This window comes from Lathamus discolor, chromosome 5 (genome assembly GCF_037157495.1).
Source record: "Lathamus discolor isolate bLatDis1 chromosome 5, bLatDis1.hap1, whole genome shotgun sequence".
Classification (NCBI taxonomy): domain Eukaryota; kingdom Metazoa; phylum Chordata; class Aves; order Psittaciformes; family Psittacidae; genus Lathamus; species Lathamus discolor.
Genome location: NC_088888.1, coordinates 118,887,984 through 118,960,072, shown reverse-complemented (window position 1 = coordinate 118,960,072; position 72,089 = coordinate 118,887,984). Strand labels below are relative to the sequence as shown.

The 72,089-nt window shown below is 45.1% G+C and overlaps 1 long non-coding RNA gene across 1 annotated transcript; it reads left to right on the top strand.

Annotated features, from left to right (window-relative positions):
* The first annotated feature begins 37,989 nt into the window (after positions 1 to 37,989).
* LOC136014518 (uncharacterized) lies at positions 37,990 to 40,744 on the top strand. The gene is made up of 2 exons (XR_010612750.1): positions 37,990 to 38,080; positions 39,231 to 40,744. It is a non-coding gene; the product is annotated as an uncharacterized LOC136014518 (long non-coding RNA).
* Positions 40,745 to 72,089: the final 31,345 nt, after the last annotated feature.

The window sequence follows — 72,089 nt, the reverse complement described above, 5'->3', positions numbered from 1 at the left end:
CTCCTTCTATTTTGTCTCTTCTTTTGGCAGCTTTTGGTCACAGCTCTCAAGAGTCCCCAGGTTCAATTCAGGTGTTTAACATCAAAATGAACTTCCCTGAGAAAATCCCCTCCAGCCCTGGATCCACTGCCAGGGAACAGCCTCCAGATCTCAGACAGGGCTCACAAAGGTGATTTAAGTCCTTGGCGGATGTACATGGGCAGAATGGTCCCAACCACACCTCCTGGAAGAACATCAAAGGAATTGTCAGGAAAAGGCCAAGGTCTGCTGAAATATCTTTCGTGATGCTTTGGTTTTGAGCATGACAAACTTAAATTGACTGCAGACTTCTCACCAGCCTGGACACACTGAGGTAATCTTGGAGGAAAATCTGTCCTTTTACCAGATTCCAACTGTTCGCAGCCGGGCTTGAAAGCCTGAGCTCTGAACTTGAAGTCTGAGCCTGTGTGATCTATTAGTCAGAACAATTGATTTATTCCTTTGAAACACTGCGCTAAGCTATCACCGACCGCATTTTTCTCTGGTTCCTGGGAACCCTGCTTCTCTGGCTGTTCATGGCCATGGCAACTGGAAAACAGACTCCATAGGGGAAAAAGCAACAAAGAATCCCCTCTGCCAGTGAAAGGGAGGGGGGGAAAATATATAGATGATACAGAAGAGTGAGGAGCTATTCATGGTCAGGCCCAAGTCCAGTTCTGAGGGAGAGATAGAGATAGTCTAGGGTAAGAGTAACAACAAAGTCCATAATGTGATTTGCCTTAGCGGTTTCTGCTGTAAGCCTTTTATTTTCCACACTTATCTCCCACCCACCATTTCACATGTCAGATTTTTGCAGGTACCAGCAAACAGCCGAGATTCCCACTGGGAACTTCAGTGCCCCGGACAGACCCAGGCTGTTCTGGGTGCGTTTATTTCCATATAACAGCTTGTCAGTTTAACAAAGACAGCACTGTGAAATCAGAGAGAAGAATATGCCATATCTAGCCACTGTGTGTATGTATCACGCTGAGGAGGAATTCATTGCTCTTTTCCGTTGACAGGGTAGGTTTAGCCCATAGCTCTATTTTCACACTCCTAAAGCTATGTTAAAATCATCGAGGGGTCAGCCACAAGCCTGCACTACTAAGAGAGTTCACCTTTAAATACAGGCTGTTGGCTCTTCTCTATAACATACGGAAGGCAAAGGCATCTCTCCCAGCAGACCACTGTTTCTTTATATGTGCATAATATAAAAATAGGCACCCAAAAAAAGGCTTCAGAAAATGAAAATGCACTTTTTGTCGGAGCTCATATTGCCAAGTTCCAGCCTACAGCTATTTGCAGCTGAGAAATAAAGCTCCAACTATACAGTTTTAATGAGAAAACCTGGCAGACCTTCAATTTTAGCCTCTTTTGTTCACCATATACTGAAGGCATTAATATGTCTAGTCATTTTAGAGAAGGCATTGCCTAACCCATTTTCTTTCACATATTGAAAGAGAAAAATGTGAGTTTGCAGGGCCTGGCTCAGCAGACCACGGGCTTTATGCAGCTGTAATTCAGTGTTTCAGCAGATTGCAGCAGCACTGTGTTAAAACCCATCCAGATGCGTATGGAGTTTGGGCTTCAGACACTGGGGAGAGGCACAGAGAAAGGGATGGAGGAAGAGATGTCACTATGGGCCTGGTTTAGAGTCATGGCTAATGCGCATTACCTATACCTTCTGTCCCCTGAAGTATGAGTATATGAAGGCTGAATTGGTCTCTGCTGAAATTCCCACATCAGTTATGATCCCTCTGCAATGGCAGTTTAATTTTCTCCTATCAGACCCCCCTCAATGCTTTTACATTTGCCCCAAAGCATCTCACCTGAGTGCCATTCAGAAGAGATGTATTCTCCATACAGCCAAACAAGCTTCTGAAAAGGCTGTGGAGAAGACTGGAGTAGTATAAATACATGGAGAGCCACATGCAGCCCTCTGGCATGGGGGCAAGAGGTAACTCAGCCATGGCAGACCCCATCGGGCAGCCTTTTATAGCAAACCCTTGGCCTTTAAACAGCCACTGTGCCCAGTGGGATGGGTCGGTGGCCGATTCACAAGTAGCTCAGGCCTCTCCGTGAGGAGCATGGTGGGAATGGGACCACTAACCTGAGTGATGCTCAGCTGTCCGTGCTAGCCAGGCAGGACCTCAGGCTGTTTAGAGAGGGTCACAAAGCTTAATTAGTGCTTTGGCTTGCTAAGAGAAGAGGAGCAATTAGCAGAATAAATACTAGAGAATATCTATCACAGTTCATGAATGACAGGAGATGCCACTGAACATCTCATTGTGGCTGCCAGTGCAAAGCCTCAGGAGCAGGGGTGGCTGCCCGGCTTCATTAGGCTCCCATCATTTGTGAATAAGCGCTCTCAGGTCCAGATTTCAGGACAGGCACAGCAGGGATTTTACCTGAGCATTTCAGGGTTGGCTGTGTTATTACAGCTGGGTGCATTTTCTCCTTTCCCACTTGTTTCTTCATGGCCCTTATGGGAGAAATGTTACCTCTTTTTCACAGGTGAGGAAACTGAGGCACGGAGATTAACCTAATAGCCAAATCACCTGAGGAGCTTATATCACAACATCAGCCCCACAAGCTGGAACAGGACTGCAGCAGCATGGCAAGCTCAGAGGTATGTGGAGCCAGCAGCACAAGCATGTGCTTAACATCTCTTGTGCATGATATGTGTCTCATCTGTGATACTCTGCTTTTGCTGAATCAGTCTTCTTTTTCTTCTAATTTTAATTAGAAAGCCTGGTGGGAAAAGCTGTGCAGCATCTCCAGTCACAGCTGGCTGGGCATCTGGCTTGGTGGGTTTGTTACTGGCTGAGGTCAGTAACCGCAACACAAAGTCTCTGCAAGCAGCAGCTGCTGAGATTTTGCTGAGAGGTCTTTTTGGGGGGATTCTCCTCCTTTCCAGACTGTATTTTGAACAGCAAATTAAAGGTAAAAGTTGCTATTTTGCTGCTTTGGGTGTTCTATGTGATCCCTAGCCTGCAGATGAGAAAATCTGATTTCATACCTTTACTAAAACCCACCAAAACTAATGTAATACTGCCTCTTTCACTAATGCATGTGGTTAGCAAAGGCTGCTCCTCTGCTTTTATCAGTGGATTTGCTGAGGAGCCGTGTAGCGCTGCAGGTTGGGTGCTGGCTGTGCTCAGCACCGTGGAATAGCATGTCTGTAGTCATGTACACGTGCAGAATTTGTGTTGACCGATGCCTGTACAGCTTCGTCGCTGTTTCTGGCTCTAAGGTTTGTCATGTGTCTTCTCCCAAGCACCTCATTGTTGTCACAGCTCAGCATTTGAAAAATCGTAATTTAAAAGTCATGGCAGTCTTTTCAAGTCATGGCAGTCCCCTTTTCAAGAAGGGGAAAATGGAAGACCCGGGGAATTACAGACCAGTCAGTCTCACCTCTGTGCCTGGCAAAATCTTGGAGCACATTCTCCTGGATGGCATGCTAAGGCACGTGAAAAACAACAAGGTGCTTGGTGACAGCCAGCATGGCTTCACTAAGGGGAAATCCTGCCTGACCAATTTGGTGGCCTTCTATGATGGGGCTACGGAACTGATGGACAAGGGTAAAGCAGTTGATGTCATCTACCTGGACTTGTGCAAAGCGTTCGACACTGTCCCACACCACATCCTTCTCTCTAAATTGGAGAGATATCAATGTGATGGATAGACCACACGGTGGATAAAGAACTGGCTGGATGGCAGCACACAAAGAGTTGTGGTCAATGGCTCGATGTCCGGCTGGAGACCGGTAACGAGTGGTGTCCCTCAAGGATCGGTGTTGGGACTGGTCTTGTTTAGCATCTTCGTCGCTGACATGGACAGTGGGATTGAGTGCGCCCTCAGCAAGTTTGCCGATGACACCAAGCTGTGTGGTCCGGTTGATACGCTGGAGGGAAGGGATGCCATCCAGAGGGACCTTGACACGCTTGTGAGGTGGGCTGATGCCAACCTTATGAAGTTCAACCATGACAAGTGCAAGGTCCTACACCTGGATCGGAGCAATCCCAGGCACAGCTACAGACTGGGCAAAGAAGAGATTCAGAGCGGCCCTGCAGAGAAGGACTTGGGGGTGCTGGTCGATGAGAAAATGAACATGAGCAGGCCTCAATGTGCGCTCGCAGCCCAGAAAGCCAACCGTGTCCAGGGCTGCATCAAAAGGAGCCTGACCAGCAGGTCGAAAGAGGTGATCCTGCCCCTCTACTCTGCTCTTGTGAGACCTCCCCTGGAGCATTGTGTGCAGTTCTGGTGTCCTCAACATAAAAAGGACATGGAACTGTTGGAACAAGTCCAGAGGAGGCCACGAGGATGATCAGGGGACTGGAGCACCTCCCGTATGAAGACAGGCTGAGGAAGTTGGGGCTGTTCAGCCTGGAGAAGAGAAGGCTGCGTGGAGACCTCATAGCAGCCTTCCAGTACCTGAAGGGGGCCTATAGGGATGCTGGGGAGGGACTCTTCATCAGGGACTGTAGTGACAGGACAAGGGGTAACGGGTTAAAACTTAAACAGGAGAAATTTAGATTGGATATAAGGAAGAAATTCTTTCCTGTTAGGGTGGTGAGGCACTGGAATGGGTCACCCAGGGAAGCTGTGAATGCTCCATCCCTGGCAGTGTTCAAGGCCAGTCTGGACAGAGCCTTGGGTGAGATGGTTTAGTGTGAGGTGTCCCTGCCCATGGCGGGGGAGTTGGAACTGGATGGTCTTAAGGTCCTTTCCAACCCAAACTATTCTATGATTCTATATGTGGCAGCTCAGTTCCTGAACGTATGTGTTCCTTAGGCTGTGCTGGAATAGATCTGGGCTTGACTCTGGGTCAGGTGCTGTGTTCAGAGACTTCTGTGTCTTTCCTGATGAGGAGCTTGGGTATCTCTCTCAAAATCACACAAATGAGTTCAGGGTACTTTTATTCTGAGGAACATCCAACACCCCACATTTATTGATGTGACAACTATAACAAAAATGCCTACTGCCTCTCCTTACACAGCAAAGAAATATTCACCCAAGGACACCCTAAACTGCACTGAGCCTCTTGTGTCATTTCACCTCTGAGCAACCTTTCTATCACTAACAGGAGGCTGGACCAAACCCAGTAAAAGAACGCTTGCCCTCCCAAAGGCTGCCAAGTGCTTCAGAGGCACCAGGGCAGCAGTAAAGCAGCTGTGGACCTACACATCTTTCTCTTTCCCTGCAGCCAGAATGTTTTACAACCTGCTTCCTTCAAAAGAAATAGATTCTGGATGTAAGGAAAATTACTTCACCCTCAGGTTAGCAAAATATTTATTTCATAAGTTGGAGTATATACAAAGTCCAGAAGTTACTTCCTTTTGTCCATAGTTTCGGAGTTAGAGATTCAATGCAGTGCTTTCAGAAGGACTTCATGATTTGTGTTCAAAATCAGGCTGCAAAAAGAGTTTGCAGCAGCATTTTACATGCTAGTTTGGACCCCAGCATGGTTTGAGGTCTGCAATAAATTAGAAGCTCAGGTCTGTGGCTGCACAGCAGGTTTCACAGGAAAACACTGTTAAGTATCTTTGTTTCCCTTTAAAAAGCTTCCTTAGGAAGAAGTTAATGTTAGTAGGTGAATGGTGCTACATGGTGCATGGCATAGATGATTTTAGTTTTCAGAACGGTTCATCTTTCATTTTCCAAACTATAGCACTGAGTAGCAGAAAAGCAATAGAAGTAGTTCTTCAGGAAATGCTGGTATGTGAATGTCCCTGTGAAAGCAACTCTGCAGTCACTGCTTTTCTTAATGTTAATTTAAAAATGAAGAATCAAACATGTAATTTCCAAGCAGATCTAAGCAAAAGAGAAGCATCTCCAGGTGTCAGAGTTCACCAGCCTTCTGTGTACATCAGGGCTCTTTATACCTTTATCTCTATAATTATGTATGCTTTTGATATGGAAGGTGAAACTGAGCAGTTTGACTGAGTTCAGCTTGGGGATCTGGGATTTGTTTGAACTGCTCACCCCAAGTTCAGCTCCGGAGCTGCAAATCTTTGTGGATCTGGAACAAACGCGGTGTGAGCGGTGAACAGGCAAACTCTGTTTGTGTACCCTTGTGGTCAGCAACTTGTCTGCGTATAATCTGTGCAGATACATCAAAAGCAAAACAGTTTGAACAACAAGTCTCTAAAGAATAAATGAGAGGAGGAACAGTGGAGCTGTTCTTCCAGTCTATGTGAATCTCAGTGTGGTTGCTGTGTGTGAAAAGATGCACGGTTTCTTTGCACTGTGTAGTGTGGTCAGGAGAGTCATCCTGTTTCCTTGCCTCTTGGCAGAGGGAAAGACATTGCTGTTTTGCTGTGGGAGGTACAGCTCCCTCCACAAGACTGAGTGCCTGGGATTTAAGTTTTCAAGAGCTTATTAAAAAGTGACTGTGATTTACAGACATGGTTCCAGTCCTGTGATGGGTGAATACGCTCTGAGCACACTTTGCCCTGTGTGTCCCCTTCTTCCAGTCCAAGCTGCTCCACAATCAGAGCACAGCCTGGTCGGGCTTATCTGGTAGCACATGGAAAGATGTTTTGAAAGGAGCAAGTTGGAGGGAGGGAGGTCAGAAGAAGCAGTCCTATGTGGCCAAGATGCTCTAATGTAGCAAGATATTTGGATGCTGTCATCAACAATGGTGACGAAAGTGAGTAAAAAAGCATACGGTAAACAAGGACCAAGGTAATGATACTCGTGTCAGAGTTCATTGCACAAATGACTTTATCTGTCAGTGAAATAAGGGTCTGGAAATGTTGTCCAAATCAAAGGAAATGTACACTTTGATGGGTTTGGGAGGGTATTTTTTCCTTCAGAAAGCAGTATGTGGTAAGTGAGCTACTGACATGCCAGTAATCCAAAGGAGAGTTTTGCATCCCTGCTGTGAGGCTGAATGACAACGTAACACAGTTATTAAGGGGAAAAAAGGAAGCCTCAGTCCTGGGTCTTCTAGGCTTTATATTCTGTAACAAGAAGCAATGCCAAAAAAAGCCTCATGAATCTGGCAACCTCGAATTCCTACTGCAGTTCTCCAAGTGGAATGAAAGTGAGTGAGCAAAAGATTTAAGGTGCAAAATTGGCTTGCTTTCCACTTTCAGGAATGGATTTGTTCCAGAAGAGATTAAGAATAACTTTACATTTATTGGTTTTCAATCTTCTGAAAAATACTCACTTGTAAAGCACTGGAAGGGGAGACTTTGACCTCTTTACTCTTTTTGTTTGGTTTTCATAGAATCCTAGAGTGGTTTTGGTTGGAAGAGACCTTGAAGCTCATCCAGTTCCAACCCCCTGTCATGGGCAGGGTCACCTTCCCCACTAGAGCAGGTTGCTTAGAGCCTCATTCAACCTGGCTTTTCTTTTCCTTCTCTGTTTCAACCACCTTCTTCCAGGCAAGCGTAGGTGATGAGGAGACTAAGGGCGCAGGGACAGAAACCCCCAAGCAGTGAAGCAGTGTTTTCACAAATCCAAAAACCCTTTAAAAAGAGTATTTTATATTCTAAACTTTTCAACCTACTTTATTTGATTTTAAAAAAGGAGGTGTGAATGCTTGACGTGGAACTCGGGCTCACAAGTAGCACAAGGATAAACTGCGCTCAAAGGCATTGGACCACACCGTCACCCAAGCAGTACGGAAATCACAGTTTGCTCCAACCACTGTGAAGGTCAGCTTCAGTCCGTTGCTCGTGTTATTAGTGACAATGGAGAATGTGGTGTTGGAGGAGGTGTAAGAAGAATTCACATGCTTTCCCTAGGCCATGGAATAGCTCAGGAACCCTGGGGTGAGTCTATAATCTGTCATTTGGTTCTCAGAATGCAATATGTAAGGAAAAGGGAGGGATGCGATGTGAATCTCTTTACTGGGGTTCAAGTGTGCTGGGTTATAATCTCCATTATGCATGTGAGAACACAAAAATGAACAATAATGTGGGTGCATCTCTGCATTCTTATACTGCTTCTGCCAGACATAATAATGTTAAGTGGCACTGAATTTTGGGGGCAAAAATATACTTTATGGTTTTCTTCAAAAATTAACATTCATGCAAATGTTGCCAAAATTTCACATCTTAAATAACAGTATTTCTGCTTTTGCTGTGATTGCTCCATTACTGGAGCCAGTTGCCCTCCTTCTCTATTTGTATAACGTATTTCAAAAAGCCAAAGAGCAACCAAAGCAGCCACTTTGAAAAAGGATCAACATTTGCTGAATGGCAGCCAGCCCTACATCTATATGATTGCTTCTGACATATGGGTTAGGACCTTCAGGCTTTCCCAGAGAATATGTTGTTTCATGGTATTTCTTGCCTACCCAGTGAGAGTAATGGAAACAGTGTGAGGATAAGCTGTTCAGATAAGTGTTTGCCAGCCATCTAGCTTCATGGTTACTTGGATCAATCTGCTACATATGCATTTTCTTCTCTGTGAGTTATACTTATTCCTATAAAGTGAATTTGGTTAAGGCAAATAACTTTTTATTCCACTGTCAGCCCTATTCAAGCATGCCCGGAACAAGATATCAGCTGTCTTTGAACATGAGAGGGTCTAATTTCTTATCAGCTTTACTGACATGATCTTTCTCTTATATAGTTTTATCAGAGCTGAGTAATGACTGTGTGCTAACAAAAGTCATAACCCAAAGGATGACAGCATATAGGGCTCCAAGCCACAGCTATTTGTAGAACATAACCCCAAACTTCTAACGTCTGGAACCACGAGCAGCCACGTTCAGATATGTTAATCTCATAACTACATGTAATAACACCAGCAAATCACCTCCCAGGAGTGAGCAGCCATGCAATCAAGTGAATATGGGAATCACAGGGTCAGATGTCTCTGAGTACTGGAGATATAAGAGTGGGAAAGGCTTTGGAAATCTGCTGCTCCCTCTGATTGTGCCTGGATGGTGACCTGCAAGAAGACCAGAAAGGCAAAATCCAGTGGTCACCATTTGTCCCACTCACTCTGATATGGTGCCCTAAGTGATTCCTGGGCACACACCACTCTGTATGGTGTTCCTTGCTATATTACTGCCAAAGAATAGCTGGAATTTGGTTTTTCTTGCCTCAGTTCACAACAGCAATTTCAGAGCAATGGGAACACCTAAGCTTTTTGGATGGATTTCTGTATATTGCTTTGCTTGGGGAAATAACAAAAGCAAAGCAACATTTCATTTTAACATTTTCAAACTGAAGTTTTCCATTGCCATTGAAGTGAAATATGCTTTTATTTAAAAATCTACCTCTGCTTTAATTTAGCTTCCCTCCATCCCAAACTAAATGTTCGGTTTGAACTCCAGTTTTGAAGCAATACAAATACTGCAGAAGTGTTTTAATACATTGCTTGGAGGTGAGCTGAAGGATCGGGCATCCCAGACTGTGGTTTTGGAGGGGAGTCACTACTTGGGACTATTTGCTGCTGCAAAACTACTCATTTTAAAGACCCTCCGCTCTGAGGAGTGCTGATGCCATCAGCCAGCTGGGAGTCCTGGGCAATGTAATGCTGGTTCAGTATTTCGTTGGATTCCAGATGTTGCCAGCCGTAGGAGGATGTAATGGTGCAGAACGTATAAAATTCAGATTTAAATATATTCTGATTATATATTTCAGTGTGTATTCTATATACTGAAAGTGAACCAAGCAACTGCTGTTTCATTCCACCCCACTTACGCAGTAAACTTCACACCATCACAAAAAGTAATAATTACCTGTTTGTGGCTGTCGTGCACAGTATTATTATCAAGAGAGAGAACTGTCCCAAGGATATTTGGCAACTTCAAGCATGGCTGACAGTGTTTTGTAAAATTCCTGATGTGTTTGTATGGAATTCACCATGGAATACCAGTGAGAAAGGTTTGTGCAAGATACATGGTGGGGCTGCGAGATACAGATGTTTACATTTCAATTACAGTAATTCAGGGAATCATTATTCTTCTGACTTTGGGGTGGATTCTTCTTATAAAACACTATTTGCTGGTAGTAGGGAAGAACAGTAGGAGGAGTGCCTCCTGGTTTGAGAACTAGACCAGGAGAAACTGGAGATCAGATGTGTGCTATGCTGCTGGTTTCACACAGTGTTAAGCACCTGGCTTTGCGAACTGACCAGGGGAAAGCACTGACTTGTTAGCGTAAGGGCTGAGTCCTGAGCACTCCCCAAAGCAGCCCACTTTGTGTGTCTCATCTGTGCTCTTTGTGAATGATCTCAGGTCGGTGAGTGCCAGCTCTTGTCCCATGACCTGCAGAAATAGCCCCCAAGCATATCCATGCCATCCATGCTGGATGTGGGGTGCTGAACCAACTGCTGCGTGCTCAAAGGCACAGGCTCTTGCTTCGAGGTCAGTCTTCAAAGCTGTTTCCGGGTCTGTTGTCTCCAAGGCTGGTATCTGGGTTGGCGGCATCCCTCAAAACTGTGTCTATAAAGTTCTGTGCTCGTTTAAGTCCTGCGCTATAGCTCTATGGCTGAAGGGCTTGGTTTGTGCAGTGACTCAGCTCCACTGGTCCACCACAGCTGTATTCTCCTTTCTGAACACTACTTCAGCCTCTAAGGGTGAAAGCCATTATGTGAACCTGCAGCTTGCAGAGTATTTTCTGTTCAGGTCCTTTCAAGGCTGTTTACAAAATCTGGTACTCGTGGATCTAAACCACCACACTTGCATGGCTTTGAGGTGACTGCAGCAAGTAGGGCTGATCTTTAACTTGTAAATTGTTTTCTTATTTTATCCTGGCATTAACCTGTTATACTTATTTTATTCTTATTTTATCCTGGCAATACAATGGAGGGTCTCTTCGTGAGGGACTGTAGTGACAGGACAAGGGGTAGCGGGTTAAAACTTCAACAGGGGAAGTTTAGATTGGATATAAGGAGGAAATTCTTTCCTGTTAGGGTGGTGAGGCACTGGAATCGGTTGCCCAGGGAGGTTGCGAGTGCTCCATCCCTGGCAGTGTTCAAGGCCAGGTTGGATGAAGCCTTGTGTGGGATGGTTTAGTGTGAGGTGTCCCTGCCCATGGCAGGGGGGTTGGAACTGGATGATCTGGAGGTCCTTTCCAACCCTAACTGTTCTATGATTCTATGTCCATAATTAACAGCAATTTTGAGGAGTCTCGTGCATAACTAGAAGCTGTTAGTTATGCCACTATAAGAGAACAATAACTTGGAGCGTAGGAGGGAAGCCAAAGGATCATTATTCATGGTTCATTGTATTTAAGACCCTCTTAGTAAACAGGTAGAGAAAAAGAAAGGAGATTATCTGAAAAGGGTTTGTTTTCCAGTGGCTGTGTTTGCATCTATTCAATAGATGGATTTATTTGTAGCCTTATGAATGCTGCAATAACAACTGCCCTCCTTTTTTAGCTTGCTAATCACACTGGAAAGTGTTAATCTTGCTAAGTACTATAATGCCTAAGGGAAAAGAAGAATAAGGTGTCCTGCTGTTAGGTACTGGGCAGACCCTGCCCAGATGTATACATGTCCTGGTTTCAGCTGGGATAGAGTTCATTTTCTTCCTAGTAGCTGATGCAGTGCTGTGTTCTGGCTTTAGTCTGAGAACAATGCTGGTAACACATCGATGGTTTAGTTGCTGCTCACTAGCACTTACCCTGATCAAGGACTTCTCAGTCTCATGCTCTGCCACTGAGAAGAGGCACAAGAAGCTGGGAGGGAGCCGAGACAGGACACCAGGACACCTGACCCAAACTAGCCAAAGGGGTATTCCATACCACAGCACATCATGACCAGTATATAAATGGGGGGAGTTAGCTGGGAGCCACTAATCACTGCTCAGGGACAGGCTGGGTATCAGTCAGCAACTGTATTGTGCATCACTTGTCTTTCTTAGGCTGTATTCCTCTCTCTCTTCCTGTTATATCCCTTTTCATTACTAGTAATAGTAGTAGTATATTTTACTTTACATTAATTATTAAACTGTTCTTACCTTAACCCACAGGTTTTACCTTTTTCCAGTTCTCCTTCATATCCCACTGGGGAGGAATGGAGTGAGTGAGCGACTGCATGGTGCTTATCTGCCAGCTGGGGTTAAACCGTGACAGTAAGGCAGACAGTGAGTGTGGAAAATGGATATGATACAATTCCTGCAGTGAGGATGTAATGGGAAAACTTCTGCTGCAGTATAGTAGTAGTGTGATTAGGACATTTTGGATCAGAGCAAGTGCAAAAGATCAAGCTGGAATAGTTGTTTTTACCTTTTTACATAAAAAGCCTTTTGGAGTGCACTGATAGCAATCCGGAATTCACATCCAAGTCTTTAAGCTATTTTAAAGGGAGGAAAAAACCCTTGGAAAATTTGAAAAATTCCATTCCCACATTTGTAAGGCAGAACATTTAAAACGTTTCACATTGAAGCAGTGTTTATTTAGAGACGGGCCTAGGCTGAATTTCTTTCAAAAAGCTACAATGAAGCCACTTCTGGGTCAAACAAGCCATTTTGTTCAAACAGCCTTTTCTACTTCTGTTTTGTTAAACCCCCCTGTCTTCCTTTGCTCCTTACCCCCACTCTTCTTGCCCTCATTTGGAGCTGATTTCAACTTTTTATTTCAGGTTATTTGCCTCATTCCAGAAACTTCAAGACAATTTGCACCCTTTTGCTTCACACAGGAGCCAAGTTCAGTCCCCAGATGAATGTCTGTTGAATTGTGAATTTTATATACCCCAATCCATTGTTTCAGCCATGCCATGAAGACCCTCTTGAGCCCAGAAGAGGCACATGGACCAGTGCTTTCTACCCTGCTCTTGGTGGTGGGAGCTCCCTGTACTACATGACTGCACAGTTGTTTGAACCCCTTGTGCACGTGTGTGTGAGCAACACGTACATTGGGTCAGATAGGAGAAAAGTTTCATTTTACCTCTAGTTTATTACAATTTTTAGTTGCAAACTAACAGAACAATGTCTCATGAGATTGATGATTCAGAATGAAAATCAAACCTCTGGCTTCAATTCACACAAGAATCGTGTTAGAGAAAGTATTTTGCCCATAACACAGTAATGGATGACACACTCTTTAAAGGCAATAACGGCATCAAATGCATTTTCTCTACTGTTTTTTGCAGTGGATGTTTAGAGACTCACTAATGAAGCATAACTGATGTGATCAAATATACAAAAACTGCTCAGTTGTCAGGCATAAGGTGTCATGGTTTAACCCCAGTCGGCAACTAAGCTCCATGCAGTCGCTTACTCACTCACCCCCAGTGGGATGGGGGGAGAGAATTGAGTGAAAGTGAGAAAACTCATGGGTTGAGATCAAGACAGTTTAACAGGTAAAGCAAAAGCTGCACATACCAGCAAAGCAAAGCGAGGAATTCATTCACCACTTCCCATGGGCAGGCAGGTGTTCACCCATCCCCAGGACAGCAGGGCTCCATCACGAGTAATGGTGACTTGGGAAGACAAACCCCATCACTCCAAATTTCTCTCCTTTCTTTCTTCTTCCCCTAGCTTTTTATTGCCGAGCGTGATGCCGTATAGTCTGAGATATCCTTTGGGTCAGTTGGGATCAGCCATGTACCTTCCCAACTCCTTGTGCACACCCAGCCTGCTCGCTGGTGGGGTGGGTGAGAGGCAGAACAGGCCTTGGCTCTGTAAGCGCTGCTCAGCAGTAACTAAAACATCCCTGTGTCACCAACACTGCTTCCAGCACAAATCCAAAACACAGCCCCGTCCCAGCTACTATGGAGAAAATTAACTCTACCCCCAGCGAAAACCAGCACAGTAAGGGCTTTGAAAGCTGATTTAATAATACTTTATTGCATTTAGGGGTGTTTAGAAATCTAATTTCTTTTTATAAAATGCTCTGCAGTTTTAAGATGAAAGCATTGGATATTCTCGGGGAAAGAATATTGAGAAGATTGTCCTTCGGCAGTATTCCATCAGAAGTATCTCAGCTGATGAGCTGGTGGTCATTATCCCCAAGACAAAGTCTGCCTTAGGTCACAGGAGCAGGTACAAGCAGCAGTACATCCTGCCGTAGGCCAACAGATATCCTCCCTTCTTACTTGTCCTACATGGCTCACAGAGCAGTTAAGGTAGGTTCGGTTGGACCCTGTTTCAGTTGATCTCTGCTGGTTGCAGCAGAGCAGGGGTAGGGTGAGTCTTGACTTCCACAAGGACAACTGGTAGGTACTTCCTTTGCTCTGCATAGGAGTGTTGGACCAAGGTTCAAAACAGGGACAGAGAAGATGAGAAATTGGTTTCTCCCCAGCAAGGATTTCTGCTGGGTCAGAAGTAGCTTGGCTTCTCCCTGGAGATCCTGGCTGGCAAGACTGATGTGCCCTGAAATACCCCTTGTCCCCAGAGCTTTGTGCTTGTTGCTTGCCCTTCCCCAGCAGCCTACTGCTGGCAGGCACACATGAAACATCCACATCAGCAATAGTACATAGGCAACTTCACCAGATACCAGAACTAAGCCAGGTCGAATGGGGTTCTGAGCAACCTACTCTAGTGGAAGGTGTCCCCGCCAATGAAGGGGGATTGGAACCAGATGAGCTTTAAGGTCCCTTCCAACCCAAACCATTCTATGGTTCTAATCTGGTGTTTTGGCCTTGGTTGATCTTCTTGGCACACAGAGGAGTAAGCAGGTCATAATCAGAACAGAGTTTGCATTGATGCGGATGCACTGACCATTTATAATCACCCACGTAACAACTTACTTTTCCTGACACATCTGTATGGTGCTTTGCTTATGTAGGCAAATCAGGCACCAGGTGAGGGATCAGGAAGATGCATAGTGGTACCTTCAGATCCAGCAGTAATTTCTATGATATTTCGCAGTTTGGTTTTCATTTGCATGTTTTCCTTTTAGGACAAAAAATCCTCATTATGATTGCTCTCAAGGAAGGCGAAGTGCATTGCTGAACGTGGCTAGTGGCTCCCTCTGTGCTGCTGTGTCTGAGTCATCAGATGGTGTGGACACCCCTGGCCGCCTGAGTTTTGATGTTGTTTGCGGCATGAGAACAAATGTTCCTTCTTGCACATCTTTATTACTGTTTCTCTCTTACATAATCCTTGGAAACAAGCTGTGGCAAATAATCATTCCCTACACATGAAACTGATTTGGGGGAACACAGTGTTTTCTTAGGACTTGATATCCCTGCGTGTGACTGCCTTTGTTCTGGGGTGGGCCTGTTGGCATATACCGGTGTGGGTATACACAGGCTCTGTGCCACTAAAATGTCTCTAGCTTATCTTTTCTCTTTTAAATTGAGTGCACACATGATATATAGAAATCTGCACTGTTGGTTCCATAAAAGTCATTACAGCATTGCCTAAAGGTCCTGCAGGGGTTTGGACTCTACCATGAGGATTTGTAAGTCTTATGGGGAGCAGCTGAGGGAACTGAGGTTGTTCAGCCTGGAGGAAAGGAGGCTTAGGGGAGACCCCTTTGGTTCTACAGCTACCTGAAAGGAGGTGGTAGCAGGTGGGGGTCAGTCTCTTCTCCCAAGTAACAAACAATAGTATGAGAGGAAATGGCCTCAAGTTGCACCAGGAGAGACTTAAACTGAGTCTGAGGAACAACTTCTTCACTGAAAGGGTTGTCAAGCATTGGAATAGGCTGCCCAGGGAAGTGATTGAGTCACCATCCCTAGAGGTATTGAAAAGACCTGTAGATGTGGCACTTAGGGACATGGTTTAGTGGTGGACTTGGCAGTAATAGGTTTACAGTTGGACTCAATGATCTTAAAGGTGTTTTCCAGTCCAAATGATTCTATGATTCTGTGGTCTGCTCTAAGCCAAACTGGTGCCAGTCTGCTTCTAGGCATCCTGAGCACAAGAGGAAAGTCTTGAAGATCTGAAGGTCAATCCCTAAAGTCACTCAAAGAGAGAGTGACTATGCCCAAGAGATGCAAGAGTATTCTAGTAATAAATGTCCCATCACAAAAGGATTAGCTGCATAGGGAATGGCACAGGCGGTGGCGAGAAGGATGCACAGTTCTGGAGGTAGCACGAGTCCTTTCTGCTTCCCCAGACCATTTAAAGATGCTTTGTCTTAGTTTGCACCATAGGTTAGGCTCAGAGGGCAGCTGCCTTCCTCACCCTTTGCAAGAACAAGAGGCCAAAGCAGCCATGAACAGCAGCTCAAGCTTTGGTGCTGTCCACATGAAGCCTCCCAGTCCAACCTGCCTGCTCTGCAGCAGCTTGGGCAGTGGCCAGGCAGAGCTGCTGTTCTCTGCTTTATTCTCTATAATAAATATGCTGTGGCAGTGCACTGCCTGCCTTATCATCTTGTAAGGACGGAATCCCTTGGAGAGATAGTCTCCAGGCTCAGCTGGGATTATGCGAACTTCTCCAGGCAAATGGAGCTAGTTGCAATGCTCAACACATTAGCTTTGACTTTCTAAGTCTCACTTACTTTGAAATAGAGAGAACACAAGCAAGTTCAGGGGAGCAAATTAGCCAAGGGAAGTCTTCTTCTATCTGTCTTAATTAAGCATTAATAAAATCTGTCATTGACTCTCCCCTGCAGTTATCAGTCAGTCAATGGTATATAAATACTTCAGTCAATCATCTTTCCCTTCAGGGTCAGAGAAGGACTCTCCCAGCCGCACCAAAGGCAGTGGGAGCCAGTTCATTGACATCAGTTGGGCTCTGCCTGGTGCTGTCTTGGGTATAAAATGCCTTATGATACGGAGGCAGAGGGCTTAGCCAGCAGTAAATCCACCCCATGTGCTGAGACTGATCAAAAGGTTTTCATGCATCTGGCCATCCACATTCCAAGAGGCATTTGTGCCCAGAAACCAAACAACCATACCTCTGTCTGTGTACATAGACCTTGTACTTGGTTCGTCCTGCTGATGCTCGAGAAGATTGGTATCCCCCCTTGGGGAAATAAGGCTGGTTAGGGGTTAAATGAAGTGTGAACATTTGCCCATAAGAGCCAGAGCAAAGCTTCTGTCATGTCAGTTCTGGCACCAGACTTGCAGATTAGGGAGATGGAGAGAAAGCCAAAGTGAAACATACACAGACCCAGAGACTTCCAAATCAGAGTATTCAGACTGCAGCTCCAGGTCCAAAGGTGGAGATTTCCATGGTGGGTTTCTGTGTGGTATAGACCTGAGCCCCTGTTAAACCAGCTTAGGGGGTCAAAACTGTGTGCAGAAAGAGCTGGGGGACTGTGATAGTGCTTTTCTGTCTGGGCAGCTGCATATTAACAATTAAAAATACATCGGACATTTCTCATTAGGCAGCTCAGCCACATACAGCCAAGTACATAAATAGAGGAAGCCAAATTCTTCAGTGCTGTTTGAAAACAGTGAGTTTTGCACACCATAAGTTGGATGTAAATGAGTTTTTGCACATCCTTGTACCAGTTACATTAAAACATTGTGTGAGCTCAGGAAAAAAATCCACTATTCGGGAGATACCAGCGTGTGTGTTTGCCACATACAGAGTGTTTGCAAAACAGTGGCTGGAACAACAGCTCTGGGTTTGGTTTCAAGAATCAATGACAGCCTAAAGAAGTTCAGCCTCTTTAGTTTCCCACTCTCTGTACTGTGAGATGCAGGAAGGAGCAGCCTGGTCTTAAAACGAGAGCTGAAGCAGACAGGGTTGAAGCCTTTCAAATAGATGCTCACTTCCTAGCCACGGGAGCAAGCACATAAATCAGCCCTGCCTCTGGCTGCCTGTCGCTGCGTCTCACAGCCTCTCTTTGTACCCTATCTCGGGTAGCCCAAGTGCTGTCTATGCTCGGGCTGCATGTGATTCTGCAGGGTCAGCATTCCTGGCAGACAGTGATACTGTATGTGTGATAACAGACCTCCTTTGGTTTGCACAAAAGGAGATTTCACCCAGCAACCCAGCTGTAATTCAGTTCAAAACTGAAGCTAAAAGCTTTTCCATTACTCTAAGCTGTTTGTTTAATTCTCTGTATTAATGTTCTATTAAAAGTCTCTCTCCTTAAATGCCTATTGAAGCAAGCCAGAAGCATGTAAAACTAATGTAATTAGCAATCAAAATAATTCTAAAACCCACTTACTTCCTGAATACGGAAAGAAGTGCAAATTGCGCAGAAGCAAATTTACTTACAGGTACAAAGCTGGTGCAGCACCATTAATGGTAACAGACTGTTAAGACCAGGGATATGGGCTCTTCTTGCTCAAACAGGGTCCACATCAGGAGAATGGCATCAGCTTCTGGCAGTGCTTTTGTCTGGTTTTATTGCTCTTTTCTGTTTGTTTGTGGTTTCTTATTAGAGACTGGTGGTATTCACAGGGCCTAAGACTTTTTACTGTTGTTTTTTAACCAAATCTAGAAGAGTGAAGTACTGGTAAAATCTTTCCTTGATGTTACCCATCCTTCCCACCACATTATTGCCTGCTTTGTACCTGCAGCATCTCCAGGAGATAATTCCTTTCCCCCTTTCCTCCCCATAAAGAACAAATTCCTTCTTGTCAACACTGCAAGCAGCGCTTTTCAGCTCTGGCAGCATCCAGTAGCTAAGCAACAAACAGCATCCCCAAACAAGAAATCAAGGTGTGGGGGAGAAAAAAGCCTGCTGTGCACATTAGAGTGCAATCCAGAGAAAATTGCTGCATCACGGTTACTTTTGCTTCGTGCTAAAAAGGAATCAGGCTGCCACATCTTGAAAACAACCAATGCTCTGAAGTGTAAAGGTGCCTGCTACCTCCTTTTGCATTAGCCATTGGCAGGGTTTTGGTTCTCAATCTAGAACAACTTTCATAGGAGTCATCTGGACACACAGAGCTGAGAACATGGCCTTGATTCCCATCTTCTGCAGGTAGCAGAAATACTCAGGGACTATTGCTCCCAAACACCAACATATTCTACGTAAGAAAAATGTACTTGGTATGCTTACAGTCAGGGGTCTTGCTGGGTGGTGGTTGGAAGAGTTCTTGGTTGGTTTTGGTTTTGGCCCCTGCACTTCATAACTACTCTTCACAGTGCTTGGTTAAAGCCAAGAGACAATGCCAATCTAAGCAGCTGTGTCTTAAACATCCCCTTCCACTCATTTCTTTATCCTCCTTCCCTTTTCTTTTCCTTCTCCCACAAACACTGCCTTGACTGGATAGACTGAAGAACAATTCCCTTTTAATAGGCAAGTGACTTTTAGCTGGTGCTGGAGTTATGGCCTAACGTGTGTTTCATTACACAAGTCATATTAACCTTTCCAGATATTGTACGTTTTATTTTTAACACATTTATTAATGATAAAACAAAGTCCATCATGTTAACACCTAATGGACAGAATCCCTTGCGTAACTGACTGGATTGACAGCTCAGCAAGGCTGCTATAACAAGCAAATAATAAATGTATAACTGAGCTGTTTCTGATTCTCAAATCAGGCTCCTTTGACTTATTCTGGAGAAGATATTCATAATATTATTAGTTGAGCTTGGTGCAAGGCTGTGTAAGAGGAGAATTAGAGCTGAACAGTCTTCTGTGGTGTTATATTTAGAACTTTGCTAGGAGTACATTATTGACTATAATCAATAAACAGGATGGCCAATACATCAGGAACATTTAAAGAGGATGCTCTGGATCAACAAATAGAGTTCACAAGGATTACTTGTCCAGTTGTGAACCTGAGTGTGACAACAAAAATCCTTGCTAAGAAACATGCTTGGGATGGAGTTCAGTCAACAGAGCACATTAAATACCAATACTCAGAAAGTGAAATACCCAGAGAGGGACAATACAAACGTTGTTTAGAAATTGCATCTAATGCAAGCGTGCAGAGAGCAGCGAGCACCTGACAGCCACCAGCTGAATGCGGCATGCTTCTGCTGCCGAGTGCTATTCCCTTTGGCACGTTTGTGGGGAGGGGAGAGGCAATCCAGAAGATATAAAGCAGGGAGCAAGGGTCGATCTAGATATCTGTCCTACTCCTGCATGAATTTAGAGGCAGCAAATTCCCATTCCTTCAATTGCTAGGGGCATCTCCACAGTCTCTCAGCAGGGACATCCATCCCAACACAATGACTGCATTCTTAAACCAACAGAGGAAATGTGACCCTTTGGGCACAATGAGGTGATAAAAAAGGTGGCAGAAAGCTTTTATTGACAGGAATACACACACTCATACCTTCTAATATACTGATGATGATGATAATCAATGGCCTCATTCAAGAGCCATTAGGGTCATAGGAAAGACAGGCTGGCCTTCAGGGATGGAGGTGATCCACACAGCTGTGTTGCCTGTTGAATCATGTAATTTAACAATAATAACAGACAAATAGCGGACAACCTTACTGTGAGGATCCCACACGACGTGTGAGACCCCTGAGCTGCCCTTCCTTCCCCAGGACAATGTATATTGTGTTTGAAAGGAGTTCAAAGCATTTTGTTGCCTGAAGTGATGGGTGGATGTGACTTCCACTCCTTTTGGAGCTCACACTTGGCACCAGCCAGTTCAGCAGTGCTGACTTATGCCAGCTTTTTGTCTGGCTTCTATGTAGGAAACTCTTCAGAAGGAGCTAACGTCACTTTTGTCATCTTTACATAAGGTTTTTCCCCAGCTCTGGGAAGCTGCCATTCCTGAATTTCCCTGATCCTCACCACAGAAAGAAGCTCATCCCTCACTTTCCAAGGTGCTAAATGGTATCTTAGAGCAGTATTGTGGAAATCATAAATCCTTCCATCATCAGACCATTTGAAAGGCCATCTGGGGATGGGCTAAGCAGTGTGGATGGCTCTGCCAACCTGATGTTCTCCATGGCTTGAGCCAAACCACATTGCCTATGCCTAGACCTGGCCATTGCACTCTCATGGTGTTCTCCTGAGATTTTGGTGCCAGCATTTTGCAACTCCAAAGGTCAAGGGAACTGCTTGGACTTAAAAAGGAGAGGTTTAATGCAGAAAATCAGTGCAATGATAAAATACATAGAAAGAATGGCTGTTACTTCACTTGTACAGCGGTGTATTTGCTTACTTACACTCTTCTGTGTTACGTGAAGCTGCCTTTCCTGTTCATGCATGTACTGAGCCCTTTGATTTGTACGACACTGTGATTTCATTCCTTTGCCCTTGGAAGCTTTTCCTTGATTGTTCTCTGCAGCTTAGCAACCTGAAACCACCTGTATAACGTGAGTCTCTTTCAGGCATATAATTCTCTCCGCAATCCTTTTGCTCATTTTTAACTCATAATGTGTGGGGTTTTTAAGTTTAAGCACTGACCACTCCTTTGGACTGCTTTGAAATTGGCTCTGCTTTAGATTTACACTGGACTTGATATATGTCAGGGGGTTAATAATGGAAGGCTGTGCTATGTATAGTTTTCCATAGAGGTTCACTGAAGTCAGATGGATCAGAAAGCTGGGGTGAGACCTGCATCACTTACAGCAGGTTACATCTCTGGGCTGAGATGTTCCTCTCAGGAAGGAAGAGTTGCCCTCGTGTGGTCCCAGTTTCTCCCAGTGACCACAGAGGATCCTGGCTTGTGCACCTAACTCCAAGACAGCTAAACTAGGGAGAACGGATCCCACTGCAAGCAGAATGGCTAAGTTTAAGCAAGATATTCAGTTGTGGGTGTTCTGTCGGGCACTGTTGCCTTCAGTGCTGAAACACCTTGTTTTGTGCCCTCATCATGCCCTCAGCAGCAGAAACAAAGTGGAGAGAGGTTTAAGCCAACAGGCTCCAACCTGCAGGTGCAAAATGATGAATTATGTATTTCTTGGACCTTCACAGGGCAGGGATGGCACCACCAGGCATCATGCATAAAGCTAAGGTGGAAAAGAGGGAGACTTCCCACAGAGGGCAAGAAAGGTTCTGCACATGAGCAAACTCCAGCCACTTGTGCTTGGAAAATCTGTGCTGCTTCGAAACTTCTCCCCCTTCTCAGCCTGTTTAGCCACCAGCCACTGAAAATGGGCTTCTCTGGGGGGAATGCTGGGCTGTGAGGACCTGACCTCATTGCTGGCGCACATCAGGCTGAGCCTGGCAAGGCTCTCTGGAGCTTTCTGTGAGCTATACAGCCATTCCCCTGGCTTTTCCTTAAGCAAGAATAAGAGCAGAACTGGCCTCTAATAGCGCTTGGTGCAGCTGTATGTGCTGCTCACCGCCTAGACTGCCCTGGCTCTCAAGAGCTGCTGTGGGCAGGGTGACGTGTGGAGGCATTGTGCCAAGAACAAGGCAATTTTACTCTCCGATCCTGCCTTGCTGACCATTTCTCTTTCTTATAAGGAGCATGTGCATGGGGCAGAAGGGGAAGTGATGATGCTGATCTGGCTGGGAGAGCTGCTGCTTCTCCTTTCACCATGGCAACGAGGATGAATTTGTATGCAATGGGGATGGGAAGGTTTGTAGGATTTTACTGGGCAGGGTGAAGACTTTTTATTGTGGAAAGTCTTTGGTCAAGGGAAGCAGAAGAGGAAAACACCTTTTTGGTTGATCCCTGCAATTCCTTGCTTGGCAAAAGCAGGATTGTGTTTCCCTCAGCTGGTGCAGGGTCCTGTCAGTGCTCAAATAATAACTCAGACTCAGTAGCTGCCCCTGTGAGCCAGGGGAAATCCTTTCCTTCCTCTGAATTTGCTGTCTCTGGGTCTTTTGAAGGAGCACACACATGCATAGGACCAGGGTGGTCAGACCCTATTTACTGCCCAGTGGGGTTTTCACCTAGTTTCCAGTCTATTCATTCTCCTCATCTTACAATCTTCCACTCTCCCCTTCTCGTTTCCCTTCATTATCTGGAAAGCTGTCCTCTAACCTGGCCCCATGCACTGCTGGAGCAAAGTTTGCCATCTGGAATAGCTGCCAGGGCTGTGTGGTGGCCCAGGACACCCCACCCAAGAACCTTCACATTGAAGGAGAGAGGGAGGTTGCTCCCAGCACCTCTGGACTGGGATAACTGGGAAGCCTGGCCTTGGAGAGCCACAAGTGGGGTCTGCATGGTGGCAGCAGGTGAGTTCATAGCTGAGAACGACTGCTTTGGCTTTACTTTCAGTACTAAAAAATGGGGTACCCATGGGAGGGAGAATTAAAAGCAACAGAACAAATGCTCTGTGGTGATCATCCCACTGGACTGTTGCAAAAACAAGACACTGATGCCAGAACCACCCCATAGCTGTCCTTCAAACACTGGTGGCATCACCTGAGAGCATCGCAGCCAAAGCTGGAGCGCTGCTCCCAGCAGGTTTGTGCCAGACCAGCAATCCCAGGTGAGTTTAAAGTGCAATAAATCACAGCTTCTTCTTCAAAGTATCTTCTCCCCCTTCCCTTTTGCTTCCCTGGATTGCATCCGGCACGGTTCCGCAGCACTGGCAGAGTATCCAGCTGCAAAGACTTACTAGCACAAACACCTTCCACTATTAAAGATGCTTCATTGACTGGGACAGGACTCTGCTCTGGGGAGAACACTGCCAAGCGGTTAGACATGTTGTTCTACAGAAAATGAGAGCTAAAAAATGAAGCAGTTTGGGTTTTTACCATTCAGCTGTAATGTCTGCTTTACACTATTTTTCCTTTGGAGCTGGATAGAAATCGACTCTCTCCCTGATCTGCAGCCATTCTTTTGTGTTGGCAGCAGCTCTAATTATCCACCAATTAACCTTAATTAAACCAATTCCTGTGTAACTGCACATGCAGACAATGCACTGAACAAATGGCCTGACAAATATTGTCACTTAAAAGGCATAAAACCACATCGAATCCTTAATTGGAAAGTCAGATTGTAAATTGCTGCAGATTTGTAGCTCTTTGTTCTTAAATGATTGAATGGGAGTAGTGGCCAAACACCCCGAATGCTCCCAAAGCCTTGGCTGAATTCATTTGCTCAGGCTGTTGAGGCCCAAATATGTTATTTGCACAGGAAAAGGGAGAGATGGAGCATCCTTAGTTGTAGCAGCTGGTTCTAGATGGTATCAGGATGTGATCCCAGGTAGAGAGCCACCAAGTTCCCCTCCTTAGAGCCTGGATTACGTGGTAATACCCACTGACCTCTGCCTGGCTGCTTGTCCACAAGGCGCTGCTTAAAGCTGGGACTGTCCCTTGTGTCATGCAATGGAGCTGTGGCTATGTTGGAAATGGGATGCAGTTTGCCCCCTGTAAGCAGCAACAGCCAACAGATGGTGCTCGTACATACAGTTACAACAGGTTTAGTCCGCAAATGCCGTGCAAGTGTTCAAGATGCAATGGGGTTTTGGGGAAGCTGCTGCAAACAGCAAGGTTTTACCTCGATTTTCCTGAGCAGAACTAGATCCTGAGTGCTGGTCTGTGGACAGAATCCTTGCCAAAGGGGTTGCATGCTTCCAGTTTAGCCCTTTGTCAAAGTTTGGTATAGGGGAAATAAGTTGGACTGGGAAAGGGTCTATTGTTAACTATGGTTAAGTGAACACAAAAAGACTGCAAAGCCCCAAGACTGGTTTTAAGCAGCAAGGAAAAAAGAAGTCATAAACTAGTACTGAATTCAGAACTTTGCTTCCCTGCTGCTCATAAAATGTGCTTAGTTGGGAAACAAAAAAAACCCCTTCAAATCCTTTAATATGTATTGACTTTCTGGTGGTTCAGTTATACGCTACTGAAATGCTTTCAGTAGTTAATCAAACAGGCTCTAGGCATAGCAGTTTGTGGTAAAATATTCTGCCTTGTGAATACTGCAAATAAAAGCAAAGCTAATTAAGCATGTAAATCATGCCCATATAAATTAGTTACTAACACATTCACTTGGCCACTGGCGCTGATTGCGATGGGAAGGGGGATTTGTACAATCCGTGTGCCTCTGCAGAGAGCCTGCTGCAAGGACCTGCTTGGGAAAGGAAGATAGAAGCAGAGTGGTGGGATGATGGTGGTGTATTGCAGTCAGACACAGCCCCGTTGATGAGGAGCTGAAGGTGGCAGCGGATGCTAGAGAGTCAAGTTGTGGATGGCGACAAAGATAAACCAGGCGCTGTGCTCTGAGAGCAGAGCTAGGGACGAATGGCCTGATGTGAAGAAGAGAGAAAGAGGAATAAAAAACCTTCTCCAAATGAGGAAGCAGAAAATGTGTTTTGGCATCTGGGCAGGTGTGTGAAAGCCCAGGAAAAATATAGATAAGGGGTAATAGGTTCAAACTGAAACAAGGGAAATTCAGGTTAGATATAAGGAAGTTCTTTACTTTGAGGGTTGGTGAGGTACTGGAACAGACTGCCCAGAGAAGTGAATGCTCCATCCGTGGCAGTGTTCAAGGCCAGGTTGGATGGAGTCTTGGGTGACGTGGTTTTATGTGAGGCATCCCTGCCCATGGCATTGGGGTGGAATTGGATGATCTTAAGGTCCTTCCCAACCCAATCCATTCTATGATTCTCCCCCAAAAGCACCTTCACTGGCTACAGCATTGACTCATCCTCCTGCTTGGAGCTGCATCAGTGCATAATCACAAACAGGAGTATCCACAGGATGAAGGAGAGAGAGGCTTGTAATCAAATGGTTGGTCCATTCCCCTGGCTGGCTCTAGTCTGTGCTGCCTGGACACTTCATTTGTCGTTTTACATTATCCTGGCAGGGGATGAAAAGTAATGGTCTTTACTAGGACATTGATGTGAACATTGGGGACAAACTGTGTGCTACGGCTGCAAGTCTAAAACGAGTTTTGTCTCTTGTCTGCCGTCAGTGATGTATTTTCCTATGACAAACTGTTGAGTACTAATGGACTGTCTGGTAGCAGTGGAAGGAGTAGCACTGTAATTTCGAGTAGCTGGGGGCAAATCCACTTACACTAAAACTAAATAGCCAACAGGACCTAGCTCACAGATTTTTCCCAACTCAAGCTCAAAAGGCACAAGGAAGATGCTCCCTGGAAGCTTATTTCAGCCACAGATCCTGATGGTGAGGATCCAGCTAAAGTGACAAGATCCATGCATCTGGTTGGGATTCAAATGGAGTCAACCTAATTGCAAATCAAGTTGTCAGGCAAGTCCCCCAGTATCTCTTTCCCTCCCACAGCACAGTCTCAGCACTGTCATTACTGCAGGCGGTTCTACCATTTGCATCTCCTGCTGCAGTCATTACAGGAGTAGCAGACGTGCCAGCCCAATGTGTCACCCTCACCCTGCGCCTCTTGATGTCCCGAAGAGAATTCCTGGTGCCTTCAGCAGATGAGCAGAGAAAAGCAGCCTGGGGAAGATAATGGCACTGACTATGGGCTGTTGGGTGGTGTGTCCCAGGCCAGGGATCTGCAATCCACAATTACAAGCTGGAGGAAAACCCTGGGGAGCAAATGTACCCACTATTCAGAGTGGGAGTGATGGTCCCCTGGCTATGCCGAGACCTGAAATTCTCCCATTCTGCAACAGATATTTTGGGTCACCTTGAGGAAAACACTTAATCTCCCTGTGTGTCCCAAGCGAAAGATAGAAATAGCAGCACTGCTTTTCTTCCAGCAGAGCAAGTGCATTAAAGATTGCAAGGTGATGGGAGTCCTGAAACTGCCTCCGTGGAAGAGATACATGTGAATACATTTGTTGTGCATTACTCACTCGGCCCTGAGTTTTAATCTTCTCCTCCTCTCCATCATTGTAATCTAAATTTCTTTGAGCTCAGTCTCAGTTTAATCCCTGCCTCGTTTGAGTGATTTCTCCAATTTCTCCGTTAGCAAATGGCAAGGCGTATGTAGCTCTCTTCTCTAAGTCTGCCACAGAAGAGCTAACGCTCCCTTTGCAGGGAGTACCAGCAGTTCATTTGGGAGCTTGCAAACTCCTCTGTATAATTTCTCTTCTGTTTTTCCACTCCAATGACTCGTGTTTCACAGTCTTTTCCAGACCTGCTGAACCATCTCATGTCTGGGGAGTTGGAAGTCTACTTTGCATCAAAGCAGCAGCATCCTGCCCTTCCTCTCCCGTCCCATGGGATGTGTTGGTTTGGGCAGAGATGCATGGGGCAGGCAGAGGTGGTATGTTGCCGAGGTGCAGCTGGCAAGCACGGAAAGCAGCAGGACTAAGCCCTGGGGCCCTGTGTTGCACGCGGAAAGCTGTGCTGCTTTCCACTCCAATAGCCCTTCAGCAGGGATGAGCGCTCAGGATGCTCCCGGGGGCAGCAAGACTACATCTTATTTGTGGGGGTTTGTTACTGCTGTTGGGGCCGGAGCAGAGGTTCTGCTTTGCTAAAGGTGATTTTCTTTTACATACCCTGTGTATCACTCTGCAGAAGTCAGCGTTCCTGCACGGGAGGTGCCGCGTTTGGATGTTACTGGTTTGTTAACTTCCAGCCTTCTCAACTGTTTTTCCAGCAGGATTATTTGTTACTCTGTTAGCAAACAGGTGCTCCCTTCCACAGGCAGAAATGTGCAGGAGGCATATAATTCCTGATTTATTAGCTTGGTTCACATGATGTTATCAAGAATTGATTGTAATGCTTAGTGGCATTAGCAGTACCTTCCTATCATAACAATGGTATTTACTGTCAGGAATGCTATTTGTGCAGCAGTTGTGTTACACCACGAATAATTGTATTACTTACATCCAATTTGTATCATTACACATAACACAACTGTGCCTGCTGCATAGTATCATACTTTATTAATGCCCAAGGCAGAACAGCAGCGCATAAATACCCTCCTTGGCGCTTTTAATTTGAAATTATATTCTACTAATTATTAAAATGTAGATCAAAAATGACATATCCCAACTATTAAAAATATAGAGAGAAAAGGCTCTGCTGTATTAACAGGGAAAGAACACCAATTAAAGTTCATTGCTCTGAAAATGATCGCTCTATAAAGTTAAGGAGATGCTGCCAAGTTTGGTAAACCCCAGAAATGACAAATCTTCTTTTCCTGCATTTCTCTACAATTCTGTGTGTCCTTGTCACGATAAAATGCTTAAGTGAGATTTAGAAAGCAATGAAAATTCAGTTATTTATATGTAGCTCTACAATACAAGGACACCACAATAGTGGCCTTAAGGGGCCAGTACTCTGCTGTTAGTTTGACCCTGACAGTGTCCCCTGGACAGGCTGTGAATGATGCTGCGAAGAAGGGACAGTCCATGTTAGAGTAACTTGGCCCTCCAAGAGGGTCCTGGACTCCCAGAAACCCCACACAATCCCTTCCATCCTACAGCTCGGGGGTGCTGCTGAGCTGTTCAGTAAGCTTCTGCCTTTGGGAGCAACTGCTGCATGGCTATAGCTGAAATTCCCTTTAGGGCTTCTCTAGCTATTTAGGGCCTCTTATAAAGGCTGTTTAGAAAAGGACCTATGTAGCCAATCTCCATGTGTGACAATACCTAAAGGGGACCTAGAAGAAGTCTACAGAGGGACTTTTTACAAGGGCATGTAGCGATAGGACAAGGGAGGATGGATTTTAACTGACAGAGGGGATATTTAGATTAGACATTAGGAAGAAATTCTTTACTATGAGACACTATCCTCGTGAAAATACATCTACGAAGTGCCAGATTAAAAATGAACTTGTTTTGGAAGCATTTAAGGGCACATTATGTCACCTGTGCCATGCTGTGGGAAGGAAGAGATTTCAAAGAGGCTGTTTGTGAAATAAGGAACCAAGAGCTTAGGTCAGTTTTCATCCCAGCTCATGGTGAGGAACTCCTCTTTGTGTCAGTGGATACTGAATAGCGTCCAGGTGAATGTGGATAATGAAGTCTAACCCGAAGCCAAGGGCTGAGGGTCAAGTCCACTCAGTCTTGTAGAACTGCTGTATCTGGAAGGTTTGGGGTACTTTAGAGGGGAGCGAGGTGGATTCTGGATTTCCGAAGGGCCAACTTTGGCCTCTTCAGTCAACTGCTAAGGGAAGTCTCATGGGAAAGTGTACTAGGCGGTAAAGGGGCTCAAGATAGTTGGTTAGCATTCAAGGACCGCTTCTTCCAAGCTCAGGATCGGAGCGTCCCAATAAGTAGGAAGTCAAGTAAGGGATCTAGGAGACCGGCGTGGTTAAACAAGGAGCTGCTGGGCAAACTCAAGTGGAAAAGGAGAATCTATGGATTATGGAAGGAGGGGCTGGCCGCTTGGGAGGAATATAGGACAGTTGTTAGAGGATGTAGGGAGGCAATTAGGACAGCTAAGGCCTCCTTGGAACTCAATCTTGCTAGTCGGGTTAAAGACAATAGAAAGGGCTTCTTCAAATACATAGCAAATAAAACTAACACAAGAGGCAATATAGGCCCACTGCTGAACGAAGTGGGTACCCTGGAGACAGAGGATATAAAGAAGGCAGAGGTGCTGAATGCCTTCTTTGCCTCTGTCTTTACTCCTGCAGACTCTCCCCGAGGGCCCCGGATTTCTATAGCCCCAGAAGGAGTCAGGACAAAGGAGGAGTTTGCTTTGGTAGATGAGGATTGGGTTAGGGATCAGCTATGCAATCTGGACATCTGTAAATCGATGGGTCCGGATGGAATGCACCCACGGGTGCTGAGGGAGCTGGCGGAGGTCATTGCTAGGCCACTTTCCATCATCTTTGGTAAGTCGTGGGAAACGGGCGAGGTGCCTGAGGATTGGCGGATGGCAAAGGTCACACCAATCTATAAGAAGGGCAAGAAGGAGGACCCGGGTAATTATAGACCGGTCAGCCTTACCTCCATCCCTGGAAAGGTGATGGAACAACTTATTCTTGACTCCATCACTAGGCATATCAAGGATGAGGGGGTCATTAAGAACAGCCAACATGGTTTTATGAGGGGGAAGTCATGTATGACCAACCTTATAGCCTTCTATGAGGAAGTGACTAGGTGGAGGGATGATGGTAGAGCGGTAGATGTAGTTTTTCTTGATTTCAGTAAGGCATTTGATACTGTCTCCCACAGCATCCTCATAGATAAGCTAAGGAAGTGTGGGCTTGACGATCAAGTAGTGAGGTGGATCGAGAACTGGTTGAAAGGAAGAAGGCAGAGAGTTGTGGTCAATGGCGCAGAATCTAGCTGGAGGTCTGTGACTAGTGGAGTTCCTCAGGGGTCGGTGCTGGGACCGGTGCTGTTTAATATTTTCATCAATGACCTGGATGAGGGAACTGAGTGCACCCTCAGCAAGTTTGCTGATGACACAAAACTGGGAGGAGTGGCTGACACACCAGAGGACTGTGCTGCCATTCAGCGAGACCTGGACAGGCTGGAGAGTTGGGCGGGGAGAAACTTGATGAAATTTAACAAGGGCAAGTGTAGAGTCTTGCATCTGGGGAAGAACAACCCCATGTACCAGCACAGGTTGGGGGTTGACCTGCTGGAAAGTAGTGAAGGGGAAAGGGACCTGGGGGTCCTGGTGGATAGGAGGATGACCATGAGCCAGCAATGTGCTCTTGTGGCCAAGAAGGCAAATGGCATCTTAGGGTGCATTAGAAAGGGAGTGGTTAGTAGGTCAAGAGAGGTTCTCCTCCCCCTCTACTCAGCCTTGGTGAGGCCGCATCTGGAATATTGTGTCCAGTTCTGGGCCCCTCAATTCAAGAAGGACAGGGAATTGCTTGAAGGAGTCCAGCGCAGAGCCACAAAGATGATTAAGGGAGTGGAACATCTCCCTTATGAGGAGAGGCTGAGGGAACTGGGTCTCTTTAGCTTGGAGAAGAGGAGACTGAGGGGTGACCTCATCAATGTTTACAAATATGTAAAGGGTAGGTGTCAGGATGATGGAGCTAGGCTTTTTTCAGTGATATCCAGTGATAGGACAAGGGGCAATGGGTGTAAACTGGAGCACAGGAAGTTCCACGTTAACATCAGGAAGAACTTCTTTACTGTAAGAGTGACAGAGCACTGGAACAGGTTGCCCAGGGGGGTTGTGGAGTCTCCTACACTGGAGATATTCAAGGCCCGCCTGGACAAGTTCCTGTGTGATGTACTGTAGGTTACCCTGCTCTTGCAGGGGGGTTGGACTAGATGATCTTTTTAGGTCCCTTCCAACCCTTGGGATTCTGTGATTCTGTGATTCTGTGATTTAATTAAATTAAAGGACTTTTGAGTATTTCTCAGAAGCAGGAGCATTTTCAGCTCTAAGTGTAAGACAAGGTGAAGGGGGCAGAATGCATAGAATCATAGAATCATAGAATAGCTAGGGTTGGAAAGGACCTCAAGATCATCCAGTTCCAACCCCCCTGCCATGGACAGGGACACCTCTCACTAAACCATCCAACACAAGGCTTCATCCAACCTGGCTGAATGCAGATGGAAGATAACTGCATATATGATATTAAAGCACACGAGTTACCTTTATTTGTAAGACAGAACCCAGTACATAGAGACAACACATAGCTCACCTCTAACTTGGGACATAGTTTAAAGATAATAGAGATTTTTAACATATTCCTTAAAGAACTCCCTAAAACTAATGGCAGTTGAAGGCCAGATGAAGTAGCTATATTATCTGGCAAGCTTCCATGCAAAATTTCCTGCTGATGCTGGCTCAGACAGATGGAGATTTGAGGGTGGAAGAACAAAGTGCTATAGGGCTTTATTGGATGAGCCTTGAAAGGTTTCTATGAGCTTCTATGATAAGATTTATGAACCTTGGTCTTGTTAACTTCAACACTGTTTTGTTGGGTGTTTTAACCCTGCCTCGTTTCCTGTGGTCCAGATGACACATATACACATCCTGAGCAAATTTAATAGGATGCTCTTCAAACCAAGTGTGACTGCACAAGTAAGGACAGAAACTTGCTGCGTTTACCTGTCTATATAAAAGGTTTTGAGTATCGCTATATAAAGTGCTTTTCTCTCTTCTTTGGTTAGACCATGCAAATTTACTGCTGGCTGATGCTTCTGTAAGATGAAATGTATGAACAACTCATGAATATTTCATCACTTGTTTCTGCACTGGTCAGAAATAGTAATTTAAGCTCCAGACTGCAGAGATTTAACAAAAAGAGATGGACGCTCAAGGGGATAAAGAGAGAAAAAAGCACTTTTGACAGGATATTTCCTTGCCAGTGCTGGTATGCTGTGTAGAGGATATGAAACTAGGGTCATCTACTGAGGGCACATATTTGGGCTATATTACTGAAGCAATTCTTGATCTGCAATGCATTTAACACTATAGTATTCTTTTAATTTACCTTTTTTTCCCCTCAGGGAACAACCAAAAGCACCATGTCACCCAAGATCACAGGCAAAGCACCATACAGAGAGAGCCTTGGATAGGGTCCTCGTGCACCAGCATCTCCCTCAGATGTGAGCACTGCCCTGGAAAGGCTGTGAAGAGGAAAGTGTCAGCCAAGGTGCTATAGCTAAACGTGCATCATAGAATCACAGAATAGCTAGGGTTGGAAAGGACCTTAAGATCATCCAGTTCCAGCCTTGATTCTCCTCTTAAGACTTCCTTAACCTTTGCCTGTAATGTCCATAGCCAACTATCTTGCTGTCTTTTATTCAGTTGACCATCCTATGAGAGACCTGAAGTGCTAGAATTCAAAGCAATGTTGTTCCTCATAACCAGTGTGCACTAATCATATGTATGCCAGTTTCAACCTTTCATGAATATTAAGGGATGGGTTTGGGTCGTATTATTTTGGGAGCAGGAAATGCCATTGCCCCATGTTCTGCCCTAGCAATAGCACTTGGAAAATTGCCTTCTTCACCATTTATCCAAATTCCCAGCTGGCTTCCTTTCTCTAGTGCATTCCTCTAGAAAGAGGAGAGGGGAGAGACTCTGCCATAAGCAGAGGAAGCCTCTATTCAGTAGCTCAGATGCTGATTCCCCATTTCCTCAGCATCTAGAGCAGGCGGTCCACGTTGGACTGGAATTTGTCTCCTCAGACTTGCATCTCGGCATTGCCACCTGATGTGTTGTGACAAGCCTTTAACTTTCGAGCAGCGGTGGATGGAAGCATGTCACTGCTGTGGGAGCAGCACAGCACAGGGTGCCAAGTACGGGTCATGCTGCAGCAGTGTCAGCCTCTCCAAAGCAGACACCTATCGGGCCATGGCACTCGATGGGTGAAGAAGCCAGGACTCTTCAAGTGGCTTAAACATACTTGAGGTAAATAGTTTTCTGCATGAACTACAGCAAGTAAGAGGTTGGGCATTAACAAAGGAAGCTGGGAGGCATTTTACAAGAAATAGGTGTTTATAGGTTTGCAGTACCAAGACTGTCTGTGATAGAACCCTAAAAGCAGATGGTGGACCTGGAATCTTCTCATGGGAACCAGTTGGTTAATAAGTGCCTGTATGGGCTCTGCTAGTTCACCTGTGATTATTGCTGCTGGTGATGAAGGGGAAATAGAGCATCAGACTGAAAACATTCCCAGAGCTGAGAGCCTCTCCTTCAAAGGGCTAGAGCCACAGAGCAGGAACTGGTGCTGCTTTCAGGGTCTCTTAATACCTTATTTTTTTGTGCAGTCCCTTGCTGCTCTCTATCCATTTAGGCACATCTGAGTGACACAGCAAAGAAAGCTCTGTGAAAGATTGTCCCTGCTTTTCCAGCTGACTGATGTGCTGCGGGTTTTTCTCTGCTCTGGTGCTGAGCTCTATTGTGCCCTGAGGACAAGGTCAGCTCTGAAAGAGCTGGTTCCTGATGATGCCAAGCACCCCTCCGTGCTGAACCCATCTCACTCACATCCTATTGCTGCACTGAAAGAAGTGATCACAGCAGGTAAGCAGCCTTTCAGCCAGCTTTGTGAGTTCAGGATGCACTTGGGAGATGCCTTCAGTGTTGACAGTGGCCATACTTAGATGCCCAGTTTCTAGAGGCACTGAACAGTTGAAGCTCTCACTAATTTTCTGTGGAGTAATGAGCACTTGGTGCTTCTGAAAAACCCATTAATTAGCCTGTCTGACACCTTAACCTGTGCCTTGACCTGAGGGTATAGCTACACCAGTAAATACAGCTTGCTAGCCCTCAGAGCAAACAGCGTGACCCAGCCTATGTCCCTACAGCTGAGAACTCTTCACCCCTTAACCAGGGTGGCCTTACTCATGTCTGACCACAGCCTGAAAGCGAGCCAGGGAGTGTGCTCAGCACAAAACCAGCACTGGATCATCCCTGGACAATGCTCGGGCCCTGGGCATGTTCAGCACATGTTCTTGAAGATAAGGATGGGCTGTGCAGAATCTGTATGCTTCAAACCCCTCTATCCATATGCAGCATGAGAAGCACAGGTTGGTCACGGCCATGTTTCAGCAAGAAACCATAGGAAAAATCTCACTGTCTTCTTGCTTTCTGAATTCTTGGGAAGGAAAAGGCCTTACTCTCAGCTGCAGGAGTAAGGGTTGGCATGGGATCAACTCAGCTACTACAACAGCAGCATCCCAGAGCAACCAGGGTTGATCCCAGCTTGCCAGTTGCTGGACCATTTTATGGACATGACACACAGATAAGACGCTGAAAAAGCTATGAGTGGCTCAGCTGCACCCCATTGGCACTGTTTGCATTGGCTCTCCTGCTCTTCTGCCCTACTTCCCTATTGTGTGGGCTTCTTACTGCTCCTTCCTTCAGGCCCTTAGGAGGAAGGGATGGCTGATCTTGCCAGATGGCTCACATGCGTGTGCACCAGGAGCAATGGCGGGTGTTACCCAGGAGGAAATCATGTGGATAAGAAGGGAAAACGAATCCCTGGTCTCTTAGTGCTCCCAAAAGAAGCCTGTAGTAAGGGCTGCATCACTGCAGCACTGCTGGCTTTATCACAGCCAGACGCCAGCAGCTGAGATATCTTCATTTTGAGCTGTATGATAAGCTTTTCTGTGACTGCATTGTTTTGATTGAATATTCCCTGGGACATGTTCAATTTCCTACTGACAACAGGCCCAAGCTGGGGCTTGGAGTCTTCTAATGAGGTCAAAAAGCTACTGCAAAATTTAAGCAAATGAGAGAAAAGGAACACTGGTGACAGGTCACTTACAATTTGAAAGAGCAAGAGCCACCCTCCCTGGCAGGCTGCCCTTTTCTATCTGTAATCTGTCCTACAGTGCAGATGGGAGATAACTCACCGGTGGATCCTGCCCCTGGACCGATAAAAGGGGGTTTAATTTACAAGTGTGTTGGCTTGGCTCTGCAGAGCAGCATTAGAATGATGACTCCGCTCATGCTCAATGCACTTCCAAACCCTGTTTATAAGCTTTAAAAGAAGGAGCTGAGGATTCATTGTCCTTTCAATGAAGAAGAAGAAAAATGGCACATGTGTCTTGAAGTTTCCCTTGGTTTAATACCCATTTTGTTCTGATGCGTTGCCTTTAATCAAAACCAATGTGTAGTTTTCCTGGGGTTAACCTCTTCGTTTTCTTAGACGATAAAAAGGAAAAGAAAATTATCACCTCTATAGAAGGGAAAGCAGGGGCAAAAAGAGGGCAAGAGACCTGTTCTGCAGAGCTGGAGAAAGATCACATCACTGGTGATGAGAGTACTAATTTGATCACAAGTCCTTTAACTTTGAGGGCAGATTAGGTAATGATGCAATTAGCTAAGAAAATACCGACACTGCTGCTTGCAATGTGCTGGGCTAATCTGTCACTTGTTATATACCTGTCTACCTACAGCTGGAATCAACATAGTTTAGAAAACCCTTTCTGTCTACTGATACCCTTTGAAGTTACAAAAAAGACTTCACTGGCTCTTTCCTTGAGCCCCAGTATTCAGGGCAGGACAGGGCAGGATGGTCTTTGTTCTCATCCCCATGCTAGTGTTTAATATGTATGTTAGAAAAATAGACATTTTTTAGTCTTATTTCCTGAAAGAAAACAATTGGCTTTCTACATAAGGTTGTTCTGCTGCTCTGCCTGTCAGATCCTCCTTAAAGACTTATGCATCCTTTGGCTAGTGTTAACCACGCTTGCTGGAAGCGTTGAGCTCTTGGCAGTGATTGCGTTCACATGAGCTTTGTGCAGTTTAATCGCAAAGGGAGGGGAGGCAGAAGTCAGTGCCTCCTGGAAGGCAAAAAATCCTTTTGGAAATGTGGAAAAGCTGGGAGGGTCTTGGCAAAACACAAAACAAACCCCCAAAACACAAGAGCCCATAGGCCCAGCATAGCATCCATGGGTGTTTGGTGCCCTTGCACTTGAGTGAGAAGGGCCCACCAGTAACTCCTAAGCACAGCCTGGTCTATTGGTGGGACATCTCCACCTACCTTTCCAACCATACTAAATTTAAGAACCCATTAATGTTAGAAATTAGTCAAACTGAGGAAAAAGACAAACAAAACAGAAGTAATCCTTTTGTGTGATCCTCATAGCTTCAATTTCAGAGTTAGAAAAGGGGGGGGTTTGTATTTCCGAGGCCAGAGAGTCCTTTGTCTCAATCTCAGTCTATGTCTCCTGCAGGACAGACTGACTGGAGGGAGGCAAAGGGTAGTTTTTATTCTTACTGTTTTGCATTTAACCGTAATGAGAGGCAATATGAAGGAGGGTGGAGGCTCTTTGGTTTTGCTTGAAGCTTTCTGAAGGCTGCTAAAAACCCCATAACTGGTGTTTCTAATTGGGCCAGGGAAACAAATGCCTCTGTGCTAATCCTATTAGAGAGTGAAGTTTAAGCCTGGGTATCTGTCAGCATGAACCTGTTCCCTCAGGCCGTGGCAGACCTGACTTCTGAGCCAGGGCTTCCTGCTGTGTATAAAGTATTGTATCATTAAGCCTACAGGCAGAGCAAGGATGCAATAGCTTTTCCCATGGTGCTGCCGAGACCGGCTCCAAGCCATAGATGACACAATGGCAAACACAGCATCAGGTCACCAAGGTCAGCATCTCATCACTGCCTGCATAGGTATTAGTACAAGGAGAGAGATTCACTATGTCCTCACCAGGGCCCTGCCTTGGACCAAGTGCCAACATGGAGCTGTGCCATGCATGGCATCTCTCCTGCACATCATCACAGAGAAAACACAAAAACCCATTGAGAAAACTGCCATCTCCTGATAAAGTTCTGCCTGGAAGCAAGGGCATCAGCAGACACTTTGAGAGACCACATTTGATGTGTATCAGCTGCCCTTTGTCTTATGGGAATTGAAATGCACTGGATCTGGGCTGATCCTGAGCAGAGTGGAGTAAAGAGAAAGGCAGAAGCTTGCATTGTAGGGGAGATAATTTTGTTTAGCAGGCAAAGCTGATTTTGAGAGCAGACATGTCTAACTACTAGAATTGTATGTCAACAGATTTCAAATATCTTCCTAAGTCCCAGTAGCCTGATTGAAAGTGGTATGTCTTTATCAGACCAGTTATGGCCCTTCTGAAATGTGGGTTTCACTGCCTGCATCCAAATCTTGTGCTTCGAGTATGTTGCCAATTAAAGCAGATTGGGCCTTTGGGGAAGGAGAAGCTGCAGAGCATTTCCTAAAGCACTTCCTACTTGAATTTCATTTTAGAGAAAATAGACCTGACGGATGGTGCAGGAACTAGGACTGAGACAAATTTGGGGCTGGTGGGTCAATCATACTTTCATAGTGTGTTTCTGAGGGACAGTGAGAATCACAGGAAGCACAGGTGATGAGCCCAAGGTAGCCTAAGTGTTTGATATGGAGGTTTCATCTTCAGAAACTCAAGGCACGAACATAAAGCCGCTGTTAATTTGCTGACATCTTTTTATTTTAGAAACCCCTTCGAGCTGTTTTCTTCATTCATTTTGGGATGTGAGCTGGAAAAAAAAAAAGCCATTTGGGCTAAACCAGAGGGATAAACTGCCCATCTCCCCGGTAAGATAAGTGTCAGTTCAGACAAATGAAATCATCTCTCATCAGACAGGCCCTACAATGTTATGCCATAGCCTTTCTGCTGCCACCTACGCAAGAAACCATCAGGCAGGAAATAAGGACATGAAAAACAGGTTTCTGCAGTGGTAAAGCAGAGCTGGTTTGATGGCTGACGCAGGATGACGCGAGCGTGAGCTCTAAGGAGGAACATGTAGATGCATCTGAGTCACCTTCCTCCCGGCATCATCAGCCTTTGTTTGAACATCAAATAGTCATTTTGCAGTTGTTTCTACTGCTAAAATTCTTTGTCTGCGGAGACCTGGGCACATCTCATGGGCAAATGGTATCAGCTGGGTTTGCAATGCTGCTGGGTAAAGCACAATCCTCACTTTTCTCCAGGTGGGGCATTTGGCTTGCCCAGGTGATGCTGCTGATGAATGGAGGGAGAACGGATATAAAGAGGGGATAGAGGTATTCCCCTAGGAGTATGGCTTTGTGAGGTGGTGGTAGGGGGTTTCAGTTTTCCTGTATGGTTATCTCTATTTGCAGAGCAGCTCTTTGCTGTTCTTTTCCCCATCATCTCCAGGTACCCTTTGGAGTGTTTTGTGGTTTCTGAGTGCAGTTCTAGACCTAAGGATTCAGCCCTGTCTCTGGGAGGGTGGTGAAGTTCAAGGTGATGGCCTGGCCTAGCTAATGCCATGGGAGAACTTGGGCTTCTCAACCTTCCCTGCAAAGCCCGCTAGTGGTAGCATGGTCCTGGAGCAACACTTGCTGCCCCAGAGGAGAGTTTCCCAAAGGGTCCTTGGGCTTAGAGCAGTTCTTTGTTTTGTTGCCAGCTTCTTCCATGTTTTTTTTTTTATGTCAGTGCCACCTTGGGGAGATGCCTTGGAGAAATGTGATGTGCTGGGAAGAGAAAAGGCTGGGGTGTGGCTGGGTGTTTGCTTTCCCTTCTCTTTACCTTCACTACCTTGGGCTTGCCCACAATGCTATAACGTGCAGCACCAGTTTTACCCCTGAGCACCTCCTCCTGTGTAACAGGAGTCTTGATAAACTGGCTCTATGATCATGTTGGGCCAGCAGCAAAAACATGCTAGGAGGGGGGGTGTGGAGAGGTGGGAGGGGTGTGGATGGAGCATTGAGCATTCCTTTGTTTTGGCACAGATATTCCTGAAAAAGGAGGGGGGCTCATACAGATTGGCTGCACTAGTCTGAATTAGGCTGAATGCAGAAGGCAGTGGGAAAGCTAGAAGCCCTTTGGAATAGTCAGGGTAAAAACCTTGATTTAATTGTTTAAATGTGGAGAATTTGCATGGGCAGCCTAAAATAACATGGTCATTATGGTCCGGGCTGAATTGAGTGGCTGAAGTGCAAAGCAGGTGGTGTAGCAAGGTGGAGGATCCCATGCTTATTTGGCCCACTGCAGTAATGATGGACAGGATGAAATGCAGTTTTCCATGCTTCACTTTTGTGTATTCTGAATGCTTTAGCAGATGCACAGCAAGCAGCTGCAGAGCAAAGCATGCTCCTATCTGCCAGCAGCAGCAGATTTGTGAAGCTGGTGCCTTACGAATGCCAAATTACCCTGAACCAGGAGAATGTGCAGCAGATACAGAGCAGCATAGAGCAGAAATAAGGCTGTGAAGCTCAGGGGTGAACAAACAGTTCTAACAGTAATAACTGTTGAATCGAGTCTGAATCATTCGCCAGCTCACTGCTTAAATCTTGGCTTTTTTAAGGCATTTTCTGCAGGTATTGCCACTGGTGACAGCGTAATGGGATGTGTGTGGTGTGAAGGTTGCATTTCTGAAGGCTCCATTTCATCTATTTGATCAAAAACATGATTCTTGAGGAAAAGTTAATCGGAACAACACAGTTTGTGCTATTCTGCTTGCAAACCATGACTCGCATCAAGAGCTATCTCCTGCAGTCACTTTAAGGCATGCACTGTGTTAAGCAGACTGGGTTATAATACTGACTCTGCAAAGAAGGGAGCTTGACAAAGGGTTTTCATCATGAAATGAATATTTCATCTCTGCTTAACAGATCTGGTGATGAGAGAAATGTAATAATCTGAGGTATCAACCGTCCTTCTCTGCTGGCAATGTGACTTATGCCTCTCGCTTGTGATACCTTCCCTCATTGCTGCTTCTCTTGGGATGAAGAAATGTATGTAATGTTTTACTTTGGACAGCACAGTTTTCCCCTGGGTTTGAAAAGGCTGTTTCTGGAGCCTGTCCTGCTCCCTCTCATTTATTATGAGGTAATAAGCTAAAAATATCATGGTCACATCCCCATTGCCTTGGGATTCCCTAATACTTGTGTATGGATAGAAACAGTGGCAGATGGGGCACATTTCTACCATACTGCCTCAGAGTTGTCCTTGCAACTCAAGATTGCAGGGAATGGATAGGTTTTGCAGTGCTTAACTGCTTATAAAGCCTAATGCTCCCAAAACCGGCGCGTCTCTTGCTTTGGGCAGACTTGGGGTGGCACAAAGCTGGCAGTGCCACCTCCAGCTCTTGGAAGTACGTAACGGCAGAGTCCATAAGTGATCTTTCTCTGCTGGCTCGGGAAAATGAGCTAGCATCTAGTTGAAATTCTGGGAATGATCCAGAGACAAGGCTGCTGATATCCTTCCTTGGCCAGCTGCTTTCCAAAATCCCATTGCAGGGATATCTCATGTGGGTGCTTTGGCTGATAACAAGGTTGTTTCTTTCCCAATATCTTCTTTCTGGTGTTTCCTCCATCTTGCTGTTTGTAGCTGAATTTCTAGCTCAGGGTCATAGAGAAGCAGATTTTGAGCCCCCAAGATAGTACCTAATGAGGCAGGTTTGCTCTAGCAAAGTCAATCATCCAAGCACCACATCTTCCTTCCTTGACCTAACCCTAACTGAACAGCCAGTACTCGCCAGACCTAAAAGATTACCTTGTGTTGGCTCCTACTAGATGCTGAACTGAATTGAACTGTTTGGCAGCGTTATGCTCTGGGGATGCACACTGGTCTCATTTCTTGAGCCCTGAGCCCCTCGGGCTGTTTGGTCTGGCAAATCTTAAGCTAATCCTACAAATATCCTTGCATTTTAACAAGCAAAGTATGTGGCATCTAGATGGAAATTTAATGAGAAGGAGGCTGAGGAGCAACGCTGACAAAGCAGTGACCTTTCCTCTGTGGTGAGCCAGACCGAGTCCATCCTGAGGTGCTGAGATTAATGAACACGTTGGTTCCAGCCAAGAGAAAATGGGTGTTATTTATATCATAGAGCTATTTTATTGGGATGCAGATTTCATGGTGCTGAACTCTTTGCTCAAGAGAAGCCTTGAGCTGAGGCAGCACAAAGAATTATCATTGAATTATCTACAATTCCTACTGCAAGCGTGTTCCAGGGTCAGGGCTGGAGCAATCTGTTTGAGTGTGGGGCGGCCCATTTGATGTGATTTAACAAATAACTCATTGAAGAGGAGTAGAGGTTTGCTGTACGTATTACAGCTTGCAACATGAAGTAATCTGCATGCATTTCAGTCAAAAGAAAGAGATAATATCTTCTTTACTAGCACAGCTTTATTACCAGGAATTCTGAGTCATCCTTTTCCTGGACACTGAAATCTTCCAATTGTAAGACCCTTTTACCATTGTTGTAAAGTGCCAAGGCTTAACCCTTTGGCCTGCAATTCTGGCCCGTTTTGTGTTTAGGCAGGCTTTTTGTCTGCTAAATCATCTGAGCAAGCATGCCATAACCTACAAAGCAGAAGATCTCTGTAAAGTTCATTTGATGCTTGTATTTGTTGCAATGACAAATAGTTCTGAACTGGGAAATTAGAGCAGGGGATAGCTCTGGTGGTATCAGAGCTTCCTTGGTGGCAGAGCTCCCTGCAAGAGGAAGCAATGCCACCAGCAAACAAGGGTTGGGTGGAGAGGGGCACTGCATGGCAAAAATAATTAAAAATACTATACATTTTTAAATACCAGTCTGGGACTGATTCAGAGCAGCCCTGCGGAGAAGGACTTGGGGGTGCTGGTTCAATGAGAAAATGGACATGTGCCAGCAGTGCATGCTCGCAGCCCAGAAAGCCAACTGTATCCTGGGCTGCATCAAAAGCAGCGTGACCAGCAGGGCGAAGGAGGTGATCCTGCCCCTCTACTCTGCTCTTGTGAGACCTCCCCTGGAGCATTGTGTGCAGTTCTGGTGTCCTCAACATAAAAAGGACATGGAACTGCTGGAACAAGTCCAGAGGAGGCCATGAGGATGATCAGGGGACTGGAGCACCTCCCATATGAAGACAGGCTGAGGAAGTTGGGGCTGTTCAGCCTGGAGAAGAGCAGGCTGCGTGGGGACCTCATAGCAGCCTTCCAGTGTCTGAAGGGGGCCTATAGGGATGCTGGGGAGGGACTCTTCATGAGGGACTGTAGTGACAGGACAAGGGGTAACGGGTTAAAACTGAAACAGGGGAAGTTTAGATTGGATATAAGGAGGAAGTTCTTTAAGCGTGGTGAGGCACTGGAATGGGTTGCCCAAGGAAGCTGTGAGTGCTCCATCCTTGGTGGTGTTCAAGACCAGGTTGGAAGGGGCCTTTGTCTAGTGTATGGTGTCCCTGCCCATGGCAGCGGGGGTGGAACTTGATGATTTTAAGGTCCTTTCCAGCCCAAACTATTCCATGATTCTATGAATAAAATCATGGGTCAACACTGTTGTTGAAGGGACAACACTGAAAACAAGATACAAGTTTGAGACTGGGGTAAGGAGGCAAGGTATGGTGCTGCAAGTAAAGGGGTGAAGGGGGAAAGCAATGTAAAAACTGGTTTTCATGCACTTAGTCTGGAAAACTAGTACAGGGACAAAAATGCTGGAGTGTCTGGGACAGAAAGGTGTTTAACAGAATGGATTCATAGTAGCTGAGTCTATCTGCTCTCAGCTATAACTGCTGTAACTCCATCAACAATCTGGCCTTTGTCCTGTTGCTCCTGCCTTCTTGTGACCATTCAATGGCAGTTGGGATTATCTCTTTAAAACCGAAAACTAAATGTATGAAACATACTTAATGCATATGAAATGTTGGCTTTTCAAGCCTACTGATATTTTAAAAGGAAATTAAAATGGAGATGCTGCTGTTCTGCCACTGACTGCCATCCCTTGGGCATCCATACCAGAAAGGAGGTGACCCCTTGTCAAGGCCCTGTCTTCTTAGGACAGATGCTCTTAGGAGTTTAAGATTAGCCTTATTTACTGCAGACTGCTCAGACCTCATTGGAAGACAGCAAGCGATCAGACAAGAGGATCAGAATGGTCCCCTTATTTGTCTTCCTTTGTGAGTAGAGAGTAATTATCTTCTCCATAAGCTGCTCTTTGTTTTAGACTGGGTTTGGTAACAAGTAAATGGCCAAAGCATCAAAGTTAATGATATTACTAATGCATTAAAGAAATAAAACTGCTCAGCACAGGGTCAGGCTAAATCAGTACTATGTGTCCTGGTGGATGGGGAGGGAGGGAACGTGGAGGTGATGCTCTGGCACACACTCATCTGGGCAATGCCCAGCCACAATAATTGCTGCAGTATTTCTGAAAGGCACCAAAGTGTGTCTTGTACATGGCCTCGTGTTCTCAACGCCTAATTAAGCACAAGGTCCACGGTTTGCAGAGATGATCTATGGGTCTGCATGCATCGTACCACGTGTCCATTTCATTTTAACAAGTTTTAGTTCCATAAATTAAGTTGCTGAAGTTTTATAGTTGTTTGGTGCAGCAGGCGTCTGTGGCAGGAGTCAGGGGGGTGGTTTTGGCTCTCACAAAGATTAATTTGCTGTTTTAAAGCGCTAATCCTTTCATCTAAGTTGACGTGAGAATCCCAACCACCTTTCTATTACACCCCATTACCCACATACATAAATCTAGCCAGGAAAAATCAGCTTCCAGCAGCTAGGAGTGATTCATTTTTGATGCAAGCAGAGTCCATGCAGGTTTGACATGAGGTCTCAGCAAGGTAACAGGAATTAAAGGGCACATCTTAAGCCGATGAGACATTTGGATATCAGGATTCTTAATGTTACAGTGTAAATAATCTCTTACCACTCCATTAAATGAGAGGCTTTCGGGGTATGCAGCTATTGTTAATGACTGCCTCCTAATCCCGATTTTCACTGTGTGCTAATTCAAGGTCTCCCAGTGCTTTTTGCAGAACACGACTATTTGCAAGTTAAGACTGCACAGGGGAAGGAATGATGGGCTGAAACGGGAAATGAGAGGCCAGTGAGTGCAATGAATCCTTGCTGCCAGTGCTCAGTGCTGCTTATTTATCCCACTTGAAGATAAAGCTGCTGCAGAGGGGGAGGAGGGAAGAACAATCCTTTCCCAGCTTTAATGAGAAAGGAAGAACAGATAGATGCTAGCAGATAGAAACATCTCCACTATTAACAAAAAGCTGAGCCTAGACGACGTTGATTTTTAGAGAGATGTTGAACTGCTCCTATAAAGGCTTAATTTTAGGCACTATCAGCACTACCCAGTCAGGTTTTCTTTCTGTGAAGAAAGTAATTATGTAAAAGCTAGTTAAACCCAGCAAATATTTGCAGTGCTGTAATGCCTTGGGTGGTGCTGTGACAGAAAGAGTGCAACACGGGAAGAAAGCTGGTGAATAGCATCCATTTAAGCTTGCAATGAAAGAAAAATATCTTTATTTGATGCTTGGGAGGGTTTCATGCAGATGGTCAGAACTGTCAGCATGTCTTGAGGGTATTCTCTGCCATACAATGATAATTGTGGGGTGCTTCCTCCTACAGGAAGGTGGGATGACTTTATCCCCTCATTGTGCTGTGCAGCAGCAGTACTTCTCACCCTTCACCAAACCCAGCTCTTGGTGAGTGTGATATTAGGGCTGCAAAGCCCTGGCTCCAAAGGGGACCTCCCTGGTGACAGCAGTGCCGGGTGGGATGCTCCTGGGCATTGGGCTCTGCAGGGATGTGTAAGAAACTGCTTTTCCCTGAGCCCTGTTACTGGTTGAGAGGTTTTATTTGGATCTCGTCAGTTAGTTTCTGTGCTTCGTGTATTTTAATTACTCAGATGATAAAGCAAAGCTTTTATGATGTTCTAATATGACAGCTAAAAGCCCTGTTTTAATGCAGAGATAATAGCAATTTGCCAGTCCAGTTGCTGTGGTCCATCTTGGGGCTTGTGTCGATGTTCCTGTGAGGTGTTTTGTTCCCTGTTGCTGGCAGAGAGACCCTGTCCTTTGCTGGGCATTTAATGGAAGTGGAGGCAAAAGAGCTCAGAGTCCTTCTCGGATGAAGGTCCTCTTTCATGGATACCAAAGGAAAGGGAATCTTCTGGCTACATCTGCAAAACACCAGATTGCTGAGGATGAAAATGGATGATGATGATTAATGAATGCTGAAGATGCAAAACCCATCTCTTTCTGTGCTTTGAACAACAAGGAGGTATCCTGGCTGTACTTGCAAAATGCTAGCTCATCAAGTGCAGAAATGAAGCTTATTCAGGCATCAGTGTGTGAGAGAAAGCAGTACTAATGCTAACCATTGCCACTCACTGCTATTTTGTTTTGGAGGGGCTTATATTCAGTGTTTCTATTAAAACATCAGTTCAGCGCAGCTTGCCTGGAGCCTGCAAATCCTGCTGGATATACAGCCCCCTCTTCAGCTGTTCACTGGCTCCACCAGTGGCCAGGCTCTGCTTATTCCTCCTCAGTCACACAGGAGAGGCACAAAACCTACCTTTGCCTATATGGTAACGTGGGGAGGTGGGTAGAGATTGCACTCGTAGTTTTTTTTTCCACCACAAGATGCAGAAATGTCCTCTTGTGAGCTCCACAAATGGCAAATAGTTGAGGCTGGAGGAGTATCTGCAAAAAGTATAGCTCTATGTTTGCTCTAGTCTTATACCTTTCTCCAAGGCATCTGCTTTTGGCTTTGTTAGAGATTGGTATGCAGAGCTACATGGACACTTAAACAGCTTCAGCCCTTTAAGTCCTTGGAAAGTATCTGCTTTGGGTTTTGGTAAGGATCTGCAGGGCTCTTTCTGCCTTGCCCCAGCTCTGAGCTCTCCATCCTCCCAGTGCAGCCTCAACTGCTGTTTTAGTTTAAACTAAGCCCTGCTGATCAGGAACAGACCTAATGCCTTGTTTGTTCACTAGTGACAAAACAACTGCACATAAATGCTCAAATCCCTCTGTAAACAGTTCCTTACTGAGATCTTGTACTTCAGGTTTTGGTTGTGGGGGAAAGGGTATGTAAAAATCAAGTAGCTCTGAAGCAGACAAGCGAACCTCTTGCCTGTTGAAGAGCTGGATAAAGCAAAGCTGCGTCTAAGTTGTACCAGTAACCTTAACTTTCTGTTTATTGGGTGAACTCTATGGGCAAAGGCTTTGTGTAAAGCTTACTAGTCTAATGTATGTATAAGTGTTTATGGAGATTGGCCAATTATAGACTCACTGCGGAGGGAGTAAGAAAAACAGATTCAATGAGACCCAAGTACTATACCAGATCCTTGGGATGCTGCTTGTCTGCTGCTCTTCTATCCTAATGGGAGAGTCTAACTTGGGGGCCAAGGTAGTCCCATGATAGCACAGATGGGCTCAATGAAAATCAGCGTGAACCGAGGTAACAGGGACCCAAGTGGCTATAGAAATGTATGTATAGTTTGTTACAAGCCTCCATTGGCAAGCAGGAAACCTATCCTGTAAACTAAAGCTGCTTACGGGCATGGTCTACAGCCAGTTCAAGGTGTACTATTACTATTCATGGACAAGAAACCCCATTTAATAACATCAAGGCTGAGACTTGTAATTTACAAATGACTGTAAGCAAGGAAGCTCATAACTGGGGTTGGTACTCCATCCGGGACTGGTCACCAGGTATGAAGGTCTTGTTTGGGTGACAGAACTACAGGAATGGAGGTCACAGAGACCCCCTTTATGCTTTATGGCTCAATTTGAGGTGCTGCAGTGGGGTGTGCTTGGTCCCATGGATGCAGCCTGGCTGGAAAGATCAAAAGGTGCCTAAAACTAGTGAGATCTTGTCTGCGAACCCACATGGCGTGGTGTCCTACTGTAACCATGGGGACCTTGGTCAAAGACATCACTCAGTGCAGGGCAGCTAATCCAAGGGAGGACAGTCTGAAATACGGAGGTGCAAAAGCGTATCTTGTACCAGGACAGCATCAGGTGACTGCATCACCAGTGATGTTAAACCTTAAACCCACAACAATGTCTTACCAATAGTTGCTATTGAGGGGAGCTGAGTTTTGGCTTGTAGACTCCAATCCTTAGAGTCTGGCTTGGTTTTTATTCTGAAGATGCATAACATTGCAGTGTGTCAGGACCCATTTCTTGGTGCTCTTGTTTGGATCAGACCATTGATACAGGCATTGTGTGTGAGGCAGCAAGTCTTATGTTTCCATCCTGTATTTATGGTATATTTAACTCAAAACCACAAAATATATAGCAGGGGAGTGAGGAGGGAGGCTTGCTGACCAATTTCTCTGCCTTAGTGATGCTCATCTGGAGTGAGCAGAAAGTCCATAATCAATAAGAGGCTTTATTTAGAAGGCTGAGGCAAGAGGAGAAGCAGTAAATACTCTGCAAAAGGCAACAAGGGTTAGACAGAGCAATTATGAAATGCAGAACATTAGTCTCAACCTTTAGAGACACAAACAGGGTGCTATGTCGGCTTTTTATCATCCACCCTATTTCCAGCACTGTGTTTGGATTGAAAAACCCCTCAATAGGATGTCCTGGGTAAATCAGGCTGGGTCAAGGGCACATTTTCTGCTCAGCCAGTGAGTTAAATATAGAAACATGTTTTTCACCTATTGAGGAGAGCTTTTCCGGAGGAGAGGAGGAGGAGTGGGAGCTCTAACTCCGCTCGTGGGTAGCGCCTGTTGTGCATTTATCTCTCCCTCTGCCTTTTTCTCTCTTTTCCAAAGGGTTTTTGAGCTTTGCTGTGCCATTCTTTGGATGTGAGGTCTCCTTTCATTAGGGGCTGCGCTGCAGCCTCCAGCTCCTGTGACAGGTTGGATAACTCATGGCAGCGTACAGGAGGCAAAGGCCACATGAGGCTTGAGGGCTTCTAAAATCACCATGAAACACTTCTCCCCTCACCTCGCAAAATGCCCTCGGGTTTCCAGCTTGGTGAAAGGAGGCCAGAATGTTTTTCTGTAATGGGGTACTGTGCTGTATAGTCAGGGAAAAAGACACAGGGTGGGAGAGGAGCTGGGTATAGACCTTCTAAAAGGTGTCCCATGCTCGGCTGCAGCCCTTTGCATGTGAAAGCAAGGAGCAAAGTGCTTCAGTGTAGGGAAACTTCATCTTCTACCTTGCAATTCCAGCCTGCCATTCCCTGGCTTAGTGGTGCATATCAAACAGAAATGAAGGGTATCAAAGAGAGCACACCCAGATCAGCAGTCAGGGTTCTGGTCTCTCATTTTAATAATTAGAGGGTGAGGAACTTTGGTTTTAATTGTGTGCTGTGATTTACAGCACTATCAAACTGGTCAGCAGTCGCTGAGGATGGGGAGCAGCGCTTCAGTCCTGACTCAGGGACAGCATCAGCAACACTGCCTCTTGAACACTACTTTATGTTCTTCCATCTTCCTTAAAGCCCATGTGTATCAGCTCTGCACAGCTGATGGAACTAACCATGGGAATGAACCAAGCTGAAGAACGCAGCTTGCAGCTCACTATGGAGGACTTTGCTTTTGTAGCCCTCATTGGGGCCCCATCCCTGGCTTACGCTGTTATGGTCTGGCACCCTTTGCATAGCAGGAGGTTTTATAGACTGGAGTGTAAATCCTCCCCAACTGCTGCAGACCTGGGAGATAAGCAAAACAGAAGTGGATTTTGTTTAAATGAAATCTCCCAAGTGACTTTAGCTGTCACTCAAATCAGTATCAGCTTTAACTGAATTAAAATAGACATGAAAATGTTTAAGAAACCAAGAGCAGTTTGTCCTGAATAACTTGAAACCTAGGTTTCAAAACTAGTTTCTTCCTTCTTGATAAGCAGCTGCTCAGTGCAATAAAAGCACTGTGAGTCAGGACACACATAGGTGATTGTTTCCCAAACATGCTCCTCAGTGATGCTCTTGCTGAATGTCACAGAAGAGCCTGGTACAGCCTTTCCTGTTTTAGAGGGGAAAAGAGAAGGTGCAGAGCCTGGAGGGCTGGATTGCTCATTTCTCATCATCCTCAGCTTCTCTCTGCTTTGCATCACGTCAGATAAGACACCCCAGGAGTCGTGGTAAGTCTGAAGTCAGGTGCTGTCAGTGGGGAACAGCTGGGCAAAACTGTCTCTGCAAGGAGCTGTGGAGTGATGGTAGTGAGCCGCAGCCCCTGTCGTTTCTGCTGCGGACTATGTAATACAGAAAAGCTTCAAATGATTCTGGAAGAGGCAAGTTTGGCAAAAATAGATAGGAACGAGTATACATTAAAGAATAAAAATAAAAAATGGTCATGAAATCCTTCACTGGAATAGACACAAGTGAGGCTCTGGGCTCACACAAGGCGATTCAGACCATGTGTTGTTTGATGCCCTGAACTTTTCCCATCTCATCCATAGCATTTACTTTGGCTGCCGTTTCACCTTGGATAAATACCCAAGGAATGTTTTAATGCACACAAGTAGGTGTTGGAGCCTTAAGGATCCATAGGATGCATGCAAAGGCTGGGCACCTGGGGAAATGCTGTCATCCCCCACCATGTGCCTGAGCAGCGGCTGGGTTGCCTCAGGCTATTGTGTCTTGTTTCATTTTTCTTACAGCCTTGACACCATATCCAGTAAGGAAATGATTGTATTGCCTCATAGTTTTTCCACTCTATTAATTACAATACCATTACAATTAAAGGAAATGTCAGAGAATCTTATTGAGTCTAATTGAGCTTTTGCACTTTATAGTTACAAATTAGTATGTTATACGTTAGGCCCCAATTTGGTTTATTATTAGATCTTTTGGGCTCCTGAACTTTTAAATTTCTTTTGCACATTTCCATTACGATAATACTTTAAAAAATCTAAATTGTTGTCTATAATAGACCTTGTGTTTTGACCACTTTTTGGGTGTCCTGATTTATAAGCAGTATAGGTATACAGGTGTTCTTTCTGTGCTGACTATCCTCCAATGCAGTCAGCATGTTTTGTAGCTGTAGCTACAGCTTGTTGGATGGTGGTTGCTTTTGGTTACAGACCTGGAGAACAGCAGGAACATGAGCAAATAGCAGTACTCTGGTAACAAGAGCCTTTCAGACCAAGCTTCTTGTCCAGCTCCTAAGGGTGAGCTCTGTTGGCAGCTGAAAACATCTGGGACATGTATCTGAGTCCAAGGACTTCATACTCAAGTAGCAAAGGTTAGGCTGAGGTTGGTGGCTTGTTACTTGGGGGACCTGTTGGCCACAGATGTAGAATAACTCTTGGAAAAGTATTTTCTTGCAATTATTTCTAATTACAAAGGAAGCTTGTCTGCCTTTTAAACTAGCTGGAGTTTCTGGGAGTTGCTCTGTGGGCATATAGCTCGTTCTAGCTAGCAATAAACCATGTGGCATTTGAAACCTCAGTTATGAAGCCTCTTCAACTTGGAGAAGAGCTTTGGTTTGTCTTAGCTGAAGTACTGTAGTGTGAGGCTTTCTCTGCCTTCAGGATCCTCGCTTTGCTTGCTATAAGAATGTGTCCTTAAGCAAGTCACCTTGGAGAAGGTGAGGTGGGCTGGAGGACAGAGCACAGCAAAGCAAAAAGTTGTGGTTAAGTGGGGATCAGGGTCAGCAGGTAAAAGTCAATTTCACTGTTAATGCTTTCCTATCTGGGAGTTTAATGATGAAAGAAATGAAATACTCAAGGAAACTACTATTAGCCAGTGGAGCACTTGAAGTGAGCTATTGCTTGTGCTGTCACACAATGTCAGTGTTAAGGAAATTGAGTCACTTCGGCACTGCAGCCTTTCAGGGTCTGAGCAAGGCTTTGCTATCCAGCCAACTACTGCAGCATCTTCCTACAACAAGCATCTATCTCTTTGACGCAGCCCAACCCGCATCATCCCACCTTCCTGGTCATGGTAATGCGAATGAGAAACTCACCACGTAGCTGCAAAGCCAAATAGTGCTGGGATTTATAACTCTGCCATGCTGACACCTAGAAGAAGCTGCAGTGGTGGATGGCAGGTTAGCAAGACCCAGAGCATCAGGACTACCTGTATGGAGCGGTGCTGAGACATTGTGTGTGTCTTGTAAGCTGCTTTAATAACAGTATTTTTCAGAGAGCACATCCTAAATACTTACCACACAAATCCTTGCAATGAAGGACAACCAAAAAAAATCTCAACAGCTGTTCCTTCATTGTTCAACCAACAAGAAAACCAAGCTACAAAGCAGCACCCCAAGGTCATGCTACTCATTTACAGTAGGGAAATGAAGAGGCATGAAGCCTTTTAGTGCACTTGAGAATTGACTGTTGTGCATTTTGGGATGCGAGGCTTCAAGCCTTGAGATACGAGTCTTGCTTCTTGCTGAAAGACATGCAGCTTCACTATTGCTGCTTGAACTTCTCCATAGGAATCTAGGAGTTACAGCCTGACCCACACAAGCTGCAGGGAGTTCTACAGCCATGCTGCAGGAGATTCCAGGAAAGGAGGGAATCATCCCCTCTGTCCCCTCTCTGCATACAGCAGAAAAGCTTGTCTTAATTATCTCCCCTTTAGAAATTGCTCACAAGCTGTTTTTCATGCAAAGCAATAGTGCCTCTTTATCCTATCCATGCCAACGAGGAAATTCAGCCTCCTGATCGGGGGAGCAACGGTGTGTGCTCATCTGGGCACTTCCTCAGGCAGGTGAGAGGTCTAAAACTGTTTCCTAGGTGTTCTAAAAACCTGTCAGCCTTTCAGTGCCAGTTCTGAGAGCTACCAAAGGGAGAAGCTGCTCCAAGCAGTGGATTGCCAAGGTGAGAACATGCACAGCTTAGATTTAGTCAGCTCATCAGAAGATGCTTCCTTGTAGCAAAGTGGGGAAACTGAACTCTGCAGTTTAACAAGCAGCATCCAATCCTCTGGTGTCAGTCTGCTTTCCTGTCACCACTGAGGTGCCCAAGAGGTGCAGTGCCCTTGCACATCTCATTTTGCTCTGCCTGCATCTCCCTCCAGGAGGGAAGGATCCAAGTCTACAGCTGCTTCTACAGCAAAGAAATGGTGCTATCCCCATCTGATAATTTCCCTGCTGCAGCTGTCTGTGTCTTCTGGCTTTGGAGTTTTATAAAATTAGGGTATCAGGTTGTTTCTGAATCATTTTTATGTTGTGTGTTTGCTTCCAACTCTTCTGGCTCATCAGGAAGCCAGCCCTCCTAACATTCCTTAGTAACAGGGTAAAAACCCTTCTGCCTCTGTGATCTCCTGTAGTTATCACAGTCAGACAAAAACGACACTTACTTGGTTTGCACAAATCAGAATTTACCTTTGAGTAGCTGACAAGTTTGGTGTATCATTGAGACCTATTGGTTTTTATTGAGGTCACAGAGTAGAGGTTGCTTTTGGGGTATAGGTAGCTTTGAAGCTGCAATGAGCCATGTCTGCAAACCTTGGTTTTTAAAAGAGACATCTTCTGCAGTCCTTTAACCCTCCTGGGTTTCAGATGTTGCCCATCTAAAAAGCATTAAAAGCTTTTGTGGCTCAGTGCAGAAGAACCATGAGACACTTATTCTGGTGCTCTTGCCCATGTGTTACTTGAGGATTTGTCAAGTCAGAGGAGTACACGTAAAGTGCAGCTCACCTCCATGCTCAGTATTACAATAGCCAAAACCATGTTCAATACTCCTCAGATCTAGACTCTTGCCATTTCTGGAGTAACCTGGGCTCTTCAGGAACCTTCCTAGCACAGAGCAGAGGAGCACACTTTGTTCTTCTCAATCTTGGACACTAATAATATAACCACACACGTAATTTGAAAGCATATGAAAATGTATGATCATAGAATCATGGAATAGTTATGGTTGAAAAGTACCTTAAGATCATCTAGTTCCAAACCCCTGCCATGGGCAGGGACACCTCACACTAAACCATGTCACCCAAGGCCCCTTCCAACCTAACCTTGAACACTGCCAGGGATGGAGCATTCACAGCCTCCCTGGGCAACCCATTCCAGTGCCTCACCACCCTAACAGGAAAGAATTTCCTCCTTATATCCAATCTAAACTTCCCCTGTTTAAGTTTTAACCCGTTACCCCTTGTCCTGTCACTACAGTCCCTGACGAAGAGTCCCTCCCCAGCATCCCTATAGGCCCCCTTCAGGTACTGGAAGGCTGCTATGAGGTCCCCACGCAGCCTTCTCTTCTCCAGGCTGAACAGCCCCAACTTCCTCAGCCTGTCTTCATACAGGAGGTGCTCCAGTCCCCTGATCATCCTTGTGGCCTCCTCTGGACTTGTTCTAACAGTTCCATGTCCTTTTTATGTTGAGGACACCAGAACTGCACACAATGCTCCAGCTGAGGTCTCACAAGAGCAGAGTAGAGGGGCAGGATCACCTCCTTCGACCTGCTGGTCACGCTCCTTTTGATGCAGCCCAGGATACGGTTGGCTTTCTGGGCTGCAAGCACACACGGAAGCTGGCTCATGTTAAGTTTCTCATTGACCAACACCCCCAAGTCCTTCCCTGCAGGGCTTCTCTGAATCTCTTCTCTGCCCAACCTGTAGCTGTGCCTGGGATTGCTCCGACCCAGGTGTAGGACCTTGCACTTGGCATGGTTGAACTTCATAAGGTTGGCAACAGCCCACCTTACAAGCGTGTCGAGGTCCCTCTGGATGGCATCCCTTCCCTCCAGCGTATCAACAGAACCACACAGCTTGGTGATTGCAAACATAGCTTGTCATGTCAGCCCTCCTAGTTCTCAAAAGCTTTCTGGGTGAATTAAATTGGTACTAGATGTAAAGGGGAGCATCTCCTAATAAATGTAGCTGAATGGCTATGGATTTGCATGCAAGTTCTCCATCAAAATAATGGTAGAAAGGGTTGCTGATGTTGACACCTTAATTGCATTGTCAATGGTACTTTTTCAGTGTGGCTTGACAGCTCAACTTTTCACCCCTATGGATTGGTGTGCAAAAGGGACCTGAGTGTGAAGTTAAGCTGCATTGGTAAGTTAGGCTTCTGGATAGGTGGTTGGAACTGCTATTGTACCTGCTCATGTTGACTCAAACATTAGAGGGGCTTGGATGGTAGAGTGAGAAACTCACGTGCTCAGGCTGGATCTTATTATTCAGTCATTCTCCTATAACTGCACATCCAAGGAGACTTCTTGGTCTCTCTTGTCCTGTTCATGAGGTGGAACATCTTTTTCCCAAATCCTAACATAAGTGTGCTATACACTAAAATGGAGACACTTATTTGTGCTAATTTAGAGCTGTCTTAGGGCTTCTGAAGAACAGTCAGTGTTTTCTGTGTGGGGGTATTGCAGGAACAAACCACATGCAGTAAGTGCAACGTGCCTGAAACTCAACCTGTCCACAGACCAACTGTGAAATGCTTCTGCAGTGAGCTTGACAGTTCTCAGAAGCAAAATACCTTGTTTGCCGGAGGCTACTGGTGAATTTTCACACATATTCTGCCAATAATGTGTTAATAAGTGCTTTTCATTGACTTGTCTGTAATGCCTAAGTCCCTGGACAAGTATATATGGATTTGTTAACTTTCTGGGTAAAAATCATCCTTACGAGGCTGTGGGGTCCTTCTGTTTGAGCGGCATTCCTTCTGTTGACCAAATGGTGATACTTTGCACTGCAGAGCTGTGATTTGTGCAGTGATGGGGTCTCATTTCTGAATCCACTTGGGCATAGAGGCTCTTGCTGGAGAGGGCCTAATTGCTAAGGAGATCACGAGGGTTTACATTTGGAGCAGTGCCTCAGGAGCTGATGGGGATCGGCAGAGCTTTACAGGGAAATCTGCCCAGTGCCCATTCCTGTTTCTCTGCCTTTAGCAAAAGCTATCAAGTTAATGCTAATTTAAATTCTCACTTAGGCATCTGTAGGTATAATTGCATAAAGCACTGTGCATTAAATTGATTCCAAATCCATGCGTGGATGTAGAGTCTTCAGAAAGACATATGTTAGCCTATTTCCAAAATACATTGTCCACTTAAGATCCAAAGCTATTATGCACCCCCTTTTTTGCTTGGAAGCATAATTTACCCAAGTAGCAGTTCAGCTCCCACAGCTGTCCCACCAATGTCATTGGGAATGGGAGCCTTTAATACTTTCATGAACCATTTTACTGATGGTTCCTAAATCCGTGGATTACACAAGTTGATTATGCTGGGTAAATAAAAGCTCACAAATTCAACAGAAGCTACTTAAATCTCAGTTGTAACATGCTGTAATTAATCACTACTGCTGCACAATGCCTGGAACCAGGCAGGAATCTGAAGGCAAACCAGGTCAGCCTGAAACCTTCATGGAAAGCAAAGCCAGACGGGCGATTCTCACCTGTGTGCACCTTGTTCTTACAGAGTCAGAGCTGGGATTTTTGCTTTATTATGCAAATTGCAATCTTAAAAGTGCTCTTTTAAGGAGAAATTATTTCTATCACTTAGAACTGCTGGGGAGGACCCAGTGTGAGTGTGTCCCTTGCTGTCCCTCTACAGTCACCCAGCCAAGGGGGTGAGGAGCCCCTTCCTAGAACAGAGTTGCATTGCAGGGGGACACAACATGTGGGCCAGTTTGCAAGGGGAATATTATAGCTGTCATTGGGAACTTCACACCTTTGTCATTGAAGAATTCCTAATACCTACGTTTGGATATCACCACAACATCAGTGGCTTTCTGCAGTTCTGTGTTTTCTAGTTAAAAGCTTCTTTTCCCAGTTTTTCGCTCTCTATCAACAGCCATGTCTGGGGTGCTGCTCTGCTGGAGAAAGCTGTCTCTCACCAAGCAGCACCTGCAGCAGCTCAGCCTGTGCGCGCTGCTCTCAGTGCTGAGCTGTCTTAACACTGTATTAGTTTTTGCTCCTTTGTGCAGGGGTATAATTGAAGCCTCTCTTGGGGAGGAAGCTTAGTGTAAGTTCCTAAAAAGTCAGCTGAGGAGAAACCTGAAATGTTCTTTCACTTGATACAATAATCCCTGCCAAATGCATACGTGTGATGGGTTTGTAGCCTGGTATCAGAGCTGAGTCTTGAAGAAGGATCTGTCTATAGAATCATAGAATGGTTAGGGTTGGAAAGGACCTTCAGATCATCTAGTTCCAACCCCGCTGCCATGGGCAGGGGTACATGCCTCTTGCTTCAGTTTTGGGACCAAGTGCTGATTTCAACAAGTCTATCTAGAGAGCAATAATGATAAATGCAGCATACTTGAATGGTTTATGAAAAATAAAGCACAGGCTTCGTCCAAGGCAGGTGCTGTGGTCCCAGTCAGATTCTGCCTGCTGAGCATGGGGACATGTGCTTTTGGGCTCTCTGGGGACCCCCCCTGCCTGTGGTAGCTGTTCATGTCACCAGCAGCTCCTACTGGGCTTCACTCCCTGCTCCTCATGAAAGCCAACTGTATCCTGGGCTGCATCAAAAGGAGCGTGACCAGCAGGGCGAAGGAGGTGATCCTGCCCCTCTACTCTGCTCTTGTGAGACCTCCCCTGGAGCATTGTGTGCAGTTCTGGTGTCCTCAACATAAAAAGGACATGGAACTGTTGGAACAAGTCCAGAGGAGGGCCACGAGGATGATCAGGGGACTGGAGCACCTCCCGTATGAAGACAGGCTGAGGAAGTTGGGGCTGTTCAGCCTGGAGAAGAGAAGGCTGCGTGGGGACCTCATAGCAGCCTTCCAGTATCTGAAGGGGGCCTGTAGGGATGCTGGGGAGGGACTCTTCATCAGGGACTGTAGTGACAGGACAAGGGGTAACGGGTTCAAACTTAAACAGGGGAAGTTCAGATTGGATATAAGGAGGAAATTCTTTCCTGTTAGGGTGGTGAGGCACTGGAATGGGTTGCCCAGGGAGGTTGTGAGTGCTCCACCCCTGGCAGTGTTCAAGGCCAGGTTGGATGAAGCCTTGTGTGGGATGGTTTAGTGTGAGGTGTCCCTGCCCATGGCAGGGGGTTGGAACTGGATGATCTTGAGGTCCTTTCCAACCCTAACTATTCTATGATTCTATGATTTTGAGGCTTACCTGGGTTCACTGGCCGAGGATCCTCTGCTGAGTCACCTGCCCATTCAATTTATTCCAGGTCTCATCAGGTTTCACAGCCTTTATGTATTTTTAAATCCCTCTGACATTTGAAACTGTTCCCCTGCAAGGCCTCCTTCTAAATCCCATCTCTTCAGAAAGCCCCAAGCAGACAGTGTTTGCGAGGGGTGAAGCTCTTCTGGGCTTGTAGGTGATGTTGTTTTGGCAATTAGCAGGTCCAGAGTCCCACTCTGCTGGTTCTCCTATTGCTTTTGCAGGGGAGGAGTGAATTGGGATGTGATAAACGACTGAATCTTCACTTCCAAATGCTGCTTGGGATGGAAGCATTGTGCATAAATCCCTAAATGGTATTAGCTTTGTCCCTCTATATTTCCTTCCTACTGCAACACCACTGCTGGTTGGGAGTGTGATCTGTCTCTTAGTAGTTCAGTCTCGTTCTCTTGGGATATTTATGCTCATTTTTCCCATATCTTTGGGGATTCTTTTGTTAAATTTTGATACTGAATTATTTATCCTGAGTTTAACTCTTGTTTAAAAGAGAGGCAAATGGCTACATGTGGCCCAGCCCTGCGTGGTACAGGAAGAGCAATGGCTGGTGCATGGTGCTGGAGAAGGCCCTCAGCAAGGCTGAAGGGAGTATCCAGTCTCCACAGGTGGCTTATTGATGGATTCTGGTACCGTGAAGATACGGAAAGAGAACAAGTCCTTCATCCCAGGCTGGATGTCTTGTTCTTTAAAACGTTCTCTTTCAACTCTTCAGAGTATGGTTTTAAATTCATTCTCATGTTCTCCAGTCATGGTTCTTCTACAGTTTTCTTATTAAATCCCTCTTTTTTCCCCCCTTTTTTGCCAGCCTTTCCCTCCTAACATTGCCTGCTGGCATGATGGCTGCAGGTGATGCAATTCAGGTGCTCTTCACCTGAAGATGCAACTCTGACATGACAGCATTAAATCTAGCCATGTCTCTTTCCCTTCTCTGATAATGATGCAGAGAAACACATGAGGTGAGACGCATGGCGAGGAGAGGATTTCATCTGCTCACACAGTTTGATGTTTAATACATGAGGCAGAACCCCAAGCACTTGATCACAACGTCAGGGTAAGCCGCAACAGAGCATGTTGACAGCAACACAGTGGCTACATGACAACCAGAATCAATCTGATCTATGGAAGGGTTTAATACCTCTAGCAGTGACACTGCAACTGAGCTGAGTCCCAGGCTGGGCCTAACTTAATCCCTGCTCTGTGTAAAACATTTATGTATGCTTTCCAGAGGCTGGGGCAGTCAAAGAGGTTGCTCTTGACAAGCATGGTGTGTGCTAAAGCTTGCTGAGTTGCCTCTCCAGCAAGTGATGGGTTGATGAGGGATTTAGAAGAGAAATCATTGCAATGTCTTTGTTAGCTTTACTTAAATAACTCAGAAGAGAGGCTCGCCTAAGCTGGCTGCTGGTGATTTGGTTTTTTTAAGAACAGCAACATATTTTCACTTTATAAATAAATACGCTATGAAGAGGGTTTCAAAGGAAAGATAAATGACTAGTTAATATTTGTCTTTCTGTCACTAAATTAATAGATGGAAGGTCCATATACTGCCTTGTTTAATGTCGCTTATACCTGATACACATCATTAGGAAGCCATTTGGTAATCCCTTATTGGCCATCCGCAGTAGGAGTGTATTTGATCAAATGACACCCCCAAAAGCAGGGATGAGAGAAAGGGGTTAAACTGTCAGCAGGAAGGGGAAGGCAGACACCAAGCAGCAAACAATTGGCACCTGGGCTCCATTGAAGACTAAAAGTGGAAAAAAATGGCTTAATTGAAAAATCTGCCTATTGTGTGTGAGTGCTGGGCTCCAAGGGAAACAAACAAACCCACTCAAAGGAAAAGGGAAAAAAAAGGCAAAGGACTGGAAAATCTGTGCTGTTGTGCAGACTGGGGGTGTTTAACTCTTCCCAGCCCTGCGCTGCAGGTAGAAATATTCTTCATAACCAAACCAGCATCTCCCTTTTGAAAACATTCACTTCAGCAGGGACTGTAGCGATAGGACAAGGGGTGATGGGCTCAAACTTAAACAGGGGAAGTTCAGGTTAGATATAAGGCAGAAGTTCTGTACTACGAGGGTGGTGAGGCACTGGCACAGGTTGCTCAAAGATGTGGTGAATGCTCCATCCCTGGCAGTGTTCAAGGCCAGGTTGGACAGAGCCTTGGGTGTCATGGTTTAGTGTGAGGTGTCCCTGCCCATGGCAGGGGGGTTGAAACTGGATGATCTCAAGGTCCTTTCCAACCCAAACCATTCTGTGATAAGCCCTAGTCCTCAAAGAGGTTGGTTCTTCCCATAACACTACCCACGTCCCCTGTGCTGTTTATTCTGCCTCTTAACTTTCCATTTCCGTGATTGCTGAACCACTCTTTGTGCATTTTAATGAAGCTATGTTTGCATATGGCTGATTCTCAAGCTTTGCAAATGTGACTCTTTAGGGTGTCTCTCCACATTTAACCTTGCTGATGAAAAGAAGTCTGATGTGGACAGTGTCAAAGGCTAAGGATGGAACTAACTTTAGCCTATTCATAATGGGAAACAGAAGATTTTCCCTTCCAAATCTGGCAAGAGGATCATAAGGCAATTGGGTTTGTGTAAGATACCTCCAGTAATGACTTCATTAGGCAGCAAATTCCATTGGTCTTTATTTTCTGTAATTATTTTGAGGGCTTTTAAAGTACTTTAATATGCATTTTGGTGGCATAACTTATTGTTTTAGAGACTTTTTATGATACAAACTTAGAAGAGATTTTTTTGCTTTCCTCCTTAATTTGTCCTTGGCACTCCTAAAGCAGTTATGATGATTCTGAGGTTTTAATGCATGAAATGGTGGTGGAGGCTTATTATTAAACCAGATCTCTCTAATTGCATTTGGAGCTGCTGCAGCATTTTTGTAACAATCAGGTATTTGTCTTAATTCTATTTGCTTTAAGCATGCAAACAATACTGTAATTTCAGAGCATCAGAAATCTCTGCTTAGGTATGCACCCCAAATTGCTGCTGCCCTCGAGAGTCTAAAATGGGTCCATCCCATGTCTGAGCCCCAGCAAGACCTCCACATTTCTGCCCATGGGTGCTGCTTCCACATCCTGTTTTAACTTGTGATCTCCTGAGGTTTGAGCACTCCCCAGGAATTCAGAAGCTCTGGGTCTCAGGTTCTCTCCATCAAAAGCACGTTGTATCATATTTTGGAGCTACCTCTGGTGCCCCAGAGCTGAAATATCTTGTACATGTTTTCCCTCTCATTCTGGTCTAACAAACCCTTAATTATGCTATAAATCTTTAACAGGAGAGACTTCTAGCCCAAATGTTCTGCAGGTTGGGGTGGTGGATGCAAGTCCACTGGAGGGTTTCTGCTGGGGTCTGGCCTGCTCTGTTTGATACCCTGATAGCTGGGTTGGGTTGTGGGAGCTTTCTGTCCTACAAACAGGCTTCTGAAAGTGTCCTGCTTAGTGAGGGACCCTGGTCCCTTTGCCTGGAGATCTCCATGCTGCTGAGATGAAGGTGTGGGAGCAAGGAATAAGCCCAAAGGAAGTCTGTAGAGAGGAAAAAGGGCTTTTCCATGGAGAGGAGCTTGGCTAACAAGATGACTGCTGATTCACAGCACTAGTTGCTGGCAGTCTGACGCCGAGGGGCCTTTTTCTCGTCTTGCTTTAATAGAAAGAGCATCCGCCAGAAGTTTGACTTGCCACATTACAGAGATAAGTCACCTGCAAGTGATTGCAGTGCTTTCTGCACACTTGCCCCAGGCCTTGCTCTAACATTATCGTCTTTCATATTGTTAACAAAAATAATGGTGCCAGTAGTTCAACCATCTGGCTAAAAGCAGCCCACAGAGCTCTGGTATATGCCTGCCTTCTTACTATAATCTAAGACTTTTAGCAGCATTGAGTTATGAAACTACTGCTGGCAAAGGTGTCAACGCATGGCTGCCATGGAGCTGGAACTAAGGTGGGTTTAGCTGTTTGCTAACATCTGCTCACCCTATGCCTTGCTTATAGCATCAGTCCCTTATCAGCTAAGGTTTTACCTTGAACTTTCAGAAAGGCACCTCATCGGGTGGATGGTGTTATTAGAAAGGCTTTTAACTAATTATATTTGAGCTTTAAGAGTTTAAGAAAGAAGAGGGCCATAAATTCACATCTGCTTTGGCATCAGACACAGCTCGCCCCTGGTGCCACTTCATGAAATTGCTGTGCTGGCAGGGCAGTGCCACCTCCTTGAGGAGGAGGTCAGGGCAAGACTGAGCTTGGTGTGGAGTCAGCAATGGCACTGTCAGCATAGCAGCCAATGAATATTTCAGAGGACATGAGCGAGCAGTGACTTTGTGGCAGATTAAACCAGCCAGTGTCCCATGTGCTCCCATAAATGCTCCTGCATCTGCTTCCTTCGTGCACCCAAAAGGCAGCTCTAATCCATATTCCTCTCAAAATCAGAACAAATGGGGAAATGTATCAATTTGATGTCATACTTATTTGCATTAAAAGTAAAGGATTTCGCTGTTAGGATGCGGCAGCGCCATGCAGCTTGCAGTGCAAACATGTATTATGAACACCATCTATTTGGCTACCGCTCTAGAAAACATGAAGAGGGAATTAGAACTGAGCTTACGGGTAAAGCACACCATAGGGATGCTCCTGCCCCAAGAAAATGCATGCTCAGGAATTTAAATTCAAACCGAAATTTAAGTTACTAACTTCTTAAAGAGAAGCACAAACATGTTAAGACATAGAAATGTAAAAATAAGCACCCGAGCTATTTTAACCCTGCCCTCAAATAATGTTACAAGTGGAAATGTTTATTTGGGTTCATTCTTTTTCATTAGTTAGCTTCCAACTAAATTGACTTGGTCATGGTTCCTTGTCTAATTTGTCATGAAGGAAGAATTAAGGCTGTTGGCTTCAATCAGGAAATTGAAACAGAAGTTGTTTTCAGCCTCAAATATTTGAAAACAAGCTCACCAGACTGTGGGACTAACTTGCTATTGCTCACTCCTCTCCCTAACTTTCTATATCCCTTATGCTCTCTTTCATGATTATTCTCTGGTGTGCCAGTACTTATTAAAGAAAACATGACAAATTCATATGCAGAGGATGGAGGCATAAAAATGTTGTGGATAATGGTGCAATAGTTGGTTTTTTTTCTGCTTTTGGCATTTTTATAACATTTAAAGGCTTAGAGAGATGTTTTGTCTTTAGAGCATACAGTAGATGGTCAGAAGACTTATGTTGCCTGTGTTGCTTCGCAGAGCCTTTCAGTTTGCTCTTTTGTCCTCTCGGTGTAGAATGATGGTCTGTTTGCTCTGAAAGGCCATGGTCTGAAGCGTGTCATGACAAAGTGACCAGTCATAACCCTCCCGAGGCACTCTGCCAGGTGGCCATTGCTATGCTATCTGCAGTGGAATAGGAGCTAAGGGCAAAAGATAGTCATTTGGTAGGGCTTAGGAAGCAGGCAAGAATCTGCTGTTACTCCTCATACGCTGGTGTGGTGCTGGAGCAAGGCAATCGAGCTTCAGGAGCCTTTTCCTTCCTATATTCATATTCATAATTCAAGCTGTTGTGTAAGTAGAAAAGCCCCTTCATAGCAGGGAGCAGATATGACTGGCTTTTGGACCAGTTAGCATCAATAATACAAGGTGGATATTCAGAACTTCCTTGGCAGAAGAAGGAAGGAGTCTACTCCCACCTTGCAGTTCATCCCCACACTGAAGCCTGCAGGCAGGAACAAGCTCTTTCCCCTCCCTGCCCTAAGAGGTTTGAAGTGCTTTGCCTGTCCATTAACCCTCTTGGGATTTCCAAGTGCTTGTGCAGCCCAAGTGCTGCTCCTGAATCAAAGCATTTCAGCATCCTTGGGTAGGAAGGCCCCAGATCTTCTCCCCATCATGTGAAGAACCATCTTTTCTTCCCCCTTTTTGAATCTGGCTCTTACTAGTGTCATTCAACGGCACCTCCTTCTTGTGTTAAAAGCAGAGTGAACAACCAGCGTCTCTTCACCTGCCACTTGGGGTTGTGCTCTTGTAGTTGATGAGGGTTGGAGATAGACTTAGCCCTTGCTGCAGGAAAATAAGCTGCCGTTGCCTTTGACCTTTCATTGTTCTCCTCAAGGAGCTACAGCTGTGGAAATGAAGAACAGGCACGGCTATAGCATTTCAACAGCTGCTGTTGGCGGGGCTAATAAACATAGGTTTTAACTGCTTCCTGGGAAAAGTAAAGATGTGTTTCATACGGGATGTGATGCACAAAATGTGGTTTCCCTGCAAAACCCATGGCAGTAATATGGAAGTTAAACTTAGCAACACAGTTGTGAAATGGAAGGGGTTTACTCATGGTTTAAGTGCAAAACTTCAATACAGAATAAAGAAGGGAACTATTATGGTATCTCCCTGCAACCAGTTACTGAAATAAAGACATCCAGGAACAAATTCTGAAATTGATTTTAAGATATTTAATAACTTCTGAGTAAGAGTATAGTATTTTAATTCCAAAATAAGGACTCTAGTATCAGTTCACATCTTCCTTATGGTAATAAGATGCTCGAACTACAGGTTTCATGAGACTCAGCTTTCTTTCTATTTTTCCTTCTTTTTTCCCCTTTCTTTTTAGTAAATAAAAGAGAAACATGAGTTTTGGGACTTGTGGGGAAAAAAAGCTGAAAATGTGACCCAAATGTACACTTGGAAGGCTGAAGCATGTCAGAACAAATAAAAGGCAACTCGATTGATTATTCCTATTTAAGTTGCAGCACTTTTGGAGGCTCGTTTTGGCACAATCAATTAGCTCCTCTGCGCTTTTTCACCTTGCACAGAACCAGTGGGAGCTTTACAAGTACCATTTTATAATCCTCAAACAACCTACCAATGCTTTCATTTCCCATCAATTTGTTGCCAGGCACAAAGGGGTTTAATAACAAAATGATTGATGACTCTATTTAAACAGATCATTAGCCTAATGACGTATGAAACTAGCGGAGTTGTTAGCTTAGGTACAAATGTATTCCTTAAAGAGCGACTGAAGTTGCCTTGTCTGGTGTCCGCATCGCTTCGCTAATCTCTCTGCAGATTCCTCCTCCACATTTATCTTCTGCTGGCGAACACTCATTAGGCACATCGCAAGAGCTTGTGTAGGGCTTATGGCTGTTCCCAGCATCCTGGCAGAGAGACTGGCAGCGTGAGGAGAAACCCAGATGGAAGGTGACAACAGGATGTCCATGTTACAGGCTATGATAAACCATGCGTAGCCCCCACCATCAGCGCAACCCGTGTTGCTCCATACTTTCTCTCGATGCAAGGCAGTTCCAAGCCAGAGGTCGTGCATTTGAAGTCTTCCTGAACATTGTTGTTATCTGAATTGTGGTTTCTTTTTCTTCAAACACTGGTAATTAAGAGCAAAAAGCACACTGAAAGCATTTCAGAATCTAGTCAGCAGCGTGCTCTCCTGTAGATGCCACACGTGCTCTGTCTGTTCCCAGTAAATCCAGCTCCTGGGGACTGGGCTAAATTTGCTTGCTGCAGCTGGGTTCTGATAAGCCCTGCAGAGTATCCATGTTACACTTAGGACTTCTTTTCTCCCAAAGGTTCATGCTGCCAAAACTCATGGATGGTGAGCAATACATGAAAATAATGGTGAGACATCTAATACCAGCACTACAGTGATCACAGTGTTGTGCAGTATGATGTCCTCTACTTAAAAGCATGACTTAATTAGCATTGCAGTTGTGTTTTGCATACTTGGGGCTAGGCAATACAACAATCTCTCTCCCATGGCTATTACAAGTCAGCAGTTATTGACATATGCCTTGATCCTCCATGAAGCTTTGTTTTTCCCAGTGGTCTTAGACACACAGCTATTGCCTGGGAAGCAGCAGGATCATGGTGGCACCTTTTACCTTTTTCAGAACTTCCATCCCAGCAAGTTCTTTAGCAAAGGCCTTGGCCACCAGGACTATGCAATTATTGCAGATGTGTCAAGGGTTGTCTCAGGCTCTGCACTGCATGCCTGGGCTCATGTCTGAAGCAATGAGGGTGACAGAACTTCTGCTGAGTCTAGCATCTGCCCTCTTTAATGGGGGATGTTTCATGAAACGCTCCCAGCTGTAATGGAGTTAATCTTTGCATGAACTAGAACTCACCTGTCCTCCATTTGAAACCTCTGGTACTTTTCCATTATCAGACACTTAGAGGAAATCAGGTTTTTTTAGCCGGCACATTTATAAGGAGTATGGCTTTTCACTGCACATTTATTTTTCTTCATTCCTTCTAATTAGTATTTGGCCAGGGAAAGCTCCAGCTCCATTTCTGTTACTACTTGTCCCTGGGTGACCATTTAAGAAGTACTTCATATGTCATTACATGGTTATTCTGTCTTTACCCTAAATGTCTTGTTTCTAAACGAAAGGGTCCTTCTTGGTAACTGATCCCCATGCATCCTGACAAGTCCATCAATCCTGCTATGCAGAGCATGTGTCCACCCCAGGTTCCTGATGATAAATGAACTATGATTGATATTCCCTTTATACTCTGGAACAGCAGCCATTAAACCTGCTGGACTTGTTCTGTCACACTGAAGACTACAAGGAGGATGGTTCGCATGTCTTTTATACCTAAAACACAGCTATTTATATCCTGAATGCTGTACAGGAATGATGGGAAGTGAATCATCAGAGATGTTTTGATTATATGAATAAGATTCAATTTCAGGTTTATCCTGATGATGTGAATGTTTTCCCTGGAGATGCATGTCTCCTGCCGAGCTGGCAGCTGTGCACAGTAGGGCTTTGCTCCTTTCAGATATGGCTAATTAAAGAGAAGGACCTGATTAGTAATCTGGTGGGAGACCTCTAAGCTGAATTTGTCATGAGGAAGCGAGTAGTCACTTTTACTCGCTATGTCATAGACTTTTCTTATTTGAATTCATACCAGACCTGCAGACCACACAATCCAGGAAGGAAGGCATGGCTGACTGGAGCTGTCACCCCGGGCTTATGCTGGCAAGGCTTTAGTACTTCCTTCAGCTCCGCTTCTACCATCTTTTGTCATCTTCCACCTTGGTTTTCCACTTACAAAACACCAGCTGAGCAGCCACAGCCCAGCCCGGGAAGGAAAACCCATGGCAAGGAGCTGGGATGGGGAGCCCTGGGGACACTCCAAGGTGCACCACACTGCCTTCTGCCTCAGGCACTGGAGATCTGGGTGGTTCTTCTGTAAGATAAGATGTCTCAGTGCATCTATAAATAGGCTCACACTGTGAGCTTAAGGAGAGTCTTTCACTAAACACAATGGTTTATAATATCATAAAAAACACAAGTCTGGAGATGATGATGCCCTTATCTGGTATTTCCTGCCATTGTACTGGATCTTGGTCATTTTTAAGCCTTAGAATATTTAAGGTACAGAAACAAGGAATGGCGGTTAACTCATTTTCCATGTGTTCCCAGGTGGGATGCACATATATCATGCACATATAGGGGGAAACTAGCTTGAAATGCAGCCTCTTTCATGCAAGGAAAACACCAGCGATGGACCATTTCCTATCAAGTCCCATGCTAGGTCCAAGATAGATACAAATCAATGGCATTCCTACATATGAGGATACATTTCCAACCCTAACTATTCTATGATTCTATGATTTCCATTGAATCTGTGTTTTTTTCTCTCTTCTAGTTTCACTCCTTTTGTCAGCACACTCACCTATAGCAAATGTGTAATTTTATTCTTACAAACAGGCACCATTGTTTTCAAAGGGAACGGATGGTTCCTACAGCATAGCCATCTGCTGCTTGTTGCAGGCTGCTAGTGGCCCACTGTTTTTAAACACAACTACAGCTATGGGTATGTAATACCTGAAAGTGCTCTGACTGGAATCCCATCCCTTTTCCTTTTCTCTTTCTCTAGCAATTTTTGGTCTGCTTTTTCAAATCCATGCTTCCCCCCAATCAGTTTTTCATAGAATCATAGAACTGATTGTAATTCTATAGAAAGGACACTAAGATCATCTAGTTCCAACCCCCTGCCATGGGCAGGGACACCTTCCACTAGACCAGGTTGCTGAAGCCCTGGTCTTGAGCCTGTTAGAGATGGAGCATTCACAACTTCCTTCAGTAGCCTGTTCCAGTGCCTCACCACCCTCACATTAAAGAACTTCTTCCTTATATATATATATATATATATATATGAGAAGATTTACCCCTTTGTAGACTAAGAAGTGTTGTCTCAAAATCTTTGCCATGCTCATGCAGAAGTGACTTGGCGACAGACATGCAGAGTAGTGATGCTTGGGGCGGGGACAAAAACAATAGCCCCCTGATTTGGGAGGAGAAATCCTGAACTGCCATGGGTGTTTTCATACTTAAGACATTTGCTGCCCTTCATTGGGCGTTCTTCTGGTTTGTCTCTCTCCTACTATAATGGTCTAAATGCAAGTAATAATTTATTAAAGAACTATATAAATTGTTATTTTTATTTTTATTAAAAACAAAGCAAAGCAGAACAAATACTCATTTCTGTGGAAGTATGTTCTTTACCACACAGGTCGATTAGCCCAGTTTGATGCAAAGAAAAGCTGTGCTGCTGGTAATGATCTTCTGCTTGCCTGCAAGGAAAAAAATAATCCTTTTTGTGTTACTTGGAGGATTGAAAATCAATGTTAGATTTACTGACTGGAGCTCAGCTATAGCAAAGCTTTGGCCAAAATCTCCATAGGTGTAAAGCAGTACAGCTGCTCCGGCTGGAGGGTGCTGGTGCCAGCTGAGCCAGCTGGATTTTATTGCTCATTAGATCAAATTAAAGGATGTTTGCATCTCACATCAATTCTGACACAGAGATTTGCAAGCAGGAGCATTAAAGATGGCAAAATTCATACATATGACCACTTTTTATTAAATCATGTATCAGGCTTGTGTTGTCAGCACAGCATCCCCAGGCTTTTACTGACCCTAAGACCTGTTCTGCTCCTAATGCAGTTAAATAGGGCTGTTATTCGTGCAGTGATCACCCTAAAAACTGAGAGGGACCTCACTGTCTGTACCAGTGAAGAACCTGCTCCACTGCCTCCAGCAGCCCTGTACAAACCTGGGGCCACATCCCTTACAGGTTTTGGGCAGTGTAAGTGATGGGAGACTATCCTGAGCAAAGAGGGACATCTCCTCTGGGTATCAGTCCAGTTGAAGACTATGGGGATCTTTATTCATACAGTTTCTCATGCCTCTGCCACAAACCAGCTCAATTTCTTCCACTAAACCCCGATGAGCAAAACAGACTTTTCATCATCTCCTTGAAAAAACAACTAAAAATTGCAATGTATCTGCCTGCAGGTGATGAGTACAATTACATCCCCTTCCTGCTTTTTGCCCCCAATAAAGAAAAGCATCTTTCACTGAAATATCTGTCCTTCATTTAACAAAGCCGGCAGCTGTCAGGAGAGAAAAACTGCAGATTGACAGAGGAAAGAAACAGCAAAAGAGCTCCCAGAACATGATACAGAAAAAATAATCTTAAGATGTTGACCTCGCATGGAAGTGTGCGTAACGAAAAAAAAACCAGCAATATAATGTCCTGGTTATTTCCGAGATGGGAGTGCTGTACTCACTGCATGCTATCCCACTCTGAGAGCCTGCAGTTGCATTTTTCTCCTGTTTTTTTCCTACATAACAGGAAATGTGGCATGTTTAGTGGTGGGTCCTCTTATTTCTGAAACCCCTGCACTTCTTTTGTCCCATCACCTTGATCACATTATGGTCTGGTTTTATCAAATCACATCAGGGTTGGTAATTTGCAAGGGCACCGGCACAGTCGCATTAGATTTCTGACCTGTGAGAAATCACACACTGTATTATTAAAACCCAAATTAGGTAAAAAAAAAATAGTGATTTCTCCTATCTCCTCTCCTTGAGTTCACATAGTCTTTGATTTTTTCCTCCACTTTAATATTCTGTCTATAAACCAGTTCACTTCCAGATCCTGCTGTTCAGCTGTTACTGAAAAATCATCTTCAGAAACACCGAGCAGGGAAATGTTGATTTGTTTTGATCTCAGGGGAAATAATGTAACTCAGCAACAAGCCCACCAACAGCAGCTCTTAATACACAACCAGACAGCTCACAGAGAAATCACCTTGCTGTTAGGCTGCGTACACATATTTAATTGCATTTAATTCTTGAACGCTGATACAACTCGTTTTAGCTGTATGAATAATGGGGGGGGGGGTGTGTGTGTGCAGTATTTGGTTCATTGGCTAAACCAAAGGAGAATAGAGGAGAAAAAACATAACATGGTTTCATTTTCAGGTTCTTTAATCCTCTTTGCCATGTGGTCTTTTAAATGTCTTTTTGTAGGTTTTATTATAAAATGGATTTAAAAAATGTAGTTTCAGAAGGAAAAGCTGAAATATTTAATTCCTAAAGCTAACCTGGAGGGGAGCGGGGGGAAGGTTAAAATGCAGCATTTGGGCATACCTCCAGTTAGACTTTTGGGTAACTTATGCCCAAACATGCACCATATCAGCTCTGAATGTGCGTTTTGCCAAGCAGAACTAGGGCAGGCACAAATGTGAGGACAACACACACCAAAACCAGTTTCCTCCCATAATTGTCTTGCACTTGTCACAGTGGAATTCTTACGAGTGCTGGATTTTCAGACTCTGTGAGTTCTCTAATGTGACCATGCTGAAAACAGCTTTCCTACAAGCGATTACTTACTCATGAAACAAGACTGTTCTTCTCAGTTGTGACTCCTAGAAACACACAGGGTTTGGCTAGTACTGATGTGCCCTTTTCCAGCTTACCAGGCTACCTGCTGGTCAGCCAGCTTTCCTAAAGCCAAGTACTTATTCAGAACAAAAATATTTCAGAGGAAGAACTATTACAGCAGTGATGCTATGCCTGCCTTGCTCTAGTGGCGGCCACCCTGAGACCCAGCAGGCTGGTGGCACTGTCATCCCCTATGCAGCGATGGGACCATCACATCCAAAGCTTTTGCCATCCTGTGGTTTCCCAGATTGGGTCAAAGCATCCTCTGCCATCAGGGAATAAATTTGTTGCTGGCATTCCTTCTGCATTTAGGGAATTTGAGTCGTTATCATGTAGTATATTTAGTTGCCATTTGAAGCTTCTTCTAGACTACCTACTGAGCTTGAAAGTTAAGTTGCTAACACAGACATCTCCAGTGATGGTTAATGTCAAAGGCTGAATGCCTCTTGCTTTCACAACACTTGTAGCTGAAACACTGGCACTTCAGTATAACATTCCTGAAACACCCCACCATGCCAGGGTCTTCCCTGTACCTTACTGTCCCCACACTGCTTCCATTGCAGGCAACAACCCACCCTCCAGTGCCGGGCTGTGGGCTGTCAGGAAGGAGATACAGGAGCAGAGATGAGTGGAGGGATGAAGGAGAGGAATGTGGGGGGAAATCCAGTGTGGAGGATTTCAAGAGCTGTGTGACAAAGACATGAGCTGTCAGGCAGGTTCAGGGACCTTGGAGCAGCTTGCTACAAAACAAGCCTAACAAATAAACTGTGGATTTTAATTAACGTGTTCTTTCATTCATGCACAAAATTAAAAACCCATCCAGCCTCAATCACCATCTTCTTTTTTCTATTCATTTTTTTCTTAAATTAGGAGGTTTTGCTATACTAATTGTTACATTTGTCCGTTTCCATCAAATCAAACTAATGACAACCAGATGGTTGCAGCTCTCAAGATGCCTCACTCAGGGCTAATCCATGCTCTCTGCTGTGCAGAAGCAAGGAGCAGAGGGAGTCGGTCCTCTTCCTCCAGGCACTGAAAGGACAGGATTAAAAAATACATAGTCAGCAGGAGGCAAAGCTGGTGAATACCGCTGTGACCAGCTCTCCCCATGGAGCTGAGGTTGGATTATCCACCCTGTTCATACACTGTCATCAAAAAACATGCAGAGGGATGGATGGGGAAAAGTAATCTGTCTGGAACAGAAACAATGTGTGTTTGATCTCTTCAGTCACTCTAAAGGATGTGAAGGTTCATATATGCCCCCTGCCTGTGCACTCCCAGTGTGTGTAGATACTGTGTGCATCATCTTCTTGTACACCGTCTACCTGGTCCATCATCCATGCACAAAAAATTACCAAGGGTGAGATTTGTCCCCACATGTTCTGCTCCACAATAACAGACTTGAGATGTTGTTCCTGTCAGCTCCTGATAATACAGACATGTTAATAATTACAGCAGTTTAGTTAAGAAGCAGTAGGTCAAACCTGTTGTGATCACTGGGATGATATGTGAAAATTATTACAGGGTGCACCCATTGTAAGTTAGGATGATTAAGGCTGCTGTTATTAACACTCTGCCCTTCCCTATTGCCAGTTTAATTTTCTCGAACATTTTTACATCCTACTCCTCATCATGCCTTGGGGTTTTGTAGTAAAATTGAATAACCATTTTCCTTTCTCATTTTTCTACTAAAACACCATCTTCTTCAACCATCAGAGCTGAGAAGCAGGTTAATCCTGTGCAAACTCATCCGCTGTTAGCACTTCCCCCTGCTCGGGGGTGACAGCCCAGTCAGAAACCAGTGGAACTTCTGCACCTCTTTCATCACTTCTCACAAGCACCTGCTACCAGAGACCGTCCCAGTTAATAGAAGTCTCTGAGGACTTTCAGGTAGGTTTTAACACCCACAGATTGTGGGAGGCTTGACTAGTTGAACAGTGGAGCAGAATTGTTGGAGTCATCTGTTGGCCTCCCCAGTGCATAGGCACACCACCAGCTTACTGGGATGTGGGCACCCATGTACTGGGAAGGGTTTTGCCTGCAGCTGCGCTGCACATGTCCAGCATGGTGCCAACACATGGTGGTGCACAGCCGAAAATCGGCATCACACCTCCACAGTGGAAAAGGTTTTATGATTCTTTGTGTTCCCAAAATCAGGAGGAAACTCGCTGGTCTGACATAGCCACAAGCTGCAACCTGCCTTGAAAGAGAAACCCTCGGTTTTCCATCTTTCCCTTCTTCAATGGACAATCCTCTTAGGAAGAAAAACATGACCATGGACTGTGGTTCCTTGATTTTGTCTACAATAAAAATGTGGCTCTTATTTATATTCTTTACTGATGGAAGCAGAAGGTTCTCACCTGCAGCTGTCAGGCGATGCTGCCTTTCTGTAATTTGAATGGTTGAGCCAAGATTTCACGTTAAGGGAAACCTTCCTCCATGCCTTTCTGTCTCTGGGGATATCACGGCTCCCTTTGAAATAACCCTTGTGCTCTGCTTTCAAAAGACAATCCCAAACAGCAGCTTTGGGGGGGGGGGGGGGGGGGGGGGGGTGCTGGATCCTTGGCTTACATCAAATGCTTTATTCTGGTGTGTTTCAGAAAAGCAGATATTCCTGCAGACACCCCAGGGGCTTCAGCTCCTTCTCAAGCTCTAAAGCTATGGCTAAAGT